This window comes from Thermobia domestica, chromosome 3 (genome assembly GCF_964235325.1).
Source record: "Thermobia domestica chromosome 3, izTheDome1.hap1.1, whole genome shotgun sequence".
In the NCBI taxonomy this organism is placed as follows: domain Eukaryota; kingdom Metazoa; phylum Arthropoda; class Insecta; order Zygentoma; family Lepismatidae; genus Thermobia; species Thermobia domestica.
Genome location: NC_137456.1, coordinates 326037083 through 326098030, shown reverse-complemented (window position 1 = coordinate 326098030; position 60948 = coordinate 326037083). Strand labels below are relative to the sequence as shown.

The following is a 60948-nucleotide window of genomic DNA, read 5'->3' as shown; positions in this document are numbered from 1 at the left end:
TCTTTTCGTTTATTAGGTTTTGCAGAAGTCTCATCTCGTGTTAATTTGCGAACTTGACTAAATTCATGTGTAAATTGAAACCATGCCTTAATATTTTATTTCTCGAAATTAAAATTTAAAACGCAGTACTCTAGTTGGAATTTTCTAGTTTATTATGATACGTATATTACTCTTGGTTTAGAATAGAATACGTTTTAATGTAATATTTAATTGATAATGAATCAGAAATTTGTACATACAAGCAACATATCAGCGTTGGTTTTTACGACATTTTTTAGAATGTAAGTTATCTTCTGTATATAGAATAGGTCAGTGTTTCTTTCTTTATACATACATTATGTTTTGTTATTCAACATTATGTCATTTGATGTGAGAACGTCACGTTTCATATTTTTTCGCTTCTCACTTTTTGCACCTAGAGGCCTGGGGAATTCGGTTCGGCTGATGTGGAAGTCAGTCGAAAATGTTTATACATGTCCCATTTTTCAGTTTTACGTCCCACGATTATTCCGGCTAGGCTAAAGGAGACGGTAATGATGAGAAATGAATGAAATGATGAAATGAACGGGAAACGGAAGAACTCCGAGAAAAACCACAAGCACGGTGTTTGTCCATCAGAAAGTCCATACAACTCAAGGTGTGATCGAATCAGGGACCCAAAGTACTGGTTGTAAATCCTCTACCACTGAGCCACCACACTCCTCAAACCTAAAATGTAATAGGTTTGTACATCATGTAAAGATCCCCGGAAAAATAAAGATACGTCCCACAAATATGCCCTTTCTCGGTAAGAGGACACATAATTAAGACAAGTGAATGACGAAAAAATAATAGGTGATAGAATGCAATGTGAATAAACGTTATATCAGTGAGTCATCATGCATCCTGAAATTCATTGAATTTGTGAGTAGAAGAACAACACACGTGATAAAAAAAGATACACGTTCTTCTATCCTGACATAATTGCTTTAGAAAAATAACAACCATAAAAATAAAAAATACAGCATCACATTATTATTATTTGTGTGTGTGTGTGTGTGTGTATGAATTTTTCCCATTTATCTTAAAAGTGGTCTCATATAAGTTATGTTATATCAAATAACTGTAAAATGATAAACTGTATCTCTGTTCTCGAATTTAAAAATGTACTTGTCGATTCGAGACTTGTCTCCTTTTTCATGCCGAGAAGTTTTTAGTTTCGTTGGCAATACTAGTTCACCCAAGTAATAATATTTTGAGGTTTCAACTTGAGTGAACTAGTGTTGTCTACGAGTCTAGGATGTTTCTGTATCATCTCGAATTTGAAAATGTACTTATCGATTTGAAACTTGTCTCTTTTCGTACTGAGAAGTTTCTCGATTCATTGGCAAAACTAGTTTACCCTAGTAATAGTATTTTGAGGTTTCACCTCTAGATTTTCCTAGGAAGTCTTTCAACCCCTGCATTTGTACATTTTGTTTCTACTTTTATACCTCGGTAGTTATTACATAAAACATAAAATGTGAATGTGATTTAAAAACAAAGATAGAGTAGAAATGTTGAAAGAAGCATTTAAATAAGAAAAAACCTATCTTGTGGATCTTTGAATAAGAAGATAAAAAAAACTATGGAATAGAAATATAAACGTTACCCACGGTCACTCGATATTTGTACATCACAAAGTTCACTTCACGGGAACTGGGATTGAACTCGAACCCGTACAGAACAGTTGAGGTACAATTCATGTTGATTCCTGTTCTTTGCTTGATGAAAAGGTGAGTTCTAAATCAAACCATCACCATTCCTTAACATTCCGACTTTTCTGTAAATTTTGTCTAATGTGGACACCTCCCTCATCGAAAACTTGGGTGAACTAGTATTGCTCATAAATCTCGGATGTTTCTATATTGTCTTGAATTTGAAAATACATCGTGTTCGTGCAATTACTATATCAATTTAAAGTTTTTGTATATGCCTCATGTAACATTAAAACAGTATTTGAGGTCTAAAACTTGAGTCAACTAATGTTGTTTATGAGTCTTGGATGTTTCTATATCATCTCGAATTTTAAAATGTACTTGTTGATTCGAGACTTGTCTCTTTTCGTTGACAATACTACGAGTCTCGGATGTTTCTGTTTCATTTCCGTACCGAGAAGTTTCTCGATTTGTTGGCAATACTAGTTTACCCAAGTAATAGTATTTTGAGATTTAGCACCGTTTTTCAATCTCTGCATTTGTGCATTTTGTTTCTACTTTTATATCTCGGGAGTTATTAGATAAGATATAAAATGTGAACGTGATTTAAAAAAACAACGAAAGAGTAGGAATGCTGAAAGAAACATTTAAATAAGAAATAACTTATTTTGATCTTTGAATAATAAGAAGAGAAAACTCTATGAAATAGAAACATAAAGGTTACCCACGCACACACGATGTTTGTACATCACAAAGTTCACTTGACGGGAGCTGGGATTGAACCCAAGTCCGTACAGAACAGTTGAGGTACAATTCATGTTCATTCCTGTTGTTCGTTTGCTGTGATGAAAAGACCTACATCTTATTGTGAAATTCATACTTTCATCCCACCGTGATCAAATAAGAATCTTTTAATTCTATACGTTGCTAATATTAGTATACATGTTACTTGTAAATAACTAGACACTCAAACAAAATAACTTTCAGTACAGGAAACAAAACATCGGTGGTGGAGACTCCTGTGACTTATAGTGATAACTTTAACATCTTTTCTAGAACAAAACTCTTGGATATTATTGATTTGTACAAAGGAAAGGTCAGTGTTTCTTTTGCTTATCGTTATGTGAGCTTGAGAATGACACGTTTCGCTTCCCTTTCATTGTTTGTCTTCAACGCAGTATAGCAATAAATTCGAAACTAGGAACTGCAGAGTGTCGCAGTGAATAATTAATTTCATTTTAAATTACTATTTTAATGTATTTGCATTGTTCATTTAAAAAAATACTTCATTTTTATATTACAAACATTTTTCATTTACTGTGGGCCTGGGCAATGTTGAAGAACATCCATAATAAATAACAATTTACTGTAACTTTGAGCACGATGTGCTTTCAGTGCGAACGGTTCCGGGTTCAATTCCCGGTGATGGCACTCGGTCGAAAAATGTAACACTCTTTTTAGGCCAGTGAACTTGAATGAGGTTTTTCTGGGTCTTCCTCATACACACCATGCAAATGCCGGGTTTGTAACTAACTTCCACAAAATTAAGATTTCCTGCTCGAAGTAATTCTACTTAAGGAACGTCTAAGACGATTTTTCGTTTCTTTTACTTTTATTAAAATGTAAAAATTCCAAACAAATGTACAAGATTAAATCCAAACCTAATAGCCCTCTCTCTCTCTCTCTCTCTCTCTTCAATTAGATTTTTAATGGTGATATCATTTTTATTTGATATCATGAAGTACCAATAGAAGTGTACAAAGTGATTTACCACTGAGTCTCCTTATATAAAAGTTAAAGGAGATCTCCCTCGTGAATAAGCGGTTAGCGCAAGATCCTTTAGCGTGGGAGAAGAAGGGTTCGATTTCGTCTAAGAACTGTGATTTGGATTCAACGTTAATTAGCAATAGTAGACCTACGTCTCATATAGCATCGCTGTTGTATAGGACGTTAAAACACAAATCAACACAATCGAATCATAAGTTATGGGTTGTATTTATTCAATGATGAACATGAATAGTAAAGTATGATGATGTTGTAAACGTAAGCATTTCATTAATTAATTAATTTAAATCTTTTAGTTTTCAAATTCAAGAAAAGTGTATACTTAAATTAGATATTACTAATTATGAATTCAAATACGATTTTTCATACAACGTAAAATATTACTGAACTAATGAATGATACATATTCAGATATGTATAAAATATATCACTTTCACTAAAATCACTACACTGAAATTTTTTTCTTTCCATAATAATGAATTCAAATACGATTTTTTCATACAACGTAAAATATTACTGAACTAATGAATGATACATTTTTTTAGAAATGTATAAAATATACCACTTTTAATAAAATCACTAGACTGAAAAATGTTTTCTTTCTTTGTGTGTTCCATTTCACTAATGAAATAGTAAACTGATAATGCATATTATTTTCAGGCAATGAGACAACCTTTACATGTTCTTGTCACTCAATTTACGTCATAAAATATGTCACTTTTACTAAAATAACTACACTGAAAAATATTTTTCTTCTTTTTTATCAATACATATCTATCTCATCGACATCCTCCAAAGGTTGAGTACCAGGTTTCCCCCACCATGGCTGTGTTTGAATCCTGTCAAATAATTCATCCCTGATTGCTTCTATAATTTTTTGTTTACATAATACTTTCATTTCCAATTTTAATCTTTCAACATCGATGTTTACATCACCGTCCTTCTTCAAAGCAAGAGATACATTCGGAAAACTAATGTTGATTTCACTAATAATATTTTGTTCATCCATACATGTATGAATTCCCTCAAGTCCAGTACATGCAAGACATTGTAATTCTACATGATTGCGAATAGTCTCTGTACACAAATGAAAATATTAGAGCTCCTTCGTGGCTAAGCGGTTAGTGTACGCGACTTTGGCGCGGGAGACCCGGGTTCGATTCCCGGCGGGAGCTCATGTGGTTCGGATTCCACGTTAATCAGTAGGTGTACGTCTCATAGCCTCGCTGCTGAACGGGACGTAAAACTCAAAATCAATCAATCAACAAATGAAAATATTCACGTACCGCCTCAATGAAAAGTTTACTTTTTTACAGCATGCTCAATACACAGTAATATTTCCAAGAAATGAAACCATTCGCTTGTTTAAGTCCACACTTTTCAAGGAGCATGAATTGTTCCTTTTTCTCTATCACCCTATTTTCTCACCCATTAAGTTTCGCATCAGCAGTTCATTATTTCGTCCAAGAGAATTTATAGATGTAATCTCCACTTGCGAATTTAAGTAGTCCGAAACAAATGGGATCAAATGTACAAGTTTTTCCCACTCCGACAAATTTAACTTCACTCCAAACATAAGTCGTTTACCAATACGAATCACTTGCTCAAATGTATCACTATCCAGACCAATACAAATTAATTTTGTTTTAATTGAACTAAATCCATATTGAACATTTAACAGCAAACACTCTCTCTTAGTTACCATAGTCGATGAACAAACACTCATGGACATGTTACCCCAATAGCTGAACAGTACAGAATAATGTCACTATACACACATGTTGTCTGAGCACACGTTAAAGGGGGAAAAGAAGAGAATGAAGAAGTCGATAATCATGTACATGTCCATACACTTACGATGTGGCCAACTCAGTGAATTCAATATCGTGCATACTATGGCCCGTTAAATTAATCTTTTTTCCCTTTGTATATTAAACATACGTTTCCATTTTGCAAATATGTTAATAATGCACCATGATCTGCTTGTACTTTTTCAGTAAACCATCCTGGTAGAATCACTTTTTGTCCTACTTCAAATGTCAAACAAACCTACTTTCCATATACGGTTGTAATTAATTTGCAATCTACAATACGATAGGTTTTATTAATATCTAAGTCTTGTAATTTTGTAAAAGATACTAACGACCATGCATAAAGTGTGGTTAATAAATACATTGAAGATGCCATCTTTAACTAATAGATAATATGTTCACTCTCAAAGACGTATTCTGTATGTGTGATAATTAAATCAGCTTGTTCTCATTGTCTTAAGAATTCGCAGGATAAATTTCTTATCTCTCAGAGGAAATAATAATGAACTCTCCTGCGTGAGACACAAAACTTAACACATTCACACAGGATTGAAAATTTCAAGCTCATCGATTTTCCTGAACATATTATGAGAACATGATGTCTTAACAAATCACACGAACAAAGGTGATTTGTTTGATCACATAGGAAGAAAATCGTAAATGAAATAAGCTGAATTGCATAAAGAATGAAATTTGCAACTAAGTAAGTTAACGAAGAGTGTAATGAGAAAATTTGCTTATCATGGGTACAAAGATTTATTACATTAATTTTACAGCTAAAAAAGTGCTAATGCTATATACATACATATAAATTATTTATTAATTTGAGAAAGGCCTATGATTCGATTATGTGGGAAACAATGTATAACATTCTTACAAAAGTTGAAATACCGAGAAAAGTTATTTAAACTAATTAACATATGTTTAAATAAATCTAAAAGTAATAAATTTTTCTTCACGAACTATGAGAATGGTCTGAAACAAAGAGAGATGCGTTGACGCCCTTCTTATTATACTGAGCACCTAGACTAGTAGTACATGGATCTACAACTTAGTGTTACGATATTATACGTCGGAGATCCCTGGTTCGATTCCATAGACGGACTTTTGGATTTACGACATCTACTTCGCTGGATTATTTTTATTTTTTTCTTTCCTCGGAAAGTTCAATTATGTAGTCTCAAGCTTCCTAGAAGCATTTTTGTATACCTTTGTGTTTTATTAAAAGATAAGTGCAATAGCAGATTCCCTTAACCTCATATCCTTGTTTGTTTTCCTACCTTTGTGCAACTTATCAACTTTCTACCTGTGTCTGGCTACGTTTCCATTTCTTGGCAGTGTCACTGGTCTGCGTTTGAGGACATTGCTTACATTCAACTTATTTGTAAATATTTCGAGCGCCCAGTTAGCTCTTCTCTAGCTGACTGATTCGATTGCCTCAACTAAAAGTTATTGTCTGGTAACTACGTCAACGATTATTAAGTGTGTATTTTGTATTTTCTACTTTTCGCTGAGGTTTAGCTTTGCACTTGAAATTCCTCAGAAAGTACAATTCAGGATCAGGAGGTGAAGTCCCCAGCGTGTGAGGTCTTCGACTCTCAAACGTTTTGACTCATGTGACGTCACGAACACGGTGTTAGGAGAAGGTTAGTTATGGAGTGACCATATTTGGTATTGAGGAAATCAGGAGGTGTGGTTTGAGGCCTCAGTCCGGGAAACAGAACTGGATGGTGAGTGTTTCTCGGGGTACTTCGTTTGGAGTTGTAAGAACAGCAACGAGCTAGCGAGAGGGAGAGGAGAAGAATGGAGTTACTATATTTGAAGAAGGTACAGTTTATTTCGTCGAAACAATAAGTGACTACGCCAGACTAATTACTCTTATACTTTATTTTCCTTTCCTTATCTGCTGCACTTTTAAAAGCAAATTTGAGTATGAGTTATGATTTCTAAATACCATGAGCTACATTTCCCACATGCTTTAGTTGTAGAGTTATCTTTCAGATGAAATTTACTTTCATATTCCAGCGTACGTTGCTGGTAGTGGAGAAGATACCCCAAAATCTAGACATCTATCGGTCTGATAATGACCAAAGGGATAGATGAAATGAAGCTAAACATAACTGCTAGTTAGCCATGCTTCATGATTGAGATGCTTTAGGTTTGATCTCTGTAGTACCTGTGCAGCTGGGTTAAAAAAAATATTGGCGTTTTCACTTTTTTGTTCTGACTACACTTATTTGGAGATTATTTTTATATGTTGCGTTACTTTGCTGAGGACAATGTGTTTTTATCTGATTTTTGTGATGATTTAGATGCTACTGAATTTTTTGAGCCGATTATTACACCATCTTCCGTTCGCATACATTTTACGCGACAATGTTTTGATAAGATTAAAAAGCAATTACAGTTTACGCATTCGCTTTCGAGTATTGACACTGTTTCTTCATTAGATTCTGTCAGGTTTGAGTTTACTGTAGACATGGCTATTGGGGGAAATCAGGATAATATTGGCATTTTGAGTCATATCCTTCGGCCAGAACCATTTTTTGGACGTATGGGCGATGATATTGTTCGCTATATCGATCAATTTGAAGTATTGGCTCAGGTAAATAATTGGACAGACGTAAAGAAAAAATGGATTCTGGGTTCGCTTTTAAAGGGGTCAGCAGCCTATTGGTTTGACACTACGTCAAAACAAGCAGAATTTCCGGAGTTGTCATACGAGCAGTTTAAACAGAAGTTAAACCTGCTTTCAAGGACGCGCTTTTGCCTCAACTTACAGAACAGGAAATGCGGATGCGAGAACAAAATGAGGGAGAGAGTATTCTATCATACGTTTACGCCAAGCGTAATTTAATTTTACGTAACGATAAGGACGCGCCAGTAGCTAAGCAAGTGCAGTTAATAATCGATGGATTATCTCCGGAGTATATGAGATTGGCAATAAAGAAACAATATGTTACTGTTGAAGCTTTAGTGCAAGATTTGTTGAACGAGGAGAAGGCACGCGTGTTGTTGGAAAGAAAAGCAATTGAAAAGCTTATTAAGAAAAACCTGTTATTAGCAAATTCTCAATTAATGCAATGTAATCCGCCTGAGAATACTCAAGTTCAATCGGCTTCTGTTCCGGAAAGTCAGCTTTCCCAGGCTGTAGTACGGCTTTGCCCTCTCAAGCTACGAATGCACAGGAAACTGATCAGGTTAAAGATCAGCTGGCTGCTATACAAAAGCAATTAACGCAATTGTCTTTGCAAGCAGAAAATAAGAGGACAGATGATTAACGTTCGTTTTCGAGACGTAATACTAATAATAACAATAGTAATAATAATTATCGACGTAATTATAATAGACGGGGCAATAGCCAACGGTTTCACCAAAATCGTTCCCGTGGTGGTCAGAACAACAATGCAGGGAATAGGACACAGCAGAGGGGTCCTATTATTTGTCATAAATGTGGAAAAGAAAACCATATTGCCACCCACTGTAGAAGTAATTTAAACTGATCAATAGAGTTGATGACGCAGGGCCATCAGCTCTTCAACGTCTTAAAGTCCCTATTCAGATTGATCGTGCGTTGATTCTGGATCTCAGGTGTCTTGTATTGGTCAGGCTATGGTCCCGCGTTTTGCTAAAGTTCAAGCAATGCATAGGTTTTTGAAAGGCGTGACAGGGAATACTTTGTCTGTTAACAAGATAGCTTTGGTTCGATTCAAGCTTGGATCTCAAGTTTTTTGTCATCCTTTTCGGGTTATCCCAGCGTATTCCCACCCACCCTTATTGGGACAGGATTTTTTATTGGCCCATAAGGCAAATTTAAATTTACATGATTTATGTTTGGAAGTTACGCGTTTTGGTAGGATTTCTAAATTCTCTCTGCCCACGGACAGTACAGTTAATTTTGTGTCTAACGAATTTGCGACGCTCGTATCTCCTGTGCATAAGGTTTTTTCGTCTGTTTGGTTGCCCCCACGTTCGTGAACATGTGTTAAAGTGAAGAAATGTTTTGATTTATTGGGAAATAGAGATTATTTGGTACCTAATAAGTTCGTAGTGGGTGCTGTTCATGTTTTATTAAGAGATACTGCAGTTGACAGCGTAAATTCACATATTTGGGTTTCGAATCCTACTGACAAGCAATTTTTGCTATGGAAGAATAAAGTTTTAGGGCATGCTGTTCTGAATAGGGAGGAACATTTTTGTAGTAATGTTACAGAAGATACTGGTCTTCAAAAGAGTCAATCTGATAAATTTGATTGTAAAAGGGTGGATGTGAACCCTGAACTCTCTGAACATGACAGACAACGATTTTATGATTTAGTTACGGAGTACAGAGATGTGTTTAGTTGGTCCCCGGACGATTTTTCAAAGCCACGGGACTATGTTCACGAATTTCAGTTAAAAGATGAAGACCCAGTATATATCCGCCAGTTTCCCATCCCGTTCCATCTTCGGGATGCTGTTCACGAGCAAGTTGAACAGTTACTTAAACAGAACGTCATTCGTCCTTGTCACAGTAGTTACAATAATCCCATCATATTAGTTAAGAAGAAAAATGGATCTTGGAGGTTTGTGGCAGATATGAGATTTACGAATGCTAAGATAAGGCCTATTAATTTTCCTGTACCACCAATTCAGGACATATTAGTGCGTTCTAGTGGTAAAAACCTTATTTGTACGACAGATCTCTCGCAGGGATTTTTCCAAGTGCCTTTGTCTGAAAAAAGCCAATAAGTAACTGCTTTTTGAGTTCCTGGACTTAAACAATACTGTTTCACTTCCATTCCTATGGGAGGAGTTACTTCTCCAGCGGCGTTAAATGATTTAATGAAACTAACACTAGAAGGATTAGATGAAAATAAAGTATCCTATTATCTTGATGATATTTTGTGGTCAGACGATACGATAGATGGTATTATTAATACAACACGTGAACTATTTGAACGATAAGGACGTAGAGGTTTGAAAATATCTCCTGAAAAAAACAAATTAGGCCATTTTTCATTGGAAATATTGAGTCACCGCGTTTCTAAGCGTGGTATTTCTATTTCTGAACGTATTACTGAATCGATTCAAAATTATAGACGTCCAAAAACACAAAAACAATTGAAAAGTTTTTTAGGGTTGTGTTCATTTGTTAGAAACCATGTTGCCAACCTTTCGTCTATAGCGGAGCCGTTACAGCGTCTCTTGAAAAAAAAATGTTCCATACAAATGGACGAGTGAACAACAACAAGCTTTTAAAAGCTCAAAGAAGTGATCTTGTCTGCGCCTACTCTTATGAAATTTCATCCAGAAAGAGACGTGTACGTCGTCATGGACGCTTCACAACGCGGTTTAGCTGGGGCAGTCCTGCAACCTGAAAGTGATGAAAAAGATGCTCCTTTGGTTCCAATAGCTTACTGTTCTCGTGCTGTAGGGCCACACGAGAGATCACATCACCAATTTCATTTAGAACTAGCAGCGTTGATTTTTACGCTAAGACACTTTAGATATTTTTTATTAGGACGTCACTTTTATTTGCGTACAGATTGTCGATCGCTGGTTTTTTTACGTCAAACTAAGAATGTGGCTAAATTTTCTCGAATTCTTGCGGAGTTGGAGACCTATAATTACACTATTTCTCATATTTCGGGTGCTTCCAATAGCCTTGTAGACAGTATTAGTCGCCATGTAGATTGCACAAGAGACGAAGCGGATGAACAGAAGAATCTAGAAGATCCCCGGGTCTTTACTATAGAAGAAGATGATAAGTTAAAGGAAGAACAGCGGAAGGATTCCTGTTACAAGGATATTATTCTCTTTTTAGAAGGGAAAATACCGCAAAATTATGATATTGAACGACAAGCACTGCGATATGAGATGAAGGATGGTTTGTTGTACCGAAAACATAGACGTCCAACTGGTACACAGTTGTTGGTAGCTATTCCTGCTTCCTTACGAGAGAAAGTGTTTCAGTCAGCTCATAGTTCTTCTTTAGGTAGTTCACATTCGGGATTCACAAAAACATATAATTTGTTGTTAAATTCAGTATATTTTCCATACATGAAAAAGTTTGTCATCGAGCGATGTAAAAGCTGCCAGGTGTGCCAACGTTTCAAAAAGGTACCGGGTTCGCCTGCAGGTGTTTTACAAACTATGCCTAGCGTGCCTCTTTTCTTTCGTATTGGTATTGATGTAGCTGGGAGGTATTCTGATGCCAATATTCTGCGGCACAAATATTTAGCAATCGCAATAGACTGCAATACTCGTTATGTAGTAACGGCTACGTTGAGTGAACAGACAGCCGCTGCTTTGGCAGATTTTTTGTGCAATCATGTAATTTTACGCTTTGGTCTGTTCAAAGAAGTGATTTTAGATAGATCTACGGCGTTTACTAGTTCTTTGTTTCAAGAACTATGTAATATTTTAGATATTAGAATGAACTTTGTTAATCCTTACTTTCACCAGACCACTGGTCTTGTTCAGACTTCTGTCCGCCGTATTGAAGCACTATTGAAGAGGAAAGTGGATCCTAACAATCATGGTAGTTGGGTGGATCACGTACCAGACGTCACTTTTGCCCATAATATCACTGTGAATCATTCCACGTCATTTAGCCCATTTAAACTGTTACACGGAGTGGATCCTTATTTAGAACACCATGCTATCATTAATGGACCGTGTATACACAGTGTGAATCAGGAGCGTCTAGCCACTCTTGTTGATATTAGAGAACAGGCTCAGGATAAACTTTTTAATCGATTTCGTACTTCAGAGAGATCTTACAATAAACACCATAGATCCGTACAGTTCACGGAAGGACAGCGTGTGTGGAGTTTTGACCCTTCAAGACGGAGAGGTAATGCCAAAGCATTTTCAGGATTATTTTTTGGACCTGCTGTTATTGTACGAAAAGATTAGGAAAATGCTTATTTTGTGAAGTACAAAACTTCAAAGGGAAGAGAAAAAATTGAGTCGATTGCCATTATTAGACTTAAACCGTATTATCCGGATGTAACCCCAGAACCGATGACAGGCGAGGAAGAAGAAGAAGAAATACGTGACATGCAAGTGATAAATGTTGCCAAAGATTGTTCTGAACATAATGCAGAGTTTAACCAGCTAACTTTCACCACTGCACTGAGTGATCCCGTGGATATTCAGCGAGTTGTGGATGTGTTGGAGCTTCCAGCTTTAATGGATTTGTCTCAGAAATTCGCATACAAGAAGCCATTATATAGTCATAATGAGGTCATTAACAAGAAAGTGAGTGTATATTATGGTAATATTGCAGATCTGAAGTGTGACATCGTGGTTAATACAGCGAATGAGACCCTTACTCCTTTGTCTGGAGTCGACGGAGCAATTCAGAGGGGCAGGGAAGGAACTAGCTGAAGTTTGTAGAAAGCTTGGTTCGTTAAAACCTGGTGAAGCTAAGATCTCTTCGGCTTTTAGTTTACCAGCGGAATATGTGTTATTCACTTGCGCGCCTAGAGATAATAATAAAAGAATTTTACGACAATATTACACTAATTGTCTACAACGAGCTTTTGAGAATAATTGTCGGACGATAGCGTTCCCTAATTTGGGGACTGGGAAATTCAATTTTGATAAGTTTCAGGCAATGAAGATTGCTTTATCCACGATTCGAAATGTTCTGGAAGCTAATTTGCAAGATTTCGATCGTATTGTGCTGTGTATTTTTGATAAAGAGAACGGGAAATTATATGAAAATAATATGTTTGCTTATTTCCCAGTGCGGATTAAAAAAAAGACAGTGGTTAGTAGCGCATATATGAAGGTTAGTAGAGCTCTTACAGCTATTCTTACCTACATGTATTACTAATGAGTTAAAAGTAAAAAAAATCACTAATGTTTCACATATTACTGTATCACGCACGCACGACACTGTATCACGCACACACTCTCACGGATCACTAGTCTTCGGTTATATAGATCGTGGACGAGGGGTTTTCCTTTCACTTACCTGCAAAGGAAAAAAGAAATTTAATTTGGATATTTATTATACTTTGATTTGACGTTAGTTTATTTTCTATTCAGATCATAAGCTAAAAAAATTACCAATAATGACATTTTTATACTAGCTGGTCTAGTACTTATTTTATTTATTTATTTTGCAATTGTCATTATGACTATTTTACTCGAGTATAATTGCGTAGATCATGATCTGTATATATATATATATATATATATATATATATATATATATATATATATATATATATATTACATGTTTACCTAATTGTGTATTTTACCCTGGTCTGTGACGTTTGAATTTCACCGAATTAAGACTTTAAACTGCAGTTTTCCTATTTTTGACATTAGTTTTCTCTATTTTGACATTAATTTCCTGATTGTGACGAATATTTTTTTCTATATGCGCATTCTATGATATAAGTTTTGGTTAGTTGTGTTACTAATTACAATATATACCTGTTTGACTATCGATTTTAGTGTTATTTTTATTACAATTGTCTTTATGACTGCTACGTTATGGGTTTTAAGTAATTTCAACATTTTATGAGGAGTGTAGCAGTTTGATTTAATGGTACTAAGCTGAGTTATTTTGTTTGAATGCATCTATTTGCTTTATTATTTAATGAATCAAGTTACATTATGGTAGTTAAGATACATATATATATATGCATAGCATGCGTTAACGCACTTGAATTTTGAGTTTTGTTCGGTGTTTAATTTTATTTTAGTTATTTATTTTGGGTATTATATGTGTGTTCGTCTGTATTTTTTACAGATGATCCTGGTTTTATCCATTGCCTTTGGTACTTCTGCCAATTTTGATGTGTCGATTTCAAGTGGATTTTTTTAAATGACTTACATGGCCATATATTATACCAATATGCTATTCCCATCATGTTTAACGTGAAATTCACTTTTCCGCAATCCCTGCCTGCGTCTTCTTTATTTAAATCATTACACTTTGCCGATAATTCTTCGTATTCTATTCAGACATGCTCTTTAGCTCATAGTCTTGACGCATTATATTCACATATAGCGAGTAATTTTTTGAAAATTAATGAACCTTATAGATACCGAGAACGTTCGTGTTCTAAGAGAGGTATTGCTATTTTAGGGAATCTTTTCTCATTTTGGTGTAACGTGGCTACCCAAGGACAGTTATCGTCTTTTCAGAAGAAACAAGATAAATTAGAATCTACAGTTATTGAACTAAGACAGCAGTTACTGAGGAATTCTGTCTTTATTCAGAATGCGTCTGTTGAATTAACGAATTTCCAAGCAAAATTAGGTAAGAATTTTCAAAAGATGGAAGTTTTTTCTAAAACATTGTTGGATCAATCGAAATTTTTGGCCAGGACCTTAGAAAATTTATCAAATAAGGACCAATTGGAAGTTTTTGCGATTTTGGGTGAATTATATCAGTTATCGATGCACATTTTGAAAGTATTAGAATTTCAGCCTTATCAAACGTCCATTCAAAGCTGTCGAGCAGGGAAGTTAGATCCCGTATTGGTGCCTTATGACGTTTTGTAAGCTCAGCTTCACATTTTACAGGAATCTATAACTAAACAACGTATGATTTTGGCTATTCCTGCTGAAGATATTGATGTATATTATACTTTGAAATTACTTTCGTGCACTATTACTGATAATTACATTTTTGTGCATTTTAAAGTGCCACTTAGAGAACAAGATGTGCAATTTAAATTATTTTCAGTTAAGGCCATTCCATTATCATAACCAAACATGCTCAATTAGTATTTCATCAAGTTATGTTATTTTTCAGGGTCATATTTTAGCCCTACCAATTACTGGATCAGACCTTTTGTCATGTAATTTGCAAGTTTCACGCTTATGTAAAATCCAACGCATGTTTCTGTGTCTTATCATTTAGCGCAATGTTTATATAAAGGATATTTTGGTATAACTGTCCATGATATCATTTCATCTTGCTCTTATATTTGTCATGAGAATTCTCAAAGCCAATTGCTGGAATTACAACCACATACTTTTGTGTTAACTCATCCGCCTGCTACGGTTCAACTGGTGACTGGTACTAACACTAAACTCATAGACATTACAGATAAAGCTAAGTATGGTTCGATTATGATTAAATTGCCTTGTGGTACGACATTAAGAGTTAATAGTCATTTATTTGCGAAAGCCGTCTTTCCTTGTTTTCTAACGGAATTAGTTACGCCTACTGTAGTGCATTTATTTCCAGCTTCCTTGTCTGCCAATATTTTTGTTCACCTTAATCAGAAATTTAAAACTCATGAAGTTTTTAATTCTTCTAACTTATTAAATCTCAATTGGCACTATTCTGTACCTCATCTAAATCTATCCAGCTATTCTGTCGCTTCTGTGGTTCCCTATACCCCAATTTATTATAGAGACAATTTTATTCTTATTTTTCTCGTGGTTTGGAATATTATTTTGACATTAGTCATAGGCTACTTATTATATAAACAAGGTTTTTTCTTGTGTACTCTTTGTATGAAAGGCGCTAGAGCAGAATCTGTCTTTGGATCAGGATGTATTGTGGATCATTGTTCATATTGTGGAAATTTTATTACTGTTGTTAGCAGTTTTTCTATTATTTAAAATTTATAAGCGACGCCCCATGTTACGTCGAAATCCTAAAGTTTTTAGAAGCGCTAGCCTGCCTCCACCCCTCCACCAACTACTAGTGAAAGCAATAGAACTAATGTTCATTCTTCGTCTTCAGTTTCTTATTTACATGACTATATAACATATTATTGATATTTATTGGAACTTACTGCAACTTGGGATTAGGTATTATTATTAGAGAGATATTTATAGGCGTTGATATAATAACTTTGTATTAACATTGTACAGTTGTATTGCGACAAATATATATTTTAAGAATTCGTAGTGGCATATGATGCATTAGTAATTTGATTATATTATTTGAAGGATATCGAGATTATAGTTACCTTGTGGAAATCCTTGGATGCACTGAAGCCTACGTCCTAACGATGGATTGGCGTACTTTTTCTGGAAAGAGAAGAAAAATGTAGAAGTGATTTAGTATCATCGTTATTGTATATGCATGTTTTGTATAGACTTTGAATTTAATGTGATTAGAAGAAACAAAGATATTTATTAAGAATAATACTACATAATTTGTATGCTACGACAGATCGTATTTTATTTACATTATAGACTGTGATTTTATTAGTGTTTAAACTTCTAGCTCTGACTACGAACATACTTTTTACTTCCAATGCTTCGTCTGGACTTATGTTGCCTTTGCTGATATGGACTACAATTGGGAAATCTACGCCTCAGCCTTGCTACTGGACATGAAAGTTTCTCGCCTAGTGGATTTGACTTATTGTGATCTTCGATCCTGCCGACTGGTTGTCGTCACGTCGTCACCTTGGATATTTCACCTGGACATCTTCACTTTTAGGCCGCGTTAGGTTAGGAGTAGTTTGGTGGTGGTCTGTCGTGTCCTATTTTTCTTGTCAGCAAGTGCGAATATGGACCGCGATAAGTCCATTTCTTCCGTCACCGTGAAGATTAAATCCTTCATGGTTCAATTTTCTAAAGATTAATAGGACCACTCTCTGCCCCCCGGTTTTGTTCCGCCAACATTCTGTGCTATTCTATGAGTAGTTACCTAGTAGTGCGTAAATTATTAAGCTTTGTCTTCCATTAGAGTGAGATCTACATTAGAGACTTTACATTGTGGATTATTTATTTCATCCCATATTAAAAAAAAAACTTTAGTGCAAGGCTGATTGGATTGCAATTAATCTAATTTTTTTTATTACTGCCCTTCATTTGCTATATACTATTTACTAACTTTTATTTACCTAAGGAAGGTCAAACATAATAGAAATATTATCATTATTTTTCTTTTTAAGTTTGCTTGTGCTTTACACATTTCAATACCGGGTTTGTTTCCGTTTACTTTGGCTTAGTTATTCGTCCATCCATATCAGTTTCTTTTTTCCCCTACTTCAAGACTATACATATATTTATACTGTAATTTTGTTTTCTTTTTTTGTTTGTTGTATATTTGTAGGACTTACCTGTAAATTATCTTTACTCTGTTTTTTTCATCATTTTTTAAATTCCGACTTTCTTCTTTTTCTTGTTTTGGTACTGGATGTATGGTGTAGCCACTTTCGCTTATTTGAGAACTTGTCGTCTGCCTGGATGCATGGATTCGTCGTCCGATACCGCCTATGTCATCTAGTGTTTTATTTTTAACTTCAAGGCCCTAACTAAGTATGCTTTTAGGTTTGTTTTTTTTACTGTTAATTTTGAATATTAAGAAAAATATGAATGTATACTTACATGTGTTTTTTAAGTTTCTTTTAGATGCCGACGATTGTTCTAGATCTTCCATGTATTCAGTTCTTAGACTCAATCATCTTGTTTGCGAAGAGTGGATGTTACGATACTATACGTCGGAGATCCCTGGTTCGATTCCATAGACGGACTTTTGGATTTACGACATCTACTTCGCTGGATTATTTTGTATTCTTTTTCTTTCCTCGGAAAGTTCAATTATGTAGTCTCAAGCTTCCTAGAAGCATTTTTGTATACCTTTGTGTTTTATTAAAAGATAAATGCAATAGCAGATTCCCTTACCCTCATATAAAGTCAATATCCTTGTTTGTTTTCCTACCATTGTGCAACTTATCAACTTTCTACCTGTGTCTGGCTACGTTTCCATTTCTTGGCAGTGTCACTGGTCTGCGTTTGAGGACATTGCTCACATTCAACTTATTTGTAAATATTTCGAGCGCCCAGTTAGCTCTTCTCTAGCTGACTCATTGGATTGCCTCAACTAAAAGTTATTGTCTGGTAACTACGTCAACGATTATTAAGTGTGTATTTTGTATTTTCTACTTTTCGCTGAGGTTTAGCTTTGCACTTGAAATTCCTCAGAAAGCACAATTCAGGATCAGGAGGTGAAGTCCCCAGCGTGTGAGGTCTTCGACTCTCAAACGTTTTGACTCATGTGACGTCACGAACACGGTGTTAGGAGAAGGTTAGTTATGGAGTGACCATATTTGGTATTGAGGAAATCAGGAGGTGTGGTTTGAGGCCTCAGTCCGGGAAACAGAACTGGATGGTAAGTGTTTCTCGGGGTACTTCGTTTGGAGTTGTAAGAACAGCAACGAGCTAGCGAGAGGGAGAGGAGAAGAATGGAGTTACTATCTTTGAAGAAGGTACAGTTTATTTCGTCGAAACAATAAGTGACTACGCCAGACTAATTACTCTTATACTTTATATTCGTTTTCCTTATCTGCTGCACTTTTAAAAGCAAATTTGAGTATGAGCTATGATTTCTAAATACCATGAGCTACATTTCCCACATGCTTTAGTTGTAGAGTTATCTTTCAGATGAAATTTACTTTCATATTCCAGCGTACGTTGCTGGTAGTGGAGAAGATATCCCAAAATCTAGACATCTATCGGTCTGATAATGACCAAAGGGATAGATGAAATCAAGCTAAACATAACTGCTATTTAGCCATATTTCATTAGTAGCGATTCATCGAGGCTACAAACTTCATGTTTTATTATCTAGAAAGTATATGTAGCTATACGGAGACAACTATACAAATGTACAATGGAAGGCAAAATTTGTATGTGATGTCTTGTGCTTCCAAGTCGGGTTGCCATATTACATGATTTAACGGGTACCTTCCGATTTTGAATGATCATTAAAGCCTTAATTTACAAAAGAGCAAACAGAATGAATCTTTTTTTCTACGACTTTTATAAGGGGTTCTGTCCGACTTTGGATCTCCTCATAAATTTTTGTAAAAGTCTCTTCTGATCTTGCTTCTCGAAGTATTCTATCTCGTCTCGAGAATGAACTACATCATGAGGGACGTCTCTTCGCCACAGAATTAAGATTTCCTGTTTGAAGTAATTCTACTTAAGGAACGGCTAAGACGATTTTTCGTTTCTTTTATTTTTTATTAAAATGTAAATTTCCAAAGGTAGCCATAAGAACAGAAACACGACTAAATTGTAGAATGTTACTAACGTTGAACTGAAAAACAGGTGTGCAACGATAAAGATGAAATGTTTTAATTTAACGGCCCACGAATATCTCTTTTAGGCTAAGATGAAAGGATGATTAAGGTAAATGAAATTGTATAATAAGATGAAGATGAAGTACCCCATAAGAATCAACAAACACGATGTTGTCCACCACAAACTTTTTTAATGTCCTACGATTATGCCCATTACGCTAAGGGCACCATGAACTAATATATTCGGGAGTCGAATTAGGGACTCCATACAGCAAATGTAACCGTTCTGCCTTTGGACCATTTGGCTCCCTCTCCGTTACTAAGTTCTTTTTGCATCCTCAGCTGGTATAATAGCTAACATGGACATGTGGTGAACCTGGTCCTGAGTTCGATTTCCGGAGGGAGTGCATTGAAGTTTAAATCATGTGACCTCTTAGTGAAAAAGGACATTTCTCTGGAGCGTTAAACTGAAAGATTTCATCTTAAATAGCGTTGTAATGTTATTAATAAGCCATGTTCGGTTCAATTGCACAAGAAATGCACACCAAACTAAACTAGATGATATTTATTAGTTAGTATTCTTTATGAACCACACAAGGATATTGACTGGAGTATACAAAAAGGTGCTCAGCAAAAATACGATATCACGCAAACACACGAACAGAAAATTCATAAATCTCATATATACATTAAAGCTAAACGCAATCGCGAAGCAATACGATCACTTATATATATCTATATCTATATCTATATCTATATCTATATCTATATCTATCTATCTATCTATCTATCTATCTATCTATCTATCTATCTATCTATCTATCTATCTATCTATCTATCTATCTATCTATCTATCTATCTATCTATCTCTATATATATATGTATATATAAAAAGATAAAGTACAGTATATCTGAAGCCAAGATAAAGAGAGCTTATTATGATGAAGGTTCTCAAGAAACATGAGCTTTTCCAAGTGAATACAATCCCCCACCTCACCCCTACTACATTTCATATCCTTATTCACTTCCACATCTGAAACAAAGTTTCATTTCCTTATTCACACACATTATTCGATAGGTGTATCAAAATAGCATCTTCAGTAAATCTTATCTATCAACAAACTTATTTTACATTACAGATAACTCAGCGTTTTCGCGTTCAGATTACACTATCTTTAGTCGCACGGGAATATGTTCGTATGTGAAGACGATTACAAATATACATGTAATCTTAAATGCAGTATACGTTTGAAAAAAATCATGCATGCGATATTCACCTTAGCAACTAAGATCTATTCGATCAAAGGACAGGCTGCAAACAAACCCTATTCCCATGAAAACTTACAAGTGAATTCGTAACAATCCCAAGACCAAATCAGATAAAGCAAATAGCTTCAATGAAACACTATATTCTCCTCAGCAACTAATCAGAAAAAAAGATGGAGTCTAAGATTCCCAGCCTGTGACTTCAAAACATTATAAATTGCTTGGGGAAGCATACAGTATTCAAGTCTCAGCATGCACCCCAAGTCGTCTTTGTCATGAGCTAACATGTGATTCTTCATATAACACTTTTCACATATAATACAAGCGCTCCTGTCGATTTGAGTATACAAATTTTCATCTTACGTTGTCAAAACATTATGAAAGACTATTAGAAACTTCCGTTATTAGACCATGTTTAATCATTGAAATCCAACACGATTTAAAACAATCGTGAACTACGATATTCATCTTAGCAATCCAGACAACGTTCCCAGGACAAAAAGTTTCCTACAGACGTTGCCTAACACTTAGCCACAGGAGGGAGCTGGGGGCAGGGGATCCAAAATAGATAGCCAATGCAATGAGAAGCTTGCGTTCCTTAGCTTCAATGGCTACCCAATGCTATTTCTGTCGAAGTACAGTAAGAAAGTTAAGGAAATATGTTTCATATTTTTGGTCATGTTTTATTTTATAATGATGATTATATCTTCATGATCTTTTTAGATAGCCAACTGAGGTTTTGATCAGAGTGGAGGCCCCCTGTCCACCTGGAGGCCTGGGGAGATCGGTTCCGCTGATGTGCAAGTCAGTCGAAAATGTTTATACATGTCCCATACACTTATGAAGAACCACGACCCTTGGGGTTCGGGTTCGATTATCCGTGAGAAAGCATGGAACATTTTAAAACATTAAGTTAATTCGTTCCTTTCTGTCGTGAAACAAATATCAATGAGAAGTGCTATATACGTAAAATTCTTTTTTTTCATGCAAGGAGTAATTCAACTCTAAATCGTGAAGTACCAAATTCGATCCCAGCTCCCCAACCAAAGTAGATCTTTGTATCGTAAGTTAACGAAGCTACAATCAAGGTTAGCCGTCCCCTTCACTTTTCATGATTCAAGTTCTAGTTCCTCCCTGAGTTCGATTCTCGCTGAGAAAGTACGCATATGTGCCTTTAGAGGGAACATTATGTCCGCAAGTTAGTGAACAAACTTAAAAAGTTAAATGTAAACAGTTAAGCAATTTTAACATATAGCGTACAGTAAGCCGAAGGCTTCGGAAGGGGATAGGAAAACTAGTAATAAACGACATTCTTCTTTTAGCCTTCCAAGGTGGTCTAATACCTAACACGGATCTGTGGTGAACGTGGTCCTGAGTGCGATTTCCGGAGGGAGAGCATTGAAATTTAAACACACTTCACTTCCTGAGTTCGTTTCTCGCTGAGAAAATAGGCACATGTGCCTTTAGTGGGACCATTATGTCCTCAAGTTAGTGAACAAACTTAAAAAGTTAAATGTAAACAATTCAAACATACAGTTAAGCAATTTTAACATCTAGCGTATAGTAAGCCGAAGGCTTCGAAAGAGGATAGGACAACAAGTAATAAAAAACTTCTTCTCTTAGCCCATGGGGATCCGGGTTCAATTTTCGAAGAGAGAGAGAGCATTGAACACTTGAAAGCAGTATAGTGCTTCGAAATGAAGAGCTTCGAACGATATATATCATATGCTATACTACAGGGGGGCTAACGCCAATATATATATATAAGTATACTCTTTGCCAGAGGGCTAAGGGGTCCAAAATAGCTATTCAATACAAGACGAAAAGACGAAGACCAATCAATTGGGATGCTTCGATCATTGAATATCAAAGGATTGGGGTGAGCGTCTAAAATAGCTACCCAATGCTGTGCAAAATAGCTATTCAATACAAGACGAAAAGACGAAGACCAATCAATTGGGAAGCTTCGATCACTGAATATCAAAGGATTTGGGATAGGGGTCTAAAATAGCTACCAATTCATATGCTATACTACAGGGGGGGCCTAACGCCTATCAATATATATACGTATACTCTTTGCCAGAGGGAGCTCCTCCGTGGCTAAGCGGTTAGCGTACGCGCCTTTGGCGTGGGAGACCCGGGTTCGATTCCCGGCGGGAGCCCATGTGGTTCGGATTCCACGTTAATCAGTAGGTCCAAGTCTCATATAGCCTCGCTGCTGAAAGGGGCGCTAAACTAAAATCAACTCAACTCTTTGCCAGAGGGTTAAGGGGTCCAAAATAGCTATTCAATACAAGACGAAAAGACGATGACCAATCAATTGGGAAGCTTCGATCATGATAACTGAAAGGACTGTGATGAAGATCCGGTAGCTGTCCAAGAGTATGAGCATAGCAACAACGGGTTCCCAGAACCAAAATTTTCCCACGGGGTAATCAATACACGACGAGAAGACGAAGAAGAAGACGAAAAGGCATGTTTCATCTTGATTCTACAGCCGGTAGTCGTCCAAGCAGTGTTGCCAATTTGAGGGAAAAGTCGCTAAATCTAGGGGATTCGCCTTCCATTATAGCGGCAAAAAATAATTTTTCCGATTAGCGACATTTTTGGTGATTTTTGAATGAGAATTTGGCGACTTTCTTACAAACCTAGAGATTTCTGTGCTGCGAACAACTTGTCCTTAAAATAATAGCTCGAATCAATTCAGATATATGTCTATTTTTCTTTTGCTTATTTACATCAGCGCAGGTGTTGACGAGCTGGAAAAGTACATAACATTTATGGCTATATTCCCGCTTTGATTGCTGTTATTTCTTGCCTTGTAACGGGGACCAACTCCAGCTTTTAATGTCCTTTAGTTTACAGAGCTTCCGTTTAGAGGCACAAATAATACATTACCGATAGCAAACAGATTATCTGTAGGAGTGTGATGTGTGTAAGATTTTTCTATACATTTAATTTTTTTGTTTTTCTAAACTCATTTTTGAGTTTGTTGAAGCAAAATTGATCATAGTTAAAATATATAAAACTGAAATTATTGTTAGTTATATATATGAGACCTTCATATACGTTCTTGTAGCGTAGATAGTACTATGGCTTGAATTTATAACGTATCTTACACACACACACACACACACACACACACACACACACACACACACACACATATATATATATATATATATATATATATATATATATATATATATATATATATACACGGGCGGATCCAACGGGGGCTATAGCCCCCCTGGACGCTCAGGTATACACTGGATAAAATGGACTTCAATCCTGCTTTACACTTAATAAAGCAGCAAACTATGGTTTAACCTTTCTCTTGATCATATGCTGGATCCGCCAACATATATATATATATATATATATATATATATATATATATATATATATATATATATGGAAGAGAATGTTACGACCCACTTTTAACAGTAGGCCGTATCATTAAATACATATTAATAAGGTGGGCGTACGCATTGTTAATCTATGCCCGCATAAACAATAATAAAATTGCTGTACATTTAATTATTCTGTTTTTATAGATAATTAGGCTGAAACAAGAAAACTACCGTTATTGTATACTAATTGGAGATGGCAGAAAACTTGGATATAAATTAAAGTTTTTACGGACATAGGGCAAGGTGCCCCTCAAAACCCCCCTTGTTTATGACAAAGTAACTATGGATAATTATATAGTATATTACTACTTAGGCAGAAATTAGGGATGAAATTGTGTACTGATGAGAACTCATGGATCATCTTATAAAAAAAAAACAACACTTATTGTGTTAATTTCCTTTCATATGTATATAGGAGTATACACATGTATATTTCCATATGAAATATAGCTTTTGGTACAAATAAAGGGTATAATTCTTATAAAATTCAGTTTTATAGAGCATTTTGCATAAATTTTAACAATATTTACTGGTTGGATGAAGTATAATCGTTCAAGTTAAAATTTCGATATATTATTTGTAATTATGGTTTACATTTATTGATTAGGAAGGACGACATGATTGAATTTTAGCGGAAGTCAGCCCGGAAGTTGTTACTAGCCAATGGGTGTGCGAGAAATCATTAAATTATGTAATCGGGAAATAATAATAGCCAATTAGGTGTAAGAACGTGTGTTTGTGTTGCAAGAAGAGGGGATATGAATGTTAATACTCTAAAATTAATCTATGTCAGATATTAATTTCAGAACAGTAGCTAATAAATGGATAATTCACGAATCGTCGAGCATAGAATTTCACCAGACGATCAGGTAAAGACAGTTATTTACTCCTAAGTGATCCATGTGAAAGCTAAAGATTGATACAGATTGAATATACTATTAAAGTATTAACATTTTTCATTAAGACATGAACTAATTCTTTTGCAAGTACGTTTTGGAAGATAGATCATGGGAATACAAGTTGTTTATTTTGGTTATAGAGAGGTTATGATGTGTTGTCATTAAACCTTGTCGCTAGTCGCACACACCAGAACGGAGGGGTGAGAAAGGGGGGATATCTTATTAATTCGGCTTCCATAGTAAATAATTAGTTAAATTCAGTGTAAACCTCTTATGTTACCTTCTTATTCTAACGTGTCCTTTATGTCCCTAGATAAATACAGTTTAGCAGTGGTCTCGAGTTCGATACCTTTAAAAAAATCCATAATAATGATAATACGTTGAATAACAAAAATTGTTTGTCATGTTTACTATAATTTATATTTTACGTCAACTAAGGAAGTCCATGAGTTCGATATTAGGCAACATATGATAATTTTTCCTTAAGTTTAAATTCGCACCTGTACGTCGTATTACTTTCTAAATTCCAAATCTAGATTTTTTTTTATTTACTAACGTCTCAAGCTATGAAGTCGCTAAACCGAGAACCTTTCTACGTAGTTCTTGTATTGTATTTCCATATCCTGTTCGTATTTTTGTTTATATTAATTTCCAAGATGTAATATCAATTGGAGTCTGGAGGATAGTAGTTAAGAACTATTTAACTCTCAACTGCCTTATAACAAAACTTAAAAAAAAAAACGAGACTGTCCTTTTCTCGGCCTCCACCTCAATTAGTTAGTTTCATTCTTCAAACCGCGTATGAATGTGATGAAGGTATATGAAAGTTATCTATCAGCTGGGTCCCAAACCCGAGCGTATTTTCTCAATCGTTTCGAATCAAAGCAAATGTGGCAGAGGTTCTTGTTTATAGATGTATATTGTAATCTTGAGAAGGCTTGCACTGTTGTGTTTTTTTTCTGCTTTCTTAATTATCATCCTCATTTCATAACTAGGTGTAGATTAGCTTAGAGGGGGCCATCATATTTCATTGTCTTTATTATTTTTCCCTTTAGTATAAGATATTCATGTAGATATTTAGTAATAATGAGTTGTTAAGAGAAAATATGTACGTTATTAATACGAAAGATGTGTATATCGATGTAAGTAAATGTCGGAAATGATTAATTAAGAGGTCGACCAATATGGTGATTATGAATTTACAATTGAAATGTTTAATGCAAGCGCCGAAATTAGCATAATATATGAACCCTGCCTGACTGTTTAATAACTAATTGTACTGGAATAAAATCACACTTGAGGCCGTATGAGGCGTAGATAAAATAAGTCAGTTATGGAATTATCTCTTGGATACATTGGATTTTTCTTTCTTGCGCTTATGTTACATGTTTGTTTATGTTAAACTAGCAGCGTTCACCCCGCTTCGCTGGGGTCACCCCGGAACGCAATAAACTTTGTTACTTAGATAATTTTTACTTTTTCGCTTTCAAGTGATATGATAAAAACCATAGAAGATTGCAGTAAATGTTAACATTATATCGCCTGTCATTTATGTTAACCCGCCGAGTGACACGGTCATGTGGGTTGCATATAAATACGGTTAGATTTAGCTATGATGAGCTAACAAAGGATTTCTACGTTATGGACACTTGAATGGTCAATTATCTCAAGACACTGGTAATTGAAAATTAAAGTGATATGATAAAAACCATCTAGGGTCCAAATCTTAATAACCCCCCAAAAATGAAAGAAATTGGTTCAGCCGTATTAGCGTGATGAGCTAACAAAGGATTTGTACGTTCTCTTTTATATATATAGATGATTTATGGAAGGAGTCTGTTTACTGAATTAAACAATAAACTGTCAAAACATCGGAATATAGTATTTAATTATATATATATCAAATATGTTAATTTCAATTCGAATCTCTCGCGTGGAGTGACTTCACCACAAGTTCCTGGATTACTTGTTGATTTTTTTTACGGTTTTATTTTTTACTGAGAAGATCCGTTGCGCATGTATAAATCTCATTTTCATTTTTTTAAAATGAAATGAAACCGATTTTCTTTTTATGAAGAAAAAAGATTTTTTTGAATCATAAAATTATATAATAGCTAAACTAAAATAGCATTACAAGACAAAATTCCACGAAAGTTGTTTTAGCGACTTTTCTCTCAAAATTGGAGTCATTTCATGTCCTATTTAGCGACTTTTTGTATCAACCTGTTGGCAACACTGCGTCCAAGAGTATGAGCATACGTATACCAGCCTAGCAACAACGCCCACGCCACGTTCCCGTGGGAAAATTTTCCCACGCCGTTTTCAGTTCAGCTCCTTTTTTCTCCATGCCCACGTTTCGAAAACCTCCAATTTTTAAAAAAATCTCTTTTGCGTAATGTCCGTGTTTATGCCCAATATAGAACATATTAGAATCAGTAAAACAAAATTTCAGCGTTTAGTTGGAAGTTCGTTCGATAGAAAGAGTAACTTATCGTGCTTGAAAAGACAAAAAAATCCGGCGCCTTTAGAGTGTAAAAGTAATTTTGCTATTGATGGTATTTCAGTAATCTGTGCTGTCTTGATTTTCTTTCATGCGTGTCAGGGGTAGCCTCCCCAGTTTGGGAACCAGTGGAGTATTGGATCTGTGAAAAATATAAAAAGATTGCGGGACGTTGTGATTTATCTTATATGTAGTGAAGCGTGGTCACTCATTGAAAAAAAATAAAGGTCATCGCGTATGTTGTACACTATCATACTTACACGAAAGTAAACTATATTACATTTAGAAACATACATTGTATATCCATTACTATTGGTTCGTTGTAGAATTTATTATCCCTTATGTCCAGAGTAAAATTTACCTATGAAAATCATAAGATTTCTAAAAGCAAGACTTGCAAGACTCTTGCATGCAAGACCAAGACCAAGACCAAGGATTCCAGTGCAAGACCAAGACCACCCGGGTCTTGGCCTTTTTCTTGCATTTGCTCATCACTATTAACAACTGAACACCATAGAAGCCTAAAATAAAAAGAGAAAATCGTTGATTATTTTTGTACTTGTTTTAATTGTTCTAAGTTAATTTATTTTCTCCAGTGTTAATAAGTGCAAAACTACAGTGATTTTCATAATTAAAAAATGTTCCATATTAAAAAAAACAACACTATTCAAGCAATAGTTTTGTCCTTGTGACTGATATGACTTATCCTCCATTCCAGGTGAATTACAATAATAGAACGCTTGCATCTGGAGCGAAAGATTTCTGATTCATGTGAGAAGTCACTGTTTCTTGAAGTTACTTTCTTTCATCTTCATTCCACAAAATATTGCATCTTAACTCATTTGCATCTAATATCTACTGTATTTCCCTTAGAGTATAGTGCATAATCAAAATGTTCGTTTGATTTTAGTTTCTATCCTCGGAAATGTCGATGTGATTTGATTTGATTTGAGCTTAACGTCCCTTTCAGCACAGAGACTATATGACACGATGACCTACTGTTTAACGTGGGATCCGAATCAGATGAGGTCCAGTCAAGAGTCAAACCGGGATCTCTCAGAATAAAGGTGCGTACCGCTAACCCCTTAACCAAGAGGGATCTCTCTTGGAAATTCCAATCTAACATTTGAGAATATGTTGATTTGTGTGTACTATAATTCTCTAAATTATCAACATCTAGCATGAATGTTTGTCGCATGGTTGTGCTGCAGAAACTATAAACACGTTTTGCCCAAATCCAGAAAAAAATAGTAAAATTATGTCTATTATATCTTGCAACTTTATAATTAACAGTTTTTACTCGAAAGACTTGTTTTTTTTTAACTCACAAAAGAGAAATATTTACTCAAGTAGGGTTAAGTAAAGTTTTTGGATTCGTATGTTTATTTTTATATAAAAAATTGAAATTCTTGCATGGCAGTTCGTGTTAGCAAATTTCTTTAAAGTTCCTTCTAACAGATCACTAATAGCAATAGAAGGGTACTTTCATTTGAAAACCTTTTCAATTAGAAATAAAACGTACACTCTAAAAAATGGTATAGCTGAATTGACAATAAAAGCATTGTTGATGAGTATTGCTAATTGGTAAATTAATATTGACTATAGTATAGTTGATGTATAAATACTGATTTGTTATTTATACAACACCTATTTTTTTAGTATGGCTGTGGTAAGAAAAAAATATTGCTAATATTAGTATGGTTAATAATATCATGCATATTGTTTATATAACCAGATTATTTAGTATTGCTAAAATAGCGATAGCATTATGGTTAGAATGGCTATTACAATATAAAACTCTTGTTATGGCAACTATGCGAAATCCCGCCTTTTACGAGTTGTCATGTAGCCGCCATAATGGATTCTATAGTTAATATGAATTACGAAAATATCTTAAAAGAGTGGGGTTTAGAAACCCTAATAATGAAATTTCAAGGTAAGTGGATAGTCAGTAAGTTTCAATATGTAAATTGAAGATATGTATTTGTAAATGTTTATTTGAATTGTATTGCGCACAAGCAACGAAAGTCCCTTGTACGAAATAGTGTATTATTAAGCATTTATGACGCTTCCAAAATATTATTTTTATTATCACCAAATCAAAATACTTCAAAATAGAGACACGATGTGTTCACGCAATTGAGGGTAAGTTTAGAGTTTCTAGCCCGTTTTTACTCGGAATTACGATATTAGAACCTGTTTCAGTCACGGTTCTAGTCTAACTAAAGTCTTACCAGGTAACCTAATCTAACCTAACCTAACAATTTTTAATGTTTTAACTGCATTTTCGTAGGTTGGAAACTGGAGGGGCAAATCTAAACTTAAGCCCGAAAATGTACAGATGAAATTATATAAGGTATAATAATGATTTAAGACTTCTTGTAAGATGTTTGTGTGAAAAGTTAAGAGAAAGGTTATTATTAATATGAGAGTTCGTACTATTTGGAAGAGGCTTAAGCTTTTGCAGAACGATTCGATGCTTGAGGATCATAGTGGTCCTATGTTGATATTTCTACGTTGAGTTTTACTTAATTGGGCATTTATTCCGAAGTTGGACGTCCGATACTTTTCTACCAAAATTGCGTAAAAGCTATTAAAATGTATAATTTTTCAATTTCGCGAGTTGGGAGAAAGTGTAGGTTAGGTTAGGTTACGTTAGGATCTATAATAGAAGTACCCTTCGACGGGAGCTTCACGAAATTCAACACTGTCAGTTCACATCCCGTACAGCGATTCGGTATATTACCCGCAATATTGATATTATGAATGCTCGTTACTTTCCCACAATGCAACTATTCGGTTACCTTGCGCGAGGTAGTTCTCTTCGCTCGCTTAGTAGTCCCATGTTTATAACCAATTATATATAACAAATAGAGAGAGTGTTGTTGTATTATCTTTATATATTATCAAGCACACAAACGATCAAATTATACGTATCTTCCGTGCAAGTTTCAAAATTTTGCTGAAAACGGACGTCCAACTTTGGAATTTAACCCCTTAATTGTTATACTTTGTGCCCTTATTACTTTCTACAAACAGTACAGATGGGATCAAGAATTTTAATAATAATTCACCCTTAATTTTTACTAATTAATGCTGAACAAGCGACAGCGAGCGAAAGTATGGTTATATAGGCTAGTTTAGGTATGTGTAGCAAAAAGAAAACACGATAGGTTACGATTTAATGCTTTTTAAGTGTGCTTCTGTCGCTTTCAAATTATTACAGAAGGCCTTTCTCTTTGTGTTACACTAAGTGACACCACCTTTGCACTTTTAATTTAATTCATGATGGTGATGTCAAACTTCAAAGCACATAAATAACAGGTTTTGCAGAAACCATTTTCTTTTTAAATCCGATATTTTGTTTGAACCAGTTCATTTTTTTAAATATATTTAGGTTAAATTAAAGTGGAGTAAACAAAGTCCCTATTTAAAACTAAGTAAAGGTGGGGCGCTGATTGGATTGAGTGCTCGGTTTTGACCTCAAGAAGTGATCTAACCCGATCAGACTCGGTCAGAGGTCAACTAATTCCTCAAATGATGTACCAGTAGTTCACAAATTATTTACCAGTCAGCCCATTCAGCAGTACTGAAGCTTGACCTAAGTTTAAACATTCAGTACCTTCGTACAAGGGACCATGATCTAATGAAACTAATATATAAGCTTAGTTGATCTCACAGTTTACTGAAATTAGTCAAGTATTCATAATAATTTTGTATGTGATTGTTCCCACGAAATGGAGCTTATTTAGCTTTGGGGTTAACTGGTGTATCACCGGAACAGTTTTAGAAAATTTGCCGGGTCAGTTAATTTTTTTTTTTTTTTTTTTGTTTGTTTGTTTGTTTGTTTATGAGCAAGAATGAGTGAAAGTCATGTAAGGGGAATAGTAAAAATGAAGAAATTGGTTATTTTTGATGTTGTAAGCGACACTGTATGTGGAGGCGGATGGACCATTTCGCGGAGAGATATAGTTGTTATGATGTAGTGGCGCGAAGAGGAGTATGGCAAGTGCTATTGAAATGTATATGATTGCGGAAACCAGATGTTTTCAGTACCCTCGCTTACGCGTGTACACATCGTCGCTGACGCGCCTGCTCCCTTCGGGGGCACTACCGCGCTGGTCCGCTAGCTCCGCCCTACCTTGGCTCGGTTAGATAGCATTCGTGCACTTAGTGGCCACCTAGCACAAGTTGGTTTGTGTTTTTTGCACTGTAGTTTTTTATGCCCTTATCCTAATGTGAGGTAATCTAATGTAAGTTAATGTAGTCCAACGAAATATATCCGTATACAGTACATTTTGGTACTTTTTTTCGATTCTAATACTGGTCCGGCGATGCGGCAGTAATGCCTTAGCTTTGTAATAAGCGAGAAGAAAATATAAACGTCATAGAAATTACAAGGTTCTAGAACACATGTCCCACTTCCCATTTAGCTGTAATAAAAACAGAAAACAACGTATCCTGCGGTCTTCTAACCCGCTTTCACTTGCTGACGCTCGCTAGCAATATTCTGTGAAATAAAATTTAAATTTTGGTACAGAAAGGAACCAACCTTGCTAATTTATATGGGGAACCTGTGTTCTAGAACTTCTCCTTAGCAATTATCTGGTTCACACGTTGCATTAGAGCGTACGTTAAGTTAGGATAAAAGCCGGAAGTTTCAAACTTTTCATCGTGCCATTAACTGACAAAATAATGGAACTGGCAGTTGACGTGGAAAGTTGAAACTTGGCATACATATAGCCTTCAGAGAAAAATATACAGAATCCACGTTAATCAGTAGGTCCACGTCTCATATAGCCTCGCTGCTGAAAGGGACGCTAAACTAAAAACCAACTCTACGTTATCAGGCAGGACGGTCGCCCTGCAAGCAAGGCTTTAAAAAGTAGATCGACTAGTGCTTACGCTTCTAGAATACAAAAAATGGCATTTCGGCGTTGTTCGTTTACAACAACTACGAAACAGATATGAATGAAATTTAAAACATTTGTTTTCTGGTAGAAAAGATTGCAAGTGACATCAAAATAAAATTTCCATGTGAAAAATTGTCAAAGTTGTGATGCGTTGAAAATGAAATTCTTTTTCAGGTAATCACCAGATATCAAAAAAAAAAAAAAAAAAAAAAATACTGCACCCATTTCGACGAAATTTGGGACATATGTGTACTTTTACACATACATGCTCATGCTCGTTTTTGTTTTTCGTAGAAAACAAGAGTTTCTTTTTGTAAATTTTTGAAATAAAATACGTCTGGTTATACGTATTCACGTTTATGTGATCTTAACATAAGTGATATCAAATTATTTTATAGTTTTGCTTTTGTTGTTTAAGTTTTGTTTTATTTCAAATTCTATGATCACAAGTACCTTGTTCTAGGACTTGCAGAAGATTCTGAATAGTTCACTGCAAGGAAAAGAAGTATTATCTACGCACAAGAATTTGGGACATCTTAATAGCAGAGCTCGCAGTTTATTAACAGATGTCATCGTTCGATATATTGGCGCAGATAAAAGGTACAGATCGTTTCGTTAAATTTTGTGGTATCGTATGTTAAAGATAATGTAAATGCAATAGTCTTAAATATTAAGTAATTGCTGTCCTATACATTTATCGTCTTCACTAAGAATTCCGAGTAGAATCTCGTTTTCACATGGCACATATTCGACGGTATTGATTGCGTTTATCACCGTGACAGTATTTTTCACTTATGATCTATATTACAAGTATGTTTGTAGTTGTGTTTTTAGGATTAATTTGGTCTCAAAATGCATTGAAATTATCAAAGCAAAAGTTCAAACACATTAATTCGTTAGTTGCTCATTGTGGTACACAACAATATGGATCAGTTGGAATTTGAAAGTGTTCTGATGACTGCATAGCACCCTTTGGATTGATTAATAACTGTTTACAGTAACTTGGAACACGTTGAGTTGTATTAAATATTACAGTTCATTTATTTGCCTGACTTAATGAAACTAAACATTCACTTCTTTCTTTAGTGCCAGTGTTACAAAATTTATAAGAAACAGAAAAACACACTGCTGAACAAGACTGTACTTTTAATATAAAAACATATTTACACGTGACGTTTCGATCTTCTAGCCAAGATCCTCATCAGACGTACACTCTGATGAGGATCTTGGCTAGAAGATCGAAACGTCACGTGTAAATATATTTTTATATTAAAAGTACAGTCTTGTTCAGCAGTGTGTTTTTCTGATTTTATTCGCAAGACGAATACTATGATTGTGTGTCAGTTTAAAATTTATAAACAAGTGTTTTTTTTTTCCTCCCCAATGGAGCGTCGTCTCTTAATATTTATTCAAGCTTCTATGGGAATTGCTTTGTGAAATTTCATTTTCTGTCTTACAGGATCAGTAGACAGTCATTCATTTCAATAAGTGAGGCGATTGTACGATTGTTTCCGTCTGAAAACAAGGTTTGTGTAAAATTCAGTTAGGTGAGGGAATTCTTGTATATTGCTAATTTTTCGTTTTTCTTTGCGTTCACTGGAAAAAATTTAAAAGTCGTGGAGTATTTTATGATTCTTTGAAGATTGTTCGGAAACCATACTGACAACTTTTGGAGATAATAGCTGATGTACTTCTAAGCAAAAATGATCCCATAAGAATATGTTCAATTTTCAACGGTCTGATAGTTACAGGTTGGTAAATATTTTATACAAATTTGTTCAGGACAAAATTTTATTACTCATCCTGTATGTACTTTAAAGAGATGACGCATGGCGTATTTGAACGGCAATGGAAGTACCTTTCCACTGATGTATATATGACGATAGTGGAGTTGGAAGGGAAGTTGTGGAGGAAGAAAAAAACTTTCTTCATTTTAATAAAAGTAGTTCGATTGTATAAGGACAATTTTATTTTTCTTTCTGATACTGTAGTATATATATATATATATATATATATATATATATATATATATATATACAGGGTGGTGCATTTAAAATTTGCCACCCTCTATATCTTTGAAACGACTGCGAATATGAGAAAAGGCAAAAACACGTCTATCATTATTTTAAGGGGCTTGAATTTTGAGCTATAAAAAGTCCACCCCAGGTACCCCCCTATTGAGGTACGTGGGTCAACTTGAAAATTTTAAATGGCAAAGGGGGTCGAGTGATACATCGTTGGAAAGGTCTAGACAAGAGAAATATTTTGCCAAAAGTTTCAAGTCCCAATGTTGACCCTATCCTAAATGGCGGGGGTTCCCATTTTGTGTCCATAAAGTCCGTTGGCACCCAGTGTATCTTCGAAACGACTGTAAATATGAGAAAACACAAAAACATGTCCATCACTATTTTAAGGAGCTTGAATCTTGAGCTATAAACGGTCCACTCCAGGTACCCCCATATGGGGGTACATGGGGTCAGCTTCAAATTTTTAAATAGCAAAGAGGGTCGAGTGATATATCGTTGGAAAGAATGTGAACCCGAGCCATTTTAGATGGAGTCAACATAGGGACTTGAAACTCTAGGTAGAATATTTCTCTTGTCGAGACCTTTCCAACGATATATCACTCGACCCCCTTTGCTATTTAAAATTTTCAAGTTGACTCCAGATACCGCTATATGGGGTGTTTAGGGGGATCTTTTATAGCTGAAAATTCAAGCCCCTTAAAATAATGATGGACGTGTTTTAGCGTTTTCTCATATTCGCAGTCGTTTCGAAGATATAGGGGTGGCAAATTTTAAATGCACCATCCTATATATATATATATATATATATAATATAAATTTGCGACATTATTCAGCATAAAAATTGAAGTTGATGCGTAATTTTTTGTCGTTCCTATTTGGCGACAGTGTTGGCAACCGTGTTTCTTGAAGCTCTTGGAAGAAAGATATTTTGTTCTGAAAATTAGCTTCATGAGGCTCCTTCCAACGCAACTATCGTCACGTGCCATATACCCTTGGAAAGGCCATTCTGTCACCATTCAAATGCATCATAGATGACCTTTAGAAAAAATACAGGATGAGTAATACATTTTTGTTTTGGAAAAATGTACAGAATTGTTACCAACCTGTAGGTGTCAGGCCGCTGAGAATCGGATATGTGTAGAAGCTTTTTTGCTTAGAATTATATTAACTATCATCTTCCGATTTCGCCGGTATAGTTTCTGAACACCCATTGAAAATTAGACTTAATTGTATTAATATTTATTTTATCATTGTCTTCAGAACAAGGAGAAATTTACAATTTAACTTACAAGTGAACGTTTTCCATAACTTATCAGAATACATTTTTCAATGCTCATTTTATTGAAGTACTAAAGGAATCCAGAAAAAAAAAAAGAAATTCCAATATGTCTAATTTACAGCATATATATACAGTGAAACTTGTATAAGACGGAACGTCAAGGAACAAAATAATTTTCCGTTGTGTGCAAATTCGAAAAGTTAAGTTCTGTAACAATAACTGCTGGTAAAAATAATCTCGTAGTACTATACCTAGGTTAAAATGGTTGAGGTGAAAGATTAATTAACACAAAAATGTATTTACAACATAAACTCAATTTACAAAGTGAACTTATTTGAATAAGACAGACGCTTAAAGTAGAAACTACAAGTATGTATTATTTTATTATGTATTTCCTCTCACATTCCTCTTTACATTTTCACCGCCTTTTAAGGATTGTTTTCATTTTCTGGGTTTCAGTGTTGGAAATTTGCGTTTGCAACATTTGAAATGAACTTTATATTTTACAAACATTGTCTCTTATTCTCTCTTCAATAATCGTATTGTGTCCTCCAAAGTAACAATAACATTTGTTTTTGCCGTATTTGTACACAACACTGGGCACACAAACACGCCACACTGAAACCACATTTTCTGCAGCAGAAACAATGGAAATTTTCAACAACTGGTCTAAATTTCTACCATTTTTTTTCAAAAATGACCGAATTCTTGGAAATGCATGTGTAATGACGGAGTAGCAAGCAGTAAGTCTTTAATTTATAAAGAAAGTTTTGACAGTAGAAAAGTGCTTATGTGTGTATCAACAAAAACAGGAAACAGGTAACTTAAATAACAGAAACATTATCTCCATTCTTGTTCACGGCCGAAAGATCTTAACTATTGAAAACAGAAGTTCAGTAGTAACGCCAACGCAGAGACAGACAGACTACAGTGCCCCTACGTTTCGAGCTGGCAATCAGTTAAGAGAAAAATCTTTACCATATGGCAAATCAGACAGAGTTGCCGGGACTAAAAACTATTCATCTTCGGCAAATTTCCGGTTTATATAAGTTTCGTTTTAAACAGGTTTCCATGTATTTTGTTTCTCTGTGGAAATAATATAGTTTAATTGTAATTTTGTGTTGTGCAATAGGATATCAGGACTGTATATTATAACAGTGATTTGTTTTTCAAATAGCATACTTACTACGTCCCCTATAAAGTTGCTCAAGGGAAGAAGGTTTTGGCAAGAGGGAAACTTTGGGACAGATATTGCAACACAAGAAGGTATTTGCGGCAAAGTGGTGTTTTGCCTTTGAGAAACCGGTGTGCAGCTACAACTTCTACCGAAGTCGATTTAGATGGTACGTTCATAGTTCTTTTTCATTTATTTGCTTTCATGTTCATAAATTCTGTATTATAATTTTATCAGTAAATCACGATGCATAGTGTTTTATGCTATCTTATATTCAGACAAGGGTACAAAACTTCCTAAAAGAGATGCGTGCCGATTTTTTACATGGTTACACATATTCACGTATTATGGTCAATCAACAGATTCACAGTTCAAGGGCACTACCTTCATTATAAATCAACAAATTTCCGTGAATTTGTGCAATCAGTATATCTGCTGTTCATCTGTGTGTAAAACTCTATCACTGCTTTCATATATTAACGGGACGTTTTGTAAATACATGTTCCGAACACCTCATATGACAATTGTGTTCAGAAGTATAATACTGTCTGTTTCACATGTTTATTGAAATATTATTTCTTGTACTTCTGTCCTAGAAATTAATACATATGTATTTACGTATACTGAGTATGTACGTTTCTTTCACACTGAATTATGTAGATGGTGTCCTTTATTTTCAGAGTCCACTGATGAATTTGCCGAGGAAGCTCTCACGTGGTTGAGAAATAATATAGAGCCATGGGAGAAAGTGTGTGATCTGTGGAAACAAACGACATTAAATCGGAGAGCAAATTACATTCAGTCAAAGAAGGATATCAGCTCCTACTTCAAGGAATTTCCTGCTTTAAAACAGCCTCTTGGATACACACTTGTAAGTGTAGTGATATTGCTAAGAAGTTTACATCTTTCTATTATTATTTTATGAATGTAACCGAAGAAAGAAAATACCTTTATATTATTTTATAGAAGTGTAATTCCGTATCACAGAACGAACTGTACTTAAAGGAAAATGAAAAAAAAAAAAAAACGAGTAACAAAATTTAATGAGTTAAAAAAAAATCATGAACATAAGGGTCTTATGTTGATGCTATATATAAATTGCGAACACGGCAGTTTTTCTTTGCAAAAAAAGCACCTAGCATGAGGCGAGAGAGTTTATAAATGTTTTTCGGTGTATGAAGTTGTACCCTGTCTTGCACTATGTTTCGGAGTTTTTCGGTTCTAATTTTTTCCTGTGAGTAAGCTGATGGACGAGATGGTGCATCTTGTAGCAGGTAGAACGTTTAGTAATTCTGAGAAAATCAACCGGATTTTCAGTACACCAAAACCTGTATAGATTCAGAAATAATGAAAAATCAGAGTGAAAAAGTGCGAGTGGGCCGAAAATAGATCTTTTGTCTTCGACGTACAATGCCAATAAGTTAACCTCTACGCTACCCAGCCCGCTCCCCGATCAGCCCCACATCCTCACTCTTGTTGATAATGTTCCTATGAAAACATTTAATAGTTTATTTTAATTTACAAATATACCAGCATCAGCGGCAGAAGGTTCAGAATTATGTAAGCTTACGTTAAAGACGCGTTTTTGTGTAATTAAAAACCAACCAATGTATAAAACAGTTACCAGAAATTAGATAAAATACACGTGCAGTACATGCGCGCAAAGATTTAAGAAAGAAAAAAAAGCTTGTAAGAGCTTTCACCTTTTATGGCTTTGTTAGGCAGGAAGAGAAAGACGAAAGTGGAAGAAGAAAGATACAGAGTAAGACGAGTTACGCCATATTTCTGGGGGGGGGGGCGCGGTGGCTCAGTGGTAGAGCGTTCACCTCCGGTGCTTGGGGTCCCGGGTTCAAACCCTGCTCCCGCCGTGTGGACTTTGTGGTGTAGAAACACCGTGCTCGTGGGTTTTCTCGGGTTCTCCCACTTTCTTCATTCCACCATTTCATTCATCTCTCATCATCACCGTCTCCTTTAGCCTAACCGGCGTAACCGTGAGACGTAAAACTCAAAGATTTCATTTCATTTTGCCATATTTCTGCTAGGTGCTATGGTGGTCATGTGATCACGTGACTGCTGTCAAGTACTCATACGTGAAAGTAGAGAACCTTGTGGAGAAATCATTGTTGGTATAGGTGCGGTCCTTGTGTCTTTCTCTATTTCTTATTCCACTTTCGTCTTTGCGTCCCTGTATGACGACTCCATAAATGCGAAAGCGCTTGGAAGTTTGTTTTATATTTGCGTGTATTTTATCAGTTCCACTCTAAGTAATTGTTTTTTACATGCCTACTTTGGGATTTCTTTTTCAATCAGACATAGTATTTTCTGAAAATGGATACTATAGTGGGGTGAATGCCATTGATGTTCATAACTTGATTAAAAACGCTCTGTTGAAACAAAGATTATTTAATGAACTTCAAAGAAAACTATACTACCAAACTTTTGTATAAAGAGAAGAAAGCATAGAACATTATATCATCAAACAGCGTTAGGTATATGTGACAACAATTTCTTTTACTTTTCAGATCGACATTGATTTTGGCCAGTTATATCCTGGGAAAGATATAACATTTTTTTCAACGTGGAATGCAGACTTAAAGAAGATTCAGCATATACTTACCACGACCAAACAAACAACAAATGACGGAGCCACATTAGTAGAACTTTTGCTGCAGGAGAACATCAGGGAAGGTAATTATTTTTCTTATTAAGGAGATCTTCTACCTCTTCGCTTATGTTTCTAACTTCCCATTTGAAAACATGTAAATTTTAATATGGTAATTTCTAACAAAGTATTGTAGGTAATGACTTGAAATTTTTAATACAAATAGACAAGACCCATATAAATCCAACCACGGTCTCCAATTTACGTTACATGCGTTAGATTAATTGCAATATATTCTTCAGTAAGTTTGGCAACAGAGAATAAAAAGTATGCTGCAGAGGGAAGAGGGCTGACCATCTGTTTGCTTGTTAGCTGCTTTAAAAAGGACGCTCTTACCAGAAAAATCACGTTGTGATTCTCACTTCTCAGTGGTTAGAATGGTCTGGACTGGAAGAGCCCAAAACCACTTCTTTCTTCCTTTCACGGTTTGTTTGTTTCTTCCACCCCCTGCTGTCACAAGAAGACAACTTGTTTCGGAAAGCATTTTGAATTAGTAGCGAAAAGCCAAACGAATGACACCACGGACGGATTAAAGGGAGGGGCGGTCACTCCCTCCGAGAACATTTGAATACTTTGAATAATCGGAGTAAGAAACTAGAAATTGCGTAATCTAATAAGAAAAGTTTGTTGAAGTATACAAATCAAGACGCATTTTAAGTGTCACAGCATTGTACTCTCATCCCCTCCCCTCCCAATTCCCTTCTGAAGAAGTTCTCTTTTGTTTCTCTGTTCCATATTAGCCTTTACACTTACACTTTCATTATCCAGTATTGATTTTTACCATACCATCTGCACAGAAGGCGAATAAGGTTTACGAGTCCTTCCTGCCCCCTTTTTTAAAAATTGCTAATTATAATAAAATTTATCGAAGTGCATGGAAGTAAGTTTTGACTGTGGAGAAATGGTGTACACATTGTTTATTATTTCATTAAGTATTGTTCACTATAATTATTAAAACGCAACACTGTTCAGCCTACTCCCGTAAGCAAAGAAAAGATCAATTACAGGTGCTCCGGCAATTTTCCCTTGTCTCCTTTTAGTCGTAAGTCCGAGCAGAATAAATCAAAATCTAGAAGAAAAATAAATGATAATTGTAAATCGACAACATATCGAGCACTTAAAAAAGCTCTGTTATTCTTTTGTTTCATTATTGAGCTCAGATCACGAGAAATATTTCAACTGCTGTGTAGTAATTGAACATTTTTCGTTTAATCTCCCAAAGAGTCTGAAATACTGAGTTCAGTGACCAGTTTACATCCCTGAAATCAGTAATTACTTGAATAACAGTATATGAAGAAGATAGATTCAGTAGGGTTAATAAGCAGATATGAAATCCCTTTTGTAGCAATGAATGAAACTAATGTTTAGAATTTGTGACGAAAGAACTTTTCCGCAGCGTATAGTCTTTAACTTGTTGTTAATTGTCTATTTTGATTCATTAAGCTATTCAATTTCTCTCTTTTTATCCGTATCTGTTGCAACTTCCCAAAGAGAAATACATACGTTGACTTTAACCTTTGGTTCTTGAAATAATATACTTCATGTACAGCTTTTATACACGTACTTATAGGCGATAGATAAGTATCGTATTAAGATTAGTTTTCACCATTATTTGGACCCAATATTTGCATATAAGAAACATCGCATTATCCCTTTGCCGAATCTGGGTGTAGTTACAAAAGATGATACTTTTTGTGTGTGTTTTTTTTTCAGACTGCTGTCCATTGCTTACAAAACGTAATTTCCTTTTTTCTTTGATTATTGACTTAAAGTAATATACAGTATTCATTGCGTATCACAGAGCAAACCTCTGCAGGTATGAGAATGAATGCAGTCAGAAAGTTAGCACTTACATTCAAATAAATTAGTATAAAGTGGTCCAAAAGTGGGCGTACCCCCCTTTAGTTTCAACAGTATAGTGTTAGTTATGGTAGAATGTCTGTACACAGCTACCTTAAAGTCGTAAGAGTCGTAAACAAAGGTATGATCACCATCCATGTCATAACACAACTGAATTCTGCACAAAGTTCTGGCAGATGTTTTGCGGAGATACTCCGGAGTCAACGAGGATGAAGGCGTGTTCCACAGCTGCTCGTAATTCCTGCGTTGTGTGATATCGAGTGTTTCTTACGTGTTGCTTCATGAAAGCCCAGGGAGCATTGTCTGATATCGTCAGATCGGGACTTCTTGGAGGCCTGGCAAAGAGCTGGATGCACAACCTCTTCCAATCCAGCGGCCAGGAACTGATCTGATAACTGTTACCAAGCAGAAAACAAATGGATAGCAATGTTGCCAGACAATGCCAAGCAGTGTTACCAAACAAATGTAGGTAAAACCAAAAACCGTCAGAAAACACCAATTAAGAGGTACGCCCACTTCCGGACCTCGCTGTATAAGCGTAAATTAATTACCTACAAATGTTCTTGATATTTCATTCTTTTCCAGATGCCAGAACAGTCGTAATATTAATACTTCTTGGAAGATATTTCCCATCTGTGACCACGTGTATCAAAAGGAAAGACGGAGGTGGATTATGGAAACCTTCCAAATACGAGGCACAGCAAGGATTCCTTTTTCATGTCAGAGTATGTACCATTATGTAATATAATGTATTAATATCTACACTTGATTACCACGAAATATGTCATTAACATTTAATTAGTGATTGGAGAATGGAGAACATTGCACGAAACCTTATCGAACAAACAAACAAACAAAAAAAATCAGCTTTTCTGGAAAAACTGCTATGCTCAAACAAAAATATTGTGTAAGCAAACACCATTTTCATCAAACCACGATCCACTCTGACTCACCACGTGTCACCATGATCTACTGATCTACTTCGACCTACTGACCGAATATGTCGAGAGTGGATCAAAGTGGAATGTGTTATATTGAGGACTACAATGAGTCAGTTGTTATTGTTGGGTTAGGGTAGTCATACGTAACAGTGGAACATGTAAATGTAACCCAAGATCCACTAAAGTATACTCAAAATTATCCCCACGTGATCCATAGCCACTGACCCGCTCCATCTTTGATGTGCACTCAATTGATATGATTACCATACCATATCAAGAGGATCATATTGGTGGTACATGGAAACAAAAAAGTTTAAGAAAAGGCTCCCTCGGGACAGCACGCCCTTGGTGGAGTGAGCTATCAACCATATTTTGCAATATACATGACTCTTCTTCATGCAATTAGTAAAGCATGTATCGGTGTATGTGACGCGATTTGTATCTTACGAAGATATCGTGAACCTAAGTTGTGTAGATAGAAAGGAATATGCATAAAATAGGAAAACACAATATTTATTAGTCGCTAACGCCCTCGCCTTTGGTGCGAGCGGTTCTGGGTTCGATTCCCGGTGGGATCACTCGATCAAAGAAGTGTAACAGCTTTTTCAGGCCAATCATCCTGAGTGTTTTTTCCTGGGTTGAGTGAGTTTTTTTTTTAATATAAACACAGTGAATGATGCTAAAAATGCCGGGATGGTACCTAACACACAGGTCCCAGACCGCTTCCTTCCCCATCCATTCCTTTCTTGCTTCCCCTCTCTCGGATTGTGTGCTCTCCGAGGGACGACATCCCTCAAACGTGACGAACTTAAGGCCGACCTAAAAGTTACTCCTTCGTTGCTAGTACACTTATCTCCTTTGTTGGGCGACTGCGTTCGATTTCCCGGGAGGAAGGGGGAGGGGATTTTAGGATGTTATTCGTATTTTCGGTTCCACTGTAGGTTTATGCCTTATGAAGTTCCCGTGATGAAACCCTATATTCCAATAACAATAGTAAACGTAAAAATGCTGTAAAACTTTCGGTGAATGCTATGTAAACTTTCTGAAACATAAGTAGAGGTTAAATATGTTTATGGTCATGGATAAAATGTTTACTTGGCTCAAAACAGCTTTTTCCCAGTGTCTTTAAAAATGTTCTTCATTCAACCCTTCAAATATTGGAACTATGATAGCACTCCTTTCTTCATTTTATGGCATAAATAAGTAAGAAGTGTTTATACTCGAGGTAATGATATGTGTGTAATATCAATCTTATAAAAATACTAAACAGCACGTAGGGGAACGGCACCAACCTTTTCGCGATCATTATTTTAAAAACTAATTCATTGATATTGTAGCATCCTTGCTTTTCAAATTTCCGCAAAGGTTTTTCTTTCTTCTTCCTGGAGATTTGTAACGTCAAGAATTGCGGTCATTGACGTACAGGATCTAAATTTATTTTATCTTTAAAATATCCGTGCTTACTTTATGTCTGGATGTGATTCCAAGTTTGCCACATTTAATTGAAATATTTATTACTGTAAATGTAAACCATTAAGTGTAAGCTTAGGACAATTTTATTGATGTCGCAGTTATCTATTCACGTAACTACTGTCAAGTTTATAAGTGCAATAATTCAGATTGTTTTCTTTGTGATTATTCTCAAACCTTATACTAAAAGGTAGATTCCTCTAAGGAACTTTACTTAATTTTTCCAGAACTTTTCTTAATTGCATCGGATAATACAAACACAATGAACGGTATTAAAAATGTACAACTCAAGGGGTATAATAATACATTCGAAATACTGTCATATTAACCTATATTAGTTTTCAAGACATTTCATATCGCGTAGAAGTGACTCGCGTCAATTATGACCTCATTACATTACATTTCTAGTATAGAAGAATGCCTGAAAACAGTTGGTACCAGTTTAATTGGATTGCTATATATATTATTGGTGCACCTCGTATTTAAAATACAAGCTCATTTTAATTATACGTGTATTTGTAGTTTTTGGAATTTGATAACGTGTTAATAGGTGTGTAACGTGATAATAATTCTGTGTACATGACTTACAGGAAGCGTCCGATCTTCAAACAGAGTTAGAAAGGCATCATCTAAAGATGCAGCGCTTTGGATGTAGTGTGCAGCCCATGCCCGTCATTGTCGCTTCAAAAATAGATGAACCTCAAGCCTTCTACGTGAGTATTGAGGATAATCTCTACAGAGTTGAAACTCCACTGAAAGCAATCGATAGCACATTCAAGTCGTTTCAAGTACTGGATGCAGAATATCCGAAGGAATCGGAACAGGTGTGGACATTTGTGCAGAAACATATGTACAAAATTGAAAATGACTGCGACAAGAATTTTCCTTCAGTGAACACGCTTATCTCTGAAATATCAAAGGTGTAATGGCGGGAAAGGTTGTTTTCCGTTAATCATTTAGTTTGTAAAATAGTTTTTTCATGTATATACGTTCTTTTTAGTTTGTAAGAAGATGCCTAAGTGTTTTGTTTGTCATAGTGACTTAAGAACGAGTCAGTCTCTGTTACTTCATTTAAAATTTTGTCACAAATTAGGTGCCATGAGCCCCTTTCGTTGTGGGGAATCATTGTGTGGACGCGAATTTGATAACGCCAATTCATTCCGCAAACACTTGCTGAAACACGAAAGAACAAGTACGGGTGGTGATGGGAACCAGCCTTTTCGAGGATACCAAAATGAGGTGTGTCACATCAATGTTGAGAGACAGTTGACTGATAATGGTGATATACCAATTGAAACTTCTGTGGAAAGCCTTTCTCTTGAAGATTACCGTGAGGCTGTAAAGGAGGAAGCCCTTCTTTTTATTACTAAACTGTATAGTCAATGTAACTTAACCAGAACTCATATACAAAACCTTTGCGACTGGGTACACGGGTTTATGGGCGGTAGTGTGATGCAACTGCTAAGAGAGAAAATTTTACAAACGCTTCGAGGAAATCATGTTGATGATAATACAGTAACTGAAGTAATGAACATGTTTAGTATAATGTCCAGTCCATTTTATAGCTTGGAAACCGAATATAGGCGATTTGGCATGTTAGAGACAATGGGCAGTTTGATAAAACCAATTGATTATGTTATTGGACAGAAATTATCTTCAAAGAGAAAGAAAGGCGAGGTTTCGGTGGAAACATTACAAGTGCTTGGAAAGTTTGTGCCTATGCGAAAAATGCTTAAACGATTTTTGGAGTTACCGAATGTTCTGTCAACGTTACTCCACTTCAAGAACAGTGCAGAACAAGAGACTGAAGTACTTTTCAGTAGTGTGCAAGGACTGCATTGGAGAAACGAGGTAACATTTTCTGATGATCGTTTGATATTACCTTTATTTCTTTACTTTGACGATTATGAAATTAACAATCCTTTAAGTGGGCATGCTGGTACAAAAAAGATAGGGGTAGTTTATTATACAATTGCATGTATTCCACCGGAGTTTTTCGCGAAACTAGAGAACATATTTCTCGCCTTACTCTTTCATTCAAATGATAGAAAAACTTTCGGTAATAAAGCAACCTTTTCAATTCTTATTGAAGAGTTGCGTTTCCTAGAATGTGAAGGTATATGTGTAATGTATAATGGTTTAGAAGTACAGATTTATTTTAAGTTGTGTGTTATTACAGGTGACAATCTTGGATTGAATTCCGTTCTTGGCTTTACAGAGTCATTTTCTGCTAAGTACCCTTGCAGGTTTTGCCTTACATCAAAAACAGATTTACAGGCGCAGTCAAGAGAAAACGTCCGGAATTTGCGGGACGTTGAGAATTATGAACTACATGTAATTCTCGGAGATGCTTCACAGACAGGAGTAAAAGAGAATAGCACTTGGAACATGTTGCCGAGTTTTCATGTTACCAAAAATTACAGTGTGGACGTGATGCATGATCTTTTGGAAGGGGTGGGGAACTATGATATGATGCATATTTTGAAGTACTACATCAACGAAACACGTCTTTTCACAATGGATATTTTAAACAGTAGGATTTCGGCCTTTGCAAGCATGTCAGATGACGTAAATAAGCCGGCACCTTTATCTTCTGAAAATCTTGAAAAGAATAAATTAAACTTGTCTGCTGCTGAAATGTTATTTCTCATAAGGTACTTTGGTTTGATAATGGGTGACTTAATCCCCGAGGAAAATATCGTTTGGAAATTTTATATTCTGCTAAGAGAAATAACAGTCATATTAACATCAAAAGTTATTCACGTAAACACTTCTGAATTACTTTGTACCTTAATTGAAGAACATCATGAGATATACAAATCTTTTTTTCAGGATACATTAAAACCTAAGCATCATCATATGGTTCACTATCCACGTTTAATGCGACATATAGGACCACTTGTTTTCACATGGTGTATGAGGTATGAATCCAAACACCAACCGTCCAAGATTGCTGCCCGTATTGCTTATTGTCGAAAGAATGTTCTAGAAACTATAGGTTTGAAACACCAATTGCAGATATGTTATAAGTTCTTTCAGAAAAACGGTTTTCATATTCAACAAGAAATTGGGCCTGGAGCAAAGATATACCTTTCACAAGATCAGAATTTTCCATTGTTTTCAATGTGTTTACCTCCTTCGTTGTTGAAACTTTGTCGGTCAGTAGCTTGGTGCATATACAACGGATTTGTGTTCAAGTGTTGCATGGTAGCGTTCGAAATTCATGAAGATGGTTTAAACTTTTATAATATAAAAAAAATTTTGTTAGACGAAGAGTCGCACATTTTCCTTCTATGTAAGAAAATGAAAACAGTTGGCTATGACAGTCACTACTGTGCATATCATTTGTCTTTCACGCAAGAGTGGATCTGCATACCAGTAAATTTGAATTTTGCAGGGCCTCCTACGTATTATAAGATAATCGATAATGACAACATATATGTTTCTGTTTCGGTATGATTTTGTGTTGCATGTGGGGCAGTGTTTTCTAACATAATCGTAATAGGGCTCGAGCATAAGAAAATGTTTCTTAATCCATGTGATTTTCAGTCAAACAATATTATATCCACTAGCAAAGCATTTGCAATGAAGCATACATTCCTGTACTACTAGATGTTTTGCCTGCATGGTCCTATGGCCACCGAAGTAGGAACTAAACTTTTAAAAAACATGGTTGGTTCTATGTAAATTTTATACAGATTTTTTGTTCGGAATAGAAAAAGGTTACATATCGAGTGTAAGGAAAAGATCGCACAGCTTGGACAGAATCTGACTCTACAGCTGAAATGAAACGAAAATGTCTTACGATATTTTGTCCTCCGAGGTTCCCTTTTGAAGTGACAGACGGGTAAAATTTGGACTATGAGGTAACACCTTGCGGTACTCTGTAGAAACACGTGATAGTTTTGTTTAGTTTAAACTTCTTCGTTATCTAAGGTTTTTTAAATCAGTTTTTTTATTTTAACAACAAAATGGCTAGATTTGAAACGGCATGTTTTGTCATGATCTGGGCACAGAAAGCTTCTTTTTGTACGACATTTATTCAATTTGACATTTTAAATGTACGTTTTCATCTCTTCACATTTTCCCGCCACATTTCAGACCTTTTGCTGCATCCCATATTCCATACTTTTATTTAAAAAAAGAAGAAGAAAAAGAAAAATGACAAAGAGCTTTGAAGTTAGGTACCTTCGTTTGAAGTACGGCACTTTCCTCTACTCCACGATAAACACCATTCCAAAGTCGCTGCTGTCAAGTGTTGTTACGGACAACCCGTGCGATATTGCCATATCGACCAAAGTTTACCGGTCTCTCCCTTCCAAAAGGGGGCCTTAAAGGACAACTTTATAAAGACATTTTCGTATCGTTTTAGCTGTAGAATCAAGTCTGTCTGCCTGTACTACCTTTTCCTTACACCCGATATATATAAAACCGCTTTGGAAAAGGAATCCGTGTACCCAGTCGCAAAAGTTTGTATGGGTTCGGTTCCTTTATAAGAATGTAACTTGGATTTGCTAATGAAAAGGATTTAGTGTTACCGAAATGGGTTTAAAACAAAAGTTAAACAATATTGCGTGAAAGGAAGGTAAATCGTTGTCTGCCATTTTTATTTCTAAGTATTTTTTTTAATTGGGAAGGATGTCATGTGACACTAAGTTTAAACTACTAAAAATATATTTATGAAAGCAGTTTTTAATGGGTTTCTGCAATTCTAATATAAATGTGTCAAAGTCAAGAACCGTATCTTGGGAAGGTGTCCGTCTTAAGAAAAAACATATGATGCCATTAAATTTTGATTAATATTATATGGTAGTATGATGTGTCGTACGTCGAAAAGAATAGCTTTTATTGATTGCAAATACATTGCTAGTGGTCATAATATTTCTTCATTCAAAATCTCACTGAATTACATAAACCATTTACTATAACCTTTACTGAGTTCAAACTATACTTTGTTCTAATTTTAGAGTTGAAAATATGCTATTGGACGTAAGATTGAATCTAGGACGTCAGCCTGACGATTCCTGTTCTGATCCTTGGTGCACTAACAAAATTTTTACTCCTTAAAATGTAGATACTTGCAGGAGCTGCCCCAATTTCTTTGTTATACATTTTGTCTCCTCATTTTATTTTAAACTTATAAAAATAAAAAAAGGTTCTAGAAGAAATTGCATACTATTAAGGAATGAAAACCACAGGCGTGACGTCGCGAAAATCAAATGCCATTAACTCTTAAAAAGAGATAGGTACGGAAACATGTAGCGAACCTATGATAGAACATGAATCAGTAGATATTCTTTCGTATTGTAACGTTTATATTATGTGTTACGAAACGTTACGCTAACGATGGTTCTAATTATTGTCCCTTGTATTTAAGTATTTTATTTGTCCTTATGCCTTTTCTTACAAGTCTTATTACTGCTTAGCAAATACTTTCGTATTATTGTTAGATGCAAATAATGCATATTGTACCAAGAAAATAATTTCAGAAAATGTAAAATAATAATAATTACTTCTAACGAAAATATTCGTCGTGAAATTGTGTCGTTTGTAATCCAGTCTGTGTGGGCATTTAATGTAAATTTTTGTTTGCGTTTATCATGTTAAATAATGTCATGTGTATGATGGGGTACTCAGTTTCCGCAGTGTCTGTACAGTAAAATTCCGGCAGATGGCTCCTCGTGCATCACTTGGTGGTCAATGCTTAAGCGACTTTGTGCTAGAAGATCACGTTTAATTTTTGCATATATTTCCACTCGTGTGTTTCGTGATGGCAGTTTCGCTTGAGTGTTGTATACTGTTAAATCCTCGGCCCTTGAAGTTGATTTCCATTCTGAAGAAGAAGAAAATGTTACACGGTGCAGAGTTGGGTAAATCCGATGGAAAGTTAGTAGTATAATTTTTTTCACAGTCTTTACAGCAAGTCTCTACACAGCCTTTACAGTAATCCTCCCATGTTCTCTTCGTGGTACAAAATCCTATGCCGATTGACGGGTATCCTGAACGGACATTATTTTCAACCGATGTTCTGTCACTTTTAACATGCTCTTACGTTTGACCATGGCCTAAAGCATCTTTTCCAAATGTTGACTTCAACATTTCATGTGTTTCTGAAGCAGATTTTCTAGCTTTACCTAGTTTCATAAATTTCGTCACCTTCAATTTCGCTGTTACTCAGCGCATAACTGGGGGAAGATACGCTTAAAAACTAAATGCGACTTCCTAGGACAAAGCCGCTTAGGGCACTGACTCTCAAAGGATGTACGAGGAATTGCTTGGTGGTGTTTAATCATTCTAGCTTAAACTTCACGAGCTGCAAAACTATTCTGAAAACTTTTCAGTACTCCGTTATATACGGTACACTTTAGAAAGAAAGAAAAAAAAATTGAGAGATTAAATGACATTAGAAATACGCACTACCAACTCCAAAAAGCTTTTTGAAAAATAAGTAATAATAAAATGATAAGGAAAATTCAGTTAACATAGCGAAACACTAATTCAGTTCAATCTTCTAAGCTTTATTTTATGCATGTTTCCGTATTATTTATCAAACGTAGGAAGAAACACATTTATTATGATGTAGGTATTGACCCTAAAGAACTACATGGTAGTTACAAAATTTTCCATTTAAAAAAAGCAGTCTTGTAACATGTTTTGTATTTTTTTCATATTATTTACATTTTTAATGCAAACGGTTACCAAGTTTCAAAAGAATTGTGTATATTTGTTAAGTTGTACTCATTTTTTTTTTTCTTGGTTTTCTGTCTAAGATAAAACTTAGCAGTTTTGGTTGAAAAATGATTTATTGTATCAGTATTAGGAATGTGGAAAATAAATTAAAAATAAGTGCAATATGATCTTACAACAATAAAACATTAGTGTTAAATTCATTAATAATAAAACGAATCAGCCATAAATCGTATTATAATATATTCATTATCAGTAAAACAGTAAGTCTGCGTCTAATGGAATAATACATATATATATTTGTTTTCTTCTGATTCCTGTTCTGTGTGAATCAGTTTAAGCACAAATACTTGCCACTTAATTTTCAAGTTTGAATTTAGAATGTGAAATGAATCAGCATTTAATTTCATTTGATATTCATTTACATGCTCCTTACTAGAATCAATATATTTCTTGCTTGTATGCATACCGAAGTCGTAAGGAAATGAACTTTAGAACACTAACTCCTCTACTATGATTGACAGAGTTGATGTACCATATTCCGCTCAAGGGAGTAAAACTTTCAAATTTGAATATTTCATAGTTTTGTGTTGAAACGTAACGGATATGGTGGAGGCGGATTGTCCTGCGAAGAACGTTTTTCTTTGTAGTTTTAAGGACTTTACGAGGACCAGGGTATTCAAAGTTCATTTTCCTGCGAATTCGAGTTCTGAATCACCGTGTATATATGTGTATTGTATTAAGTGAATCTTGATTCTTCAAAACTTCTAGTTTATGTAATTGGGGCAATTCTTAGTATCCAAATTAGAATTATATCTTACAGTCTGGTTGTACACCTGACAGCATCTTCAGATAGAGAAAAATAGGATGGGAAAAGAATGGATTACAAAATTGAATACTTCGAGTTCTTCTCAATTTCCTTACCCGTTATTTGCCATCTTATTTCCTCTCTCTGAAGATGGTGTCAGATGTACACTGAAACTGTAAGATGAAAAATAATTCTAATTTGGACACATCATCAATATGTGTCTTCCGTGTTCAGTTACTTGGAATAACTGTTATTTAGTAACATCCACATTTTATAAAATACGTGTAAAAATATTAAGAAAGAAATGTAAATCAAAAGTATGTGGTATATTTTCATTGCATTGATTAAAAGATTTATATACTTTCATAACTGCATTATTGTAAAGTTCCTTTTTTGGTATTACTGTGCTGCATTTCTAATTTTTCTGTAATGTATACTTGATTAAAGGAAAATAAAAGTAGTTGTTATAAATGCTGTGTAATTTCTGATCTACATTGCATACCACCTCAGTTCCATTGTTATAGAAACAACACTGCATGGTTACGATAGCTATAAACACACCACCTTGATTCTGCTTCATATCAAACTTCACAGAAGATAAGACAAAAGTATTATTAGAAACATTTCCATTATTCATTTAAAGAAGTATTGAAATGGTTACTGGAACTGTTTCTAATAATACCTTTGTCTTATCTTCTGTGAAGTTTAATATGAAGCAGAATCAAGGTGGTGTGTTTATGCGTGTTGTTTCTATAACAATTCCGAAATTGTTCCACACACTATGCTAGATTGTTCTGTCAACAATCTAGCATGGTAACAGCAAACATACTTTATCTTCAATATTACAATACGGCATGGCTACCATAGCAATATAATATGGTTATAGTACCTATGCAGGTTGTTCCATCTACCATCTTACATGGCTGCTTCAACAAGACGTTCTTGTTCACATAGCCATACCGTATTGTAGATATAGTCATATCATATTGCAACTACAGCAATATAGTATGGTTACATCAAGTATAAAATTTGGTGCACCTACCCTGCTATATGGTTGTCTCAATAAGACAGTATTGTTAAAATAGCCATAGGGTATTGTAGGTACTGTAATTTAGTCTTGCAAATACAACAATATATAATGGTTACAATGACTATACGGTATGGTTGTCCACCTGTTGTCCAACCATCTAGTATCTTTGCAATACCTATACGGTATAGTATTCGAACGAATATGGTATTGTAGGCAGAGCTATAAAGGTATAGTTGGGATGTAGCTGTATTGTAATCTGCATGGTAATATTGACTATTAACTCCGATTATAGTTAAATTTACAATACAGAAATATGATACTATTGCACATATGTATGGTAACAATAACCCGGATTTAATAGCCATACCTGTATGCTATTACTGGCCATAAGCATAGCTGTCCCTATATAAGCAATACTATTCTGGTATTATTAACCATTTAATGGTTATGCCAACTATACCATTTTTTAGGGTGTAGTACAATTTATTTCTCTAATGCAATTATACTGGAAGCTGCTGCCCTTGAAGTAACCGTCAACGAAGTTTGTGTCCAAAAGTGAGAACTGCACACTTCGAGTAAGCAAGATCAAAGTATAGAATTAGTGTGAATACCATATAGTGAACACTTATCCATGGTGAACACTTTGTTGAATTATGTACTCTGGGGTCAACTTAATTTTTGATCCCCACTACGTTGCAGCATCTCACCGTGATACAACATGGAGCGTTTATGACAAAAGAAAGAAGAGTGGTGCATGCTGATCCAGAAGATAAGCAAACTGATACGTTAATCTTTCTAGGGGATGGTCAAAATTGAAAACGAATTATTTTGTGCCATATTAATGATATGAAAATACACTGTATATTAAGAATGTCAGGGTGGCCATATCATGATTATAAGTCTTTTATTTTCTTAATTTCTTTGAACAATTTCAGAGGTTATGTTCGAACTGCACGTCTAGAACATTTTATCATTTCGCGTCTTCCACGTGCAGACTAACAAAGGAGCAGCACAAAATTGACCACACTGAGAAAAAAAATGTAGGTGGCGTACTTAAAAAGATAGGTTACATGCGTAATTCCTGTAGTTTTTGGACTTAACTTACAATCAGACGTATAACTGAAAACGCATGTTTTATAATACTTTCTGTATAAGTGTTCCATCTATACGTACTTTCCGTATGAAACAATGTAGGATGTATATAACATACAGCTGACGAAGGTAACATAAGTCTATGCATGTGATATACGGGAAACTGTTAGATGTCAGACATCCTGCAACGGCATGATGTAACATCTAAGGGCAGTGCCTATGTAGCATACGGATAAGATATGCTCCGTACTGATTTCTATAGTAAGCAAGAGGATACCGTATATTTGTACAATATACCACTGTCCGGAGAACGGATTTTTCTCTGTGTATATGAATATTGTGTTAAGCAAATAAGGAACTCCTACTAACTTTAAAACTACTAAAATATTCATCACTAAACCTTTATGAGTATTGCCGAGATGTGGGATATTTCTCGAGCAACCAGTAGACGAAGCACAGAGGCTTAGGATCGCGAAGGCGCTGATACAATCGCTGTTTACAACCACTGTAATTGAAATAATTTAGAAAGTTCATCGCGAGGCAAGTAACTAGGAAATTAGGTCGTGAATTACTGAGGGAAGCGTTATTTACAGCTATTATGACTTTGAAATACCGGTACTTTGAAAACTGGAAACTGTATAAAGAGAATTTATATTGTATGAGATTGCATCCCATACAATATATTTCATAGTAATGACGTTTAGATCCATTATATATTTCTGCCCTTTGCTTTAGTTAGAGGTTTAGCGGTAAACGTATAAATAACATAATTACTCCTTAAATGTTACTATTTAGTTGTGAATCAGTAGATTATCCGTATATCTTAGAAATAGTGTTCCTATATTCTTAAACTACGTAAATGTATATACTTAGTAAAAGAAGGGGTGCAATGAACAATATAGGCATCAAAATTTGGACAATGTAGTTAAGTATAATATACAACTATGAAAAAGCAATGAATATGGAACGTATTTGTGCAGATTTGAAAACTTTAGCTATGGGCATAAATAATAAAAATGCAAGGGTGTTAATTATTTGAATTATACACTGGATGAATTTGTTTCAATTGGACAGAAATGTTCGTCTAATACTTGTTTCGTGAAGAATAAATACTGGTGACAAGGGTCCAAAGGAATTAGTAAAATGTTCTGCAAGAGTACAGAAATAACATTTATACAGGAATTTCACATACCCTACGACCTCTGCCACAGACTAAGTGCAAGAAAAAACAAAAAAAGAACACTCAAAAGTTGTTTGCTTCCTTAAAAAGAAAAATTGTAAATCAGTGGTGCAGTGGTGCAGATTACAAATATGAGGGTATTCTTTATTAAAAATTTACAGCTGAAAGTCTGTTAATAAAGAATGTAAAAGTATTGTTTTATAAATTCATGAAGGTGAACGTAAAGAACATATATGTCATCTGTCAACACAGGTACAGGCACAGGCGCCCTCCGAAATATCACAGTATAAATAAAGGTACAAGTTTTTAGTAATAAATTCTTACAGTTTTATTGGTAAAGAACTCGTGAAAGGTGCAGTGCGCTCTTTACATTAGGCGCCCTTTTCTGCATAGCACAGTTCTGTACAATAAATACACACAGTTACTTTTGGCGAAGAACCCGTGAAAGGTACAGTGCGCCCTTTACATAAGGTGCCCTACGAAACATCACATTATAGATAAGTGGTTTTAGTTATCCTGTATACCAGCTTTGTTTAATAAATTCAAATACTGACTGGTAGTACAGAACCTATAAAGAATACAAGGCGCCCTTTACATAAGATGCCCTGCGAAGTATCACATTATTATTATTATTATTATTTTAAAATATTCTTCTGTATTTCAGTTTTGTATTATACATTCATACAGTTGCTATTGGCAGAGAACAGGTAAAGAGTAGAATCACTTACAAAAATATTATATAAAGTTATATAGCTATAAAACGAAACAATGTTATACATCAAGAATAGTTCGGATAGTCAAAAGTACGATGCATTTATGTAATACTGTATCGATTTACTGATATTTAAGGATCGATTTAATGATGCATCTAAATAAATCATCTAAATTGGTAGTATCTTATATTGCTATTATCTTAATTGGGTAGTATAGTGGTTTTCTTTTTAGATAATTGATTTAGGTTTCAAATGTCTTGAAATTAAGTTCAGTTTGATGTAGGTTTATTAGATAAATCAGATTATTAACAAAACATCTTACAAATGTTGCAGACATGTTCAAAGTTAATAATTCAAATAATTAATAATTTAGTGCACTAAAGATGTCTGCTATCTTCAAGACAAGTTAAGATTCACTGTACCGAGATCTGAAGGATCTGGTAATTTAATAGGCCTAGCAGGAGACCTCCATGAGAACAATTTAAATACATTCTCAATGCAAGACAAAATTCAACAAATTAAAAAGGTTAACTTACATGAAAGTACTCGTATGAAATACATTCTCATATCTCGATGAATATAGACGTCAGCCAGTAATCCTTCCCGTCTTCTTTCTTCCTGACAGTAAAATTTTTGGAAGTATTTATATGATTTGTGAAGTACTTTCACTGGCTTATAATACAAAAACAACTAGGACGTCATACATCCTTGTAGTCTATTTTAAAGTTGTTTTTGTATTTGAAAGTTTCTCTATATTCCAACAATAACTATATGTGTAGTTCTTGTACATGCTTAATCAAAAGTTTTTGATACTTTAATTTTAATACAATAAAAATTTTAATATTTCACAGATTGTTAAAAGATGTTAACAATAGTCAACACATAGCCCTCTCTTCGTTTTGAAGTTCTCTTATTTGTATAAGTCATGTATCAAATTACGAAGAGAACGACTGTTTAATATTTCATAGATTACATGCACTGTGGTCGGTGTCTTTGTAATGAGGTTTTACTGTATATTAATGTAGTAAAATTCGAGAAAGCACTAAAATCACTTTCACTGATAGAAACACTAACACAAGTGTTTGTAAACAAAAGGGTGTGTTCAATACATAGAGGTATTGAAGAGCGTCGCTGAACTTGAGAAAGTCTTGTGGACAACCAGAGATGACGTCATGTCGGCAACGGTAGCTGGATCTCGTAACGGCGAGAGTTGGAGACTGAAGAATAGTTGGTACCTGACCATCTTTGAGGATGAAGATGAAGATGATGATGACGCATCTAAGCATTGATGGTAGAACGTTGCAGTGAATCTCAGAACGTCTAATCCTATGGAACGTCTTCCACGAATCACGTTGAGAAGTCTCTGGACAGGGGCATCGACTTGCAAAACGATGGACACAGTAAGCTTCTAAGATGGCCAGTCTCGAAGATGACTGCGATGATCGATGTGTGGTGAGATGGTGTGACATCGACATGATGCAAAGAATCGAAGTCTGGACCCTTGCTGGAAACTTGTCCTTAGCTGGAGAACCAACGATGATGAAAGGACTGGGTTGGAAACACTGCTACAGTTGATGATTCTGTCCTTAGCGCGCTTGTCAGGAACAGAGATGCTGAGTTGTTAAAGATGCGTAGAATCACGTTGAGCGATAGATGACCAATCGGAAGCTTGACGTGGTTCGAGGCAGATGATGCAGTTACTGTCTTGCTCTTGGGCTGGAGATAATGCTGGAAGCAGTAACCTGAACACTGGAACAGCGTCTGGAAGGAACATCTTCTTCTTACTGGAACAGGTAGTCAATCCTTGGAGCGGAGTGACTATTGAGAAGAACATCTTCTTCTTACTGGAACGGGATCAATCTTGGAAGCAGATTGTTGACGTCTGTGGGTGTGTAGCGCTCTCGGAATCTGCTACTAGAACTGTCAACGAGTTGGCTGAACTCTGGAACTGGAACTGGAACTACCATGCTCTGGACTGTATTTTCGGCATCTGGCGTCGGACTGCGTGGACTTTTCGTCTTTAGAAGTGGTCTTCTGAGGTCGAATCGTTGTCCCCAGGAAGGCTAGTTTGTAGCTTCGTATTGTGACACTCATATTGCAGTTGAGCGTGTAGAGAATGAGAGATGAGAATTAAAATTTGATATAAATATAAAAATATATACAAGGAAAAAGGAAAAGATTTGGAATGGGTTTGTAACGCGATAATCTAACAAGGATGGGATAATGGGATATGTATTTACCAACATCCTTATACATGTAGTAACACAATATATTTATGTGTTATGTTATTTATTTACATCATATATCACACAGACAACACATCCTGTGTAATGGGACCTTAAAATTTTATATATGAAAACTAAAAAATTGAATTGCATAAAAGAAAATCAAAATAAATATAGATATATTAGATTAAAAGATTTATATATTAAAGAATATAGTTGTAAAAAATTAGAGATATAGGAGTATTGAAAATTAATACTGCATTAAGAAAATCGTAAGTGAAAGGATGGTTAAAAAATTGAAATTTAATGAATGGAATTGTGGTAAACCTTTTCTAAAGAATATTCATAACAAAATTCGTATTAGTTTCCGTAAAACTTTTTGCTGTATATAAATAGAAATAAGGTATTTAAACAAAATTAATTGTTTTTTTTAACTTATTAAACTAATGAACTATGGGAAATGAAACGAAAAGTACAAATAATATTGCCGAAAGTGAAAACTGTATGCACTGACTGAATGAATGTACGTGACCTACTTAAGGCATAGAACGTTCGATCCGTTATTACTGTATAGTATGCGATAAACATAACTTATTGAAAGGGAAAAGTTATTGAAAGTAAAAGTGCCTGAAAACTGAAAGGAAAAGGCTAAATTGAAAAAATTAAGATAATCCAACACCATAATAAAATATGTTACCAAAATCCTTTTTTTAAAATTTTTTTAAATATATATATGTGAATAATAATAGTAATACTAAAATAATCTCATCTCATCTGAAAGGAAATAACTATGTATTTCTATAAAAAAAAAGTTATTTCATGAACATATTATGTCCAAATTATTTGGTAGAGAAATGTGTTTTAACAGGAAACACTAAAAGAAACTCAATAAAAGAGTTGTGCTTCTATCTGGTTATTTCGAGGCTTTATTCGCCATAAGTTTGCGATATTTCGCCTGAAAAAGTGGATCATGGGGAACATCGGGAATATATAATTTGAGACGTTCCTGTGTAATATTCTGCAGAGTTCCATCTATGTCAAGAATATATTGATTGGAATCATGAGTCTTAGCTTTAATGGTGTAAGGTCCTTTATATTGTTCTCGAAGACTAGGAGACTCGCCACGTTTTGTATAGAGACGTCGAACCATGACCTGATCACCTGGTGTGTAGGAAACTGGTTTGTTTTTCGACTCTATTTTCTGTTTAAGTTGTTGGAAGGCCCAATGCTTATGAAAGTTAACTAATGAACGTAGTTCATCCAATTGTAGTAATCTGTCATTAACATCTGGATCTTCCTTGGGAATTCTTAGAATATTGTCTACTGGATATCGAAAATTCACTCCAAAGAGGGGGGAAAAGGGCGATGTTCCTGTCTGAGTATGCGGGGTATTATTGCAGAAACTAACAGCTTGTTGGAGATAATGTGACCATTTGTGATGGTCTAACTTCGTAAGAAAACGAAGAGCGTTTTGTATCTTTTGTGCTGTTTGTTCTACAGAGCCTATAGTTTTGTGTGATGCTGGAAGTGCATAAGAAACCTCAATATTTAATGATTTTAAAAATTCTTGAGTTTTCGCTGCATGATGGTTTGGACTTTTGTCAAGATATAATTTACGCGGTACACCATATTTGAGAATGATCTCATTCTGTACGAAATCTATAAAAGTGGTAGCCGTCATATCTTTGACAGGTTTACAGATGGAAAATGACGTTATAGCTTCAGTAGCTATGTAAAAATAATTATAACCATCAGAAGTTGGCAATTTTCCTACAGCATCTATAAAGAACGCATCAAATAGGTTGTTGTGGTAGTGAGTTTGAACGTTAATATTGTTGGGTCTATAATTTCGTTTAAATTTATTACAGTCAATACAAGCGTTTATCTTCTTATGCAGCCATTTTTGAAGATTGGGAATGTAATAACGATCTTTTATAAGAAATTTTAATTTCTGAAATCCAGGGTGACTGTCAGCATGAAATTCTTCAAAGATGGTATCTTTGAGAGATGCTGGTATGCAAAGTCTTAGTTTAGGAGCGGACGGTGAGAAAAATATCTTATAAAGTTTGTGAGCTTGTATCACGTATCCTTTAGACCATTTTGCATAGTTAGGATGATCTTTTTCTTCATTTTGAAGCACCCTGTATATAGTAGAGAATGTAGGATCCTCTCTTTGTAATGCAGCTACATCTGTGCTACCATCTAACACAAGTAATGTTAGTGGATGCTCTTGTTCATCTATCAGCTCATATTCTTGTTGAGAAAGATAGAGCGGATGACGAGACAGATAATCTGCTATGTTTTTAGATGAACTAATGTGGCGCACTTCAAAATCAAAGAGCTGAATAAAAGATAACCACCTTGTCATTTGACTTGTCAAATTCGTGGTCTTTTTAACGGCTGTTAAAGCAAGATTGTCTGTAAGTAATGTAAATTTACCACCTATCAGATATTTATAGAACTTCTTAAGGGCAAGAACTACTGCAAACAGTTCGATTTGATATATAGGTCGAGCTTTAATTCGTGGTGGAAGAGTAGCACTGGCGTATTGAACAACAGACCAATGCTTTTCATGGGGCAGTTTCTGAAACAAAGCCGCAGCCGCGCCTATCGGGGATCCATCCGTTATGACCATGTGTTCTGCAGCTGGATTGTATATTTGCAGTATTGGTGCTGTTGTCACCATCTTTTTAAGCTGCTCAAATCTATCCTCTAATTCAGGAGTCCACTGAATTATCTTTTGTTTGCTAGCTGCTAATTTATGTAAGGGTGCTGCTACTAAGCTAATTTTATTATAAAATGCACGATGAAATTGCATCATAGCAAGGAACGATTTAAGTTGCTTTACGGTCTTTGGACGTTCTAAGGCGGTGATTGCTTTAACCTTATCTGGATCTTGAGATATGTGTCCTTTATTTATTATATGGCCGAGAAATTTAAATTTTTGAACACCAAATTGAGTTTTCTTTAAATTAAATAAAAGACCATATTTTTCGGCAGTGGTTAGAGCACGTTCTAACACACGCAACATGCCTTCAAAGGTGCTGCTTTTAAATATAAAGTCATCAATGTAATTTAGAAAGTCTTGTTCCGAAAAATCTCTGTATATTTCTTTTATGATTCTATGTAAAATTAAGGTAGAAGTTCGAAAACCTTGAGGCAATCTACGTAGTTTTAGCAATGTATGGGAAAAACCTAATTGACTAACACTAAAACTAGTTAGATCTTGGTCTATTTCATCAAGCGGGACTTGGTAGAAAGAATTCGAGAGGTCAGCAAGACAACAGAAATTTGCATTGTATAACTGGTCTAAAACATCTTGTGTCCCAGGCTGTACATCATTGATAGGTTGCGACCTCTGCGAAAGAACGCGTAAATCCAAAACAACACGAACATCTTTCGAATTTCTCTTTGGAATCACCAATAAGTTATTACGATATAAAGCATTTGATGGAGCTAAAATGCTATTATCTAACATTTCTTGTATCTTTGCCCTAGCTTGCTCACGAAGTCTAAAAGGTATCGTATAAGTTGG

General features: G+C 35.1%; 2 protein-coding genes across 2 annotated transcripts; both read left to right on the top strand.

Annotated features, from left to right (window-relative positions):
• The first annotated feature begins 12874 nt into the window (after positions 1-12874).
• Positions 12875-44604, top strand: LOC145682308 (uncharacterized). The gene is made up of 8 exons (XM_081753885.1): positions 12875-13051; positions 32729-32865; positions 33725-33791; positions 36749-36914; positions 37426-37616; positions 39268-39433; positions 41853-41992; positions 44269-44604. Exons 1-8 carry the CDS (start codon positions 12875-12877, stop codon positions 44602-44604), a joined length of 1380 nt encoding a protein of 459 aa, XP_081610011.1.
• An 85-nt stretch (positions 44605-44689) lies between these two features.
• LOC145682307 (uncharacterized) lies at positions 44690-47137 on the top strand. Its single transcript, XM_081753884.1, has one exon. It carries the CDS (start codon positions 44690-44692, stop codon positions 47135-47137), a length of 2448 nt encoding a protein of 815 aa, XP_081610010.1.
• The last annotated feature ends 13811 nt before the right edge of the window (positions 47138-60948 follow it).

Excerpts from the sequence above, each read along its gene's own strand:
- LOC145682308 (XM_081753885.1), top strand. The coding sequence starts at position 12,875 with ATGAAGATTGCTTTATCCACGATTCGAAATGTTCTGGAAGCTAATTTG. Across the intron at positions 13,052-32,728 it reads TTAGTAGCGCATATATGAAG|GACTTGCAGAAGATTCTGAA; the intron begins GTTAGTAGAGCT and ends ACCTTGTTCTAG. Across the intron at positions 32,866-33,724 it reads TATATTGGCGCAGATAAAAG|GATCAGTAGACAGTCATTCA; the intron begins GTACAGATCGTT and ends TCTGTCTTACAG.
- LOC145682307 (XM_081753884.1), top strand. The coding sequence starts at position 44,690 with ATGCCTAAGTGTTTTGTTTGTCATAGTGACTTAAGAACGAGTCAGTCT.